General features: G+C 46.5%; 5 protein-coding genes across 6 annotated transcripts; 3 read left to right on the forward strand and 2 right to left on the reverse strand.

The window, feature by feature from the left end:
* The first annotated feature begins 9,245 nt into the window (after positions 1–9,245).
* Positions 9,246–13,775, forward strand: lfng (LFNG O-fucosylpeptide 3-beta-N-acetylglucosaminyltransferase). Its single transcript, XM_068749756.1, has 8 exons — positions 9,246–9,644; positions 12,334–12,382; positions 12,527–12,629; positions 12,727–12,880; positions 12,965–13,050; positions 13,273–13,438; positions 13,531–13,616; positions 13,709–13,775. The coding sequence occupies exons 1-8, from the start codon at positions 9,246–9,248 to the stop codon at positions 13,773–13,775; spliced, it is 1,110 nt and encodes a 369-aa protein (XP_068605857.1).
* A 5,184-nt stretch (positions 13,776–18,959) lies between these two features.
* On the reverse strand, positions 18,960–30,641 carry ttyh3a (tweety family member 3a). 2 transcript variants are annotated; one of them, XM_068749706.1, is made up of 14 exons: positions 30,516–30,641; positions 28,865–29,034; positions 27,825–27,936; positions 27,493–27,713; positions 26,695–26,790; positions 26,191–26,263; positions 26,024–26,099; positions 24,411–24,466; positions 23,954–24,046; positions 23,273–23,365; positions 23,015–23,151; positions 22,313–22,486; positions 22,144–22,219; positions 18,960–21,020 (listed from the first exon to the last, which is right to left on the reverse strand). In XM_068749706.1, exons 1-14 carry the CDS (start codon positions 30,639–30,641, stop codon positions 20,535–20,537), a joined length of 1,989 nt encoding a protein of 662 aa, XP_068605807.1. In that variant the 3' UTR covers positions 18,960–20,534. The 2 variants fall into 2 exon arrangements, with proteins under 2 accessions (XP_068605807.1, XP_068605808.1); XM_068749707.1 differs by lacking the exon at positions 18,960–21,020 and adding an exon at positions 21,806–21,886.
* A 1,745-nt stretch (positions 30,642–32,386) lies between these two features.
* Positions 32,387–38,200, forward strand: snx8a (sorting nexin 8a). Its single transcript, XM_068750134.1, has 13 exons — positions 32,387–32,423; positions 33,038–33,165; positions 33,555–33,684; positions 34,341–34,531; positions 34,736–34,856; positions 35,644–35,780; positions 35,878–35,958; positions 36,042–36,202; positions 36,305–36,434; positions 36,529–36,597; positions 37,052–37,201; positions 37,691–37,840; positions 38,120–38,200. The coding sequence occupies exons 1-13, from the start codon at positions 32,402–32,404 to the stop codon at positions 38,198–38,200; spliced, it is 1,551 nt and encodes a 516-aa protein (XP_068606235.1). The 5' UTR covers positions 32,387–32,401.
* A 1,507-nt stretch (positions 38,201–39,707) lies between these two features.
* nudt1 (nudix (nucleoside diphosphate linked moiety X)-type motif 1) lies at positions 39,708–41,084 on the reverse strand. Its single transcript, XM_068750325.1, has 3 exons — positions 40,933–41,084; positions 40,131–40,276; positions 39,708–39,880 (listed from the first exon to the last, which is right to left on the reverse strand). Exons 1-3 carry the CDS (start codon positions 41,082–41,084, stop codon positions 39,708–39,710), a joined length of 471 nt encoding a protein of 156 aa, XP_068606426.1.
* A 524-nt stretch (positions 41,085–41,608) lies between these two features.
* On the forward strand, positions 41,609–42,856 carry mrm2 (mitochondrial rRNA methyltransferase 2). Its single transcript, XM_068750344.1, has 2 exons — positions 41,609–41,897; positions 42,423–42,856. The coding sequence occupies exons 1-2, from the start codon at positions 41,609–41,611 to the stop codon at positions 42,854–42,856; spliced, it is 723 nt and encodes a 240-aa protein (XP_068606445.1).
* The last annotated feature ends 26,915 nt before the right edge of the window (positions 42,857–69,771 follow it).

Below are 69,771 nucleotides of genomic sequence, written 5' to 3' on the forward strand. Positions count from 1 at the left end.
ACAAGATTTAGCCATTGGCTTTGTGTGTAGAAGAGGAACTCCTAAGAGACACATTTGGGGGGGGGGGACTTTGAGGAGACCTTTTCAAACGTCAAAGCCGAAGATGCATATCTAAGCACGATTTGCCCTGCGCTCCTTTATACCGATTGAAATTCAAGATTTGGCCGGAGCCCTTTCTTCAACCCCGATCTGTTTGACCTTGGGCCACGACCCCTGCTAATATCCAAATGTCACTCGTCATGGGGACCGGCGGCTCCCGGATGAGAGGCGAGCGTGTCGCAGAGGGGACCCTGTTTCCACAAAGACAGAGACCTCTGGCGTGTCTTACTTGAATGTCTTACTTGAAGGAAAATGCCATCGGCCATCTTTGAATCGCTTCTGGAGAACATTTTGCAATCTCGCAAAATTCTTATCAGTTTTTCATTGAGAAATGCAAGGAGCAAAGTTCATCGTGCTCAACTGCGGTTTATTGATTATAACCCTTGGACAAACATGCAGGATTATCGCATTCTTTATGGCCGTTCGTTCATTAAGCTGTAAAGCTTTAGTCCTGAAATGACATGCGATCCGGAATGATGCAGAACGCTGAATTCATTCCTCCTCGTGCTTTCTAACAGCACTGGTTCCTTCTGCCGGTTGAGCGGAATGTCTTACTGCTTGTTTAGTGCTCACTGAGATATCTTGTGTTTGATCAAAGACACCAGCAGAGTCCCCGTCCCTCCAAAGCCGTCGCCGCAGAGGAAATGAGTCACACCGGCGCTGCGGTAAACAGGCCGGGACGACAAGCTGTGCTTTTGATCTCCGTCTTATTTCCGCTTCGCCCTGTGGCTTTGAAGCTCCGCCACAGAAACTGTCCCCAGAAGTCAAACGCTCTTTTTTAATCATCACTTGTTTATTGGTTGAGATTGAGAATTGTGTTTGTGTGGTCTGCAGAAAATAAGAGAAACGTAGAAACGCATGGAATGATGGGAATCATGCACAAATATTGTTTTTGAAAATATTAACAGATGCTCCGGCTTCCTCGCATATTATTTCTAAAAACATGCTTGAACTGGTTTCACTCTATTGCCAGCAAGTGTGAACGTGAACCTGGATGCAGCCCGACATTCACCTGAGTCGACTTAGACTCTTACTCCCCTCTAGATTCTGGCGTATCGTCGATCGGAGGAGGAATAAAGGCTCGTTGTGTATGAAGTCACATTTCCTCTCCTGGAGACAGACGGCTCAGTGATGCAGAGAGTTGCCATGGAAACCAGTGGCTAGTTGTGTCTCTTTTGTCCCGACTCCTTCGTCTGTGTGCCGGCACACTTTCCCCGATGGATTTCACACACAACATCTGCGCTGTCTTCAAACCCTTGACCCTTCCGCTGCAGAAGAACTTGTGGAGCGCGCCTCTTCTCTATAAAGGTCATCCACTCACACCTGCTGAGAGGGTCAGAGGTCACAATCATGACCCGGCAGGGCTCCAGTCTGCGCTGCATTCTTATGCATCATATTCATATTTCTTTATTGGAATATCCTGGAACGCTACCTTCCCTTTTTGCTTTCCCATGTTGTAGCGTGTAGCCGCTCCATCATGCAACCTCAGAGCGTGGAGGCAGACGTTAGCCTCCTAAGGTGTCCAGCGAGGGCCCGGAGCTCTGCCTGCTGCCGCTCCGTGCCCCCGGAGGAATCACCAGGGCCCTCATCAATCTGCCTCCACATTCCACAATAGCTGGACAAAGAGACTCCACTCTCAGCGGCAGATGGCTTCGCCTAAGGCTGTCCGCGCCAAGCTCCCATTGTTGAGGCCCAGGGGTTTGATACGGGGACCTTTGCTCCTCCTTCATCTGGCAGGAGGCTGCAGGGATGCCAGAAGCGGATTTCAAACCGCTCTAAATCAAAGAAATGCCCGATTATAACATGCATGTTTTAACTTAAGATGTGCCACCTCTTGCTAAATTTACAAGGGAGTTCAATCCAGCCAGTAGATTTAGGAGACACTGGTGCTCCTGATCACCGTGGATTATCCTGATTCCCACAGGAATAAAGGAGGCCCTAACAGGCAACAGTTTGCCATGTCGTCTGTTGTTGACAGCAAAATAACATAAAATGACATCTAATTAAAAACACGCAGTCAATCCGATCATCTGTTTGCCTGCCGACTCGTCAAGTTAAAACGCTACGTTCATAACTGTCATCTTGTGCGGGAGCTGGCTGCATTTAAGTAGCCGACAGACAGGTCTGCTCATAGTGATGCTTTTATTCGACACTGAAAGGGGTCCGGAGAGGCTTCTGATGGATGGCCTCCATTCCAGCGAGGATGACGAGCCGGATAATGGGAAGAATGGGGAACCGACACTCCAGCACTTCTCCTGTTCCAAGGCCCAGAGCGTCCTCACAAAGGCCTCGTCCTAAACAGCCTAATCGGGTTGAAAGGAGGGACCGCGCTTAGAAAGTTTTGTTTCCCGGTAGTAAAGCTGGTGCATTCTTTTCCCTCTAGCATCAAAATAAATTCAAAGAAAATGGTTTCCGGCACTAAACTGTTGCCGTGAAACCATCAAACATCATTACTGGCTGATTCATTTCCACCACAGCTTTATTTTTATTCATTATTATTCACACTTTTTTTTATGTCCAAATCCTAAATGTGGACATGTACCGTTAGCGGGAGCTACCGTTTTTAGCTACCTTGCTAAAGCGCCGAGGCTTGTGTGGCGGGACGGAGAGGTCGGGTCAGAGGATGTGCGCTGCAGCTTTTCAGCATCAGTGATCAAGATGAAAAGACAATAGACAAAACAAGGTCCTATTTAAAGACGGGCCACTGCTATTAATAGAGGAGTGTGAGCCCAGGGGAGGCGGGATGGGGGGAGAACGGGTAGACGTAGAGCCTTAAACTCAGGATACATCCCGTTATGGTCTGATCGCTGTCTCCAAATAATGACCAATCAGAATGAGTCCACGGGGAGCCGGCGTGTTCAGGCATTTATCATACTAGGCTCTTTATTTTGACATGCGTAAGAGGCCCAGCAGAACTTGTATCATCAGTGGAAAAGCTGAGATAAGGCCAAACCTGTCAAAACACCATCAACAGGGTTTCATCTGCAGCCCGGGCCGCTGCCAGTGTCTTTATTCGCCGCGGTTTGGTTATTCCTGATGTATCAGTGACGCGTCTGTTATCTCGGAGATGCTGCCGACGCTCAGCCTCTAGGAAAATGCATTTACGGCGTGCCGTTCTGAATGCATCCTGTGTGTTATTCCTCCAGTCAGACTTATTTCCTCCTCACTGGCCCGTCTGGCTGTGAAATCTCCTCTAAAATCAAAATAGACACTTTTGGACTGGACACAATGAGCTGCATTGTTTCTCTATGAAAGGAGAGCATGTGCTTTGCTAATGCCGCACTCGCAGCAGCCGACCTCCGGGACGACTTTTACATTCAGCCATTGATTGCGGAGCACATTTATGCACGGATGACTTCCTCCAAGGTGGCCGGAGGTTGTGGGAAAGAGCCGACGAGCAAATGGGGCCTCAATGGGGGGGCGGGCTTCGCTGAATGGACTACGGAATTTAGCAAAATGAGATGAGCAGGGGGGGGGGGCGCTTGCTGTAGATCAACACAGCTGGAATTTAACAGGACATATGGAACTGTGGGCCACAAATGCCTCCCAAATCTTTGTGTTGTCACAAAGGATCGCTCACTCAGATTGGAACCTGCACATGCATGGTCCACGCAAATACATTTAATAAATCTTCTGTATTTCCTTTGCACGCTTGATTCAAGATGAGCAAACACGGGTCTAACGTGAGTCTGTGCCACTGCTGCTCAAGCTGCCGGTTGCTCTCCGCCTAGATCGATTTCCGATCACGTGATCGGATCGGAACATCCCTAGTCAAAAGACTCGGACGCAGATGGCGATTAGCATGGCGCCTGTACCGAAGCCTGCGAGGGTGGCGTCCGGGCGGGGAGGAACACCTGCTGTCCGTTGACGCAAAGAACGTCTGAGCATGAGATCATCCGACACTATTTGCGTTTGAAGTCCGGTGTTCACGCAGGGCGACGCCAGAATGCATGAAATGACTCGGAAATTCTTGGAACGTCTTTGTTGGGGACAGCACCAGAGCAAAAAATAAATAAATAAACCGCAGCGTGGCGTTGGGTTGATGTTCGTGGGGGAACCTCACACCCTTCATCTGTTTTTATTTCCATGATCTATAACGTGATCTCTTCAATCCAGGTCATGCCGTGAAGCATTTAGCCAAACCTGCCTCTATCATTGATGCATCCCACGGGAAATCAAAAAGCTTCCAAGAAGGCGCTAATGGTACGGTTTCCCACGGATGCTACGAGAGCCGAGCAAAGCCGATGCTCCCCGAGAGGTCATCTATGATTTATGCATGTAAGAAGCGTTAATCGGCTGCTTTCATTTCAAGAATGTTTGATTTGCATTTATAATTTTGATATCTGGCCTGTTCTTATTTGAGCTCCCCGACAGTGGAACAAGGATTCCGATAATCCATTTAAAATGAGAGGATCAGCCCGGTTGGACCCACCACATGGGATAAACTGCAGCTCTGTGGGATGGAAGCTGCTCTCGTTCCCTTGGCTGGAGCCGGGCTAGGACTGGTGCCAGGAATTAATCCCAGTTTTTCTTTTTCTTTTTAAAGAGCAGATTCCCTCGAACGACGAAACCGGATGATCCGGAAGAAGGTGCGTCTCACGGTTTTCTGCGATGCGGCTTTTTCTGACAGGTGGCGCGTTGAATATGCACCATGTGGCAACCGCTGCTTGGCCTTGATACCCTTTATCCTTTAATACTGAGCCCCTCTGGATGTCATGTAACACCAGATCCCTGATTTTAATATTAATTAACGGATGATGGAGATACAGGAGCTGGAGAGCTGATGAGCAATCACAGGAAAAATGACAACATCTGGATTAATTAAAGGAGAACTGGGAGACACAACAGCGCCAAGAAAAGTAGTTAGCTCAGCCATTCCCAGAATATCTTAATATAAACCTCGCTGAATTCTCTTGTTGCTGTTTTCAATTAGTCATAAATTAATTTAGCTGCCCTACGGTCACATCTGCTTTTCATTGTCATGGCTCCTAAATTGGTCTGCCCCCCCCTCCCGGCGGAGGTCACGCTCGGTAAACAATAAGCCATTATTGCCACCCTGCATTACAAAAACATGAACCAAAATCCACACGAGTCACAGAAACAACAAGTAAAAGGTCGGAATCTAGCAGACGGTGAAACTGACGGGGGGGGGGGGGTAATTAACCCCGATTCTTTGAAAACCATTCCTCATTTTCGTCACAAACAGCAAGCATTAAAATCCTAATCAGATACAGATGGAGTAAGATGCAGAAATGATGACCTTGAATGCCTCACTGTTCTCTGCAGGGGGGGGTCACAAGATCAGAGGAGAATGCTGTGTTCAAGCTCAGCGGGTAACAATCGTCTCAGAAATATTTGGGCCATCCCTGTTCTGGAATGCTCCTTCAAGCGGATCCAGTGACGGGACACCCCCGGGTTTTTTTAACCTTTAGTTGTGTTGCCACCAGGAGAATAAATGAAGGGTATTTAATTCTGCGCCTCCCAGCTGCATCCCATCCTGATGTATAAACGCACAGTATGGAGTTTCTGACTGACCTCTGAGGATGCTATTAGCAATGGATTATGGGAGTTGTTGTCCATCGCTGCAGATGACAAATCCTCCAACGTGACTCAAAAATACACAAAAATACACTGATGAGGTCATGATTTTAAGGTTTTTTCCAAAGTTGCTGAGCCACATCCGTTCGTACACCGACCTTTATCCGGCGCTGCGCCTGCTTCTGCCGTTGGCTCACATTTTAAACCACAACGGCGCCAGATTACGCCACGAGATGGAATAACTGTCCAGAATAAAAACTGATATTTTCAGCTCAGGACATTTTCTCTTACAGGATTACAGTTTTAAAGTGGGGGGGTGCTGAAAATGCCATCAAACTATTTCCAGGCAAAACTCAAGTCTGCTAATGATGACATCATTGCTATATTTTGTGCATGCCTCTTGTCGTTTCACACTGATGCAGACAGAACAGCAGCAAAAAGTTCTGCTCGTGCTAAGTTCATCAACGCTTCTCTGAAAATGAGGCCGTGTGAATGCGGAACTGTTTCCAAAAATGTTCCCCACAAAAAAACACTGTTGTGTAAACGGGGGGGGGGCTAAAAGTCTGCGGCCACCGGGGGCTTCTCCTGCAGCGCCGGCCGGCGAGCGGTCCCGTGAGATTCTGATGCATCGGACTGCTCTGTCATTATCACAGCACCGGATCCCACAGCTAAAACCTTCACAATAACACACACACACACACACACAGATCATGTTTCCACCTCTTCATGTTCCACAACATAAAGCCCTGCCTGTAACGCTGGTGAGAACAGATACAACAAATAGGAAAGAGTCCCCCCCCTCCCCCCTACTCCCAATTCAGGCTGTCCCATTTAATGCATTTATGTTTCAAGCCATGGTGGTGAAGAGTGAACCCCAACATAGAGGCAGGGTGCTGGGAAGCATTAGGCTGCCGGAGTGGAAGTAGGACACAAGCAGGGGGGGGGGGGCGACGATCAGGCCTGAACAGTTATGCAAATACCTTGTGTCGACTGGAGAGAGTGAAAGGGGGGGCAATTAATGACTCTGTGGGGGCCACTAATAAAAAAGAAGACATCAACCACCGGCAGGGTGTGTGTGTCGTCGTCGTCGTCCCCCCGTCTTATCTGGAGATCCGGGCCACAGAGCACCGAACTTGTTTATTTAGAAAAGAAATAAACTTCATCGCAACTGATGAATCAACATCCACACGCTGCCATGGAGATTTAAACAGGCGTCTAAACGTCCTTTGATTGCGGATTAAATCACGTCAGATCACGCACAGCTCCTCTGTGAGGGTCCATCTGCTGGATGCACAAACCAGAAAGCAGAGAGAGAGAGAGAGAGAGATCTCAAAAACTTTGTCTGACTTCTGAACCTCCCATTGTGCCTCCCGGGTCGCTGCAGGGACGGGTCTGGCTTTGCCCCGACACAACGGGGGCCTTTTAGGGACGTAAGACACCGGTCCCTCCTACCTTTATATTCTGAGGTCCCCTGAGTTTACCGAAGTCTGAGTGAAACATAAACCAGCGGATATCCCGTTTCCATCCTCCAACAAAGATGATTGTAAATAAGACAGAAAACAGAGGCTGGGATCTCTGAGAGACTCTGAAACGTATAAAATATGGTCTTATTGCACGTCCAGACATGTCCCAGGGTACAGACATGTCCCAGAGTACAGACATGTCCCAGCAGCGCAACGCGACACTCTTTAGCTCCCAGTTGACCTTATAAACCTTCAAAATCGACCCCGTCTTTAACTTTGCTGCGTTTCCAAGGCAATCAAACGCAGGAAGAATCTTTTTTTTTGTCTTCTTCTTTATCCTACCGGCCTCAGATTCATTCAGGCCTCTGGAGCGCAAAAATACACGGATCAATAACATGATCGTGTTTATTTGTCTCTGGAGGAGCCGAGACGTTCCCAGTTTTTTGGCAACCCCTCCTCTGATTTTGCGTGAAGGGGCCGGGGGGGACCGGAACCGGGTTCTGAGGAGGTTGCCCCGGTCCCTTGGGTCTCACACTTCTGGTGTGACTTGTAATCCCGTCAGAGCCGGAGCGTCCATGCTGGGAAAACAAATAGAAGTGATGACTGATCCCGCTGACCGGCTCTCCGTTTATGATCGTTTAAAACCCCTGCTGCCTGAAGGAGGGTCGCACGAAGCCACGACAAAGGATGTTCCTGTCAATCCATTTTGTTCCATGGAGCTTTTTTTTTTCTTACAGAATGATATATTCACAATACTTTATTAATCCAAAAAGGGAAATTCCGGAAAGCTTTTCGTACATTGTGGGAAACGATGCGCGATCAAAGAGTTCGGCGTGACCTCATCCCAGATGAGGAAGGATGCAGCAGATTGAATCAGAAAGTGGAACCCAAAGCAGAAACAGTCGTGGAATATGAAACAGAAATGAAGGATGTGGCTTGGAGCTAATGCCTTCCACGTTGCGTTTGATCTGCTCGATGTGGAGTCTAACATTACAGATGTGTGCACATCTGTGTTGGCGTTTCCCCGGACAGTCGTTGTCATGCTTTACCTGCCAGATGGCATCATGTAGAGACGACTTTGTGGCCTCCCCGACCCCCCCAACATGCCGATGCCATCAGGAGGAAAAACAAGCGCTTTGTGGGCTCTTTGATGAGGAATTGGGTTCGTCTGAAGAAACTTAATGTCATCTCGCTGGTGTTCAGAAGATGGAAGGGCTGTTCCAAAAAAAGAAAGAAAGCGTTTTTCGTCTGATGTCACTGGAGCGAGCGAACCTCAGGAGGAAATCCATCTTAGGCCCGCTTTCAGGAGAAGACAACCCCTTCAGCGGGGAAATAATTCTCCCATAGTAGATTTGGGGAAACATTTCTCCTGAATGTGTGAATCCAAGGAAAGACGGAGGAGTTAACTTGAAGCTCACAGCTTTAACTTTTTTTATTTAGGGGTTTATCCTGATGGTGATCCGACCGAATGTCTGGTTTTAGACCAGCAACCCTCGTGTTCTCAGCTGCCAAACTAAGCAGTGAAGAGATCTACATTCTAATAAAGTGTCTAGCTCTGATGGCGCTGAGCGTGGGGGGACCGGGGAGGGGGGGATTAATCCGGCTCCTCCAGCTGCATGTTGGTGAAGCTCCTTTCTTGGTCGGCGTCCCAGAACCAGAACCAGAAGGCAACTCGCTCAGATGTGAGAGCCAGAATTTGACTAACAAGTGTTGAGGAATGGCCAACTGTTTGGAGTCAGTGGAGAACAATGGGGGCTGCTTCTGGGGGGGGGGGTCGGTTCACACGGGGATGATTTCACGTGCCCGCTGAAGCCGGAAGAGGCCGTTTGCGCAGTGGACAGGTGAGAACAGCTACACCTCCTCGACCCACGCGTTTTAGTGCCCCCTCCCCCCTCCATCGCGATGGAAGCAACGCGTGGACTCGCGCACAGACACGCGCGGAGCTTCCACACACGCACCCCCCTTTTTAGCATCGTTCACGGACCTCCCACGAGGCGTGGCCAGTATAGAAGCTTATAAATGCGCGCGCCACGCGCATCTACCCAAACCCGACTCGGCGATGCGCACGGGAGGACGCGCCGTAAACCCGTTTGTGTTGGACTTCGCCTTCAGGATTCCTCGTTTCTGATTTCTCTCTTGTTTGTCATGTCGAAAAGCAACGCGAAGAAGGCGGCCGTCTCCGCAGCCGGCGCGGCGTGCGTGTGCGTGCTGCTGCTCTTGGTCGCGCTGCAGCATCACCGGTCCCGGGCGCACAACGAGACGCGCGCACTGGACGCCGGGACGCGCTCCCTGCTCCAGGACGCCGGGCAGGACGCGGACGCGGACGCGCAGCCGCTCAAGGGGGGGTTCTCGGCGTACTTTGGCAAGCTGACCCGCGAAAAGAGGGAGGTGGAGAAGCCCCGACGCCCCCCCGCCGCCGACGCGTCCCCGGCGGAGGACATCGGCGCCGACGACGTCTTCATCGCGGTGAAGACCACGAAGAAGTTCCACCAGTCCAGGCTGAACCTGCTGCTGGACACGTGGATCTCCAGAAACGCGCAACAGGTAGATCCACCAGCGCGTTATTCATTTCGCTTTGCGCGTGCGAGGCTTGGCTGTTTTACGCGCTGCTTGTTTGCGGGCGGACGCTGCGCAATAAGCCGCCGTTCCCGTGTAGGTGATGCCTGATGGCTCCCTGCAGGGCTGGGAGCCACCCCCCCCCCCCCCCCCTCCCACACACACACGCAGCGGCTCCACAACCCCCGTCTGAATCTCGCTTACGTTTTATTCTTCTCTGAGTGATGTTCCTGAGAACCGAGGGTCAGTTTGAGGACCCCCCCCCCCTCTTCCTACACTCTATTATCCCCCTCCCCTCTTTGGTTGTCCCTTTGAATGCCCCCCCCCCCCCCCCCCCCCCCCTGGTGCAATGGATGCTTCACAGCACCAATGTCCCCCCTTCCAGGACTATAACAAAGCATCTTTCTGAAGGGGGGAAAGAAAAGCTCCCCCCCCCTCTCTCTCTCTCTCCATGTGGGAACGTGGGAGCTGAGTCTGGGTCAGGCTCACTGGAGGGATGGGAAACCTGGGGGGGGGGGGGGTGGTAATGGGAAGGCCTGGGACAAAGGGGTGCATCTAGGCAAGCTTGTGTTGGGACAAAGACACAGACGGTTTAGTGAGGACGGAACTCAGAATGATTTGATATCCTCGGGCGTCACCCCCAGAGTTCCTCCTCTTTCATCTCTAGTACGGGTCGTTTTTTTTATGCTTGAGGTGTGTTTAATGTCAGGCCGCCGGGTCCCGGAGCAGGTATAGAGTTACCTCCAAATCAGGCTCGATGGTGCTAATTGGTTATCACCGTGCAGGATGCTGCTAGATTTGAACCTATAACAGCAGGGCTGACAGGCAGACAGCTGGTCGGTGGCTGCAGGGAACCAAAAAAAAAAAAAAAAAGCCCACAAAGCAGGAGGGAGTTCCTGGAGAAAGGGTGACAGGTGGTCAGGCGCCGGAACAAAGGACGGCCCTAATGCCCGCCATGTGATGCTCTGAGTTCCCACCACGCACATATGGCGCCTCCTGCACCTTCAGGCTTGATTCTCACGCTCCTCGCGTGAACATCTGTGGCGTCTGGACTCTCTCTCTCTCTCTCTCTCTGCCGCTGCTTAGGTGGGACCTGGGGGGGGGGGGGGGGGGGCAGGTGATCTCTGTGATAACCGTGTTGACGCAATAGAGAATCAGGTTCTTCATCTTTGAGCCCACTCTGAGTGTAAACAGCATTTTTCTGTAAATCCAGCAGCTTCAGTATCTTTACACCGAAGTTTCCCCTTTGTGGTTTGACTCGACGCTTTATGCCCCCCCTTTGTTGCATTTCCCTATATCAATCAACCTGGGATTTAAAGTCAGGGAATACAGTTCGCGATGTCTTTTCGTCCTCTCCAAAGTTTCACTGTGACGTTTTGACAAAAGAAGCCTGGCGCTGAACTCGGTTCCTGATCGGCGAGATCAAGAAAAGCGCTGAACATGTTTGGAACCTCGGGAACAGAAGAGGGAAGGAGCCAGGGTGGAGGATAGGGGGGGGGGGGCTTCCTTCCTTCCTTCCCGTGGAGCGAGCTGGAGACAGCCATGGCGGCACCAGGTCCAACCCCGAGCAGGGCCGTGACTGGCCTTCCTGTGATCAGGAGTGCACCCCCCCACCCCCCCGCCGCTGGTCGTTACTCTCCCTCTTCCCCACGCCTCTTATCTCCACTTCACACACAGCCGCCTTTATTCAAATGAATCAGTATTCCACCGGAGGAGAGAAGCTTCCCGGGACTTTTCTCCTTGGTTAACTCCTGCAGCTGTATGCAAATGCAAATGCAGCTAAATATGGAGACTTTACCCAGCTCCAAAACTCACAGCATTGTTCTATTCAAGGGGGCTCTGGCTGGGGGGGGGCACACACACGCCTTTCTGTTTACTAATCAGCGGCGAGATTCCGAGCCTGTCCTCCCTCCCTCTCTTTCTGTCAATGCCCTGGCAGCTCTGGCAGCTGCCTCGGTGACGCCGTCTATTCAACGGGGCCGTGATCCCATCGCCCCCCCCCCCGCCCCCACCCTTCCTCAAACAAACACGGGCTCACGGCTCGCCGTTTGTCTCGCGAATAGTCCAGGCGGTTAAAATAAGAAAAGAAAGGGAAAATGGAAAGACACAACTTTCGCAAAATCGCTGGCAGGACTGCGAGTCCTCGTCCACCCGGGGCGCCTGGGCTCGGCGTGTGGAGACACGTGGCGTCGATTAGGCGGCACGGTGTTCTGCAGGTGCTGCCCCGCCTGAGGTGAAAGGTAAACAGACGGTTACAAAGCCCGGGGCCTGCAGCCCTTTCAGCATCGCCGCCGAGCGACTCGCACCTGCTCGGCGGCGGGGGCCGTCATAAAGAGGAGGCTAATCTCGTTTTAAAGCGCCTCCTCCTCATTGTTGCCTCCTTTTATGAGTAACTGCTGCGTTTAACAAGCGTTTGCCGTCTCCTGGTTCCATTCCTGATCAGGCCAAGGATCAACGAGTCCAGCAAAGTGAGGCAGGGTGGGATGGGATGGGATACGGGCAGCGGAAGGTCTGCATCTGGGATGCTTTGGGGGGTGGCGGCAGGGTTGCCATGGCGAGAGGGGAAACGTGGGACAAAGGGTCTTTATTGGAGCAGAGGGGGGCGGGTTGTTTAACTCGATTTGATTGATTTTGAATCGCGCCTCGAATCCTAATCGCGTATTTTGTTTCTTCACAGACGTACGTCTTCACGGACGGAGAAGACGAAGAGCTAAAGAAGAGAATTGGTGAGTTTTACGACGTCTGATTTAAGGCGAGGTTTATTTAGAAAGAGCCGTGATATTAGTTCTCAAAGTTCGAATTCTGCCCGGCCTCCAGCGCTGGCTCAGATTCAACTAAAGATCCTTGCATTTCTTTCATGGTCTCCACAGGGAGTCACGCAATCAACACCAACTGCTCTGCAGCTCACAGCCGGCAAGCGCTGTCGTGCAAGATGGCGGTGGAATACGACAAGTTCATAGAGTCTGGGAAGAAGTAAGCATCGCGTAAAAAAACGTAGTCGTTCGTTTTAACGGCGGTCCTTTGTGCGAACGTCCGGGGATCTAAGCCGTCTTCCGTTTCTGCTTCCTAGATGGTTCTGTCACGTTGACGATGACAACTACGTCAATGTTGGGACTCTGGTGAAGTTCCTGTCCCAATATCCCCACACCCACGACATGTACCTCGGCAAACCCAGCCTGGACCGGCCGATAGAAGCCACAGAGCGGCTGGGGGACAACAAGATGGTGCGTAGAAGATTCTACATTTGCCGTATCTGATGGACGTCTGATAGTTCAGTGTTTTAATAAACTATTTCTTTGACCCTTCAGAAACCAGTTAATTTCTGGTTTGCCACTGGGGGAGCAGGGTTCTGTGTGAGCCGGGGCCTGGCGCTGAAGATGAGCCCGTGGGCCAGGTGGGGGAAACGGATATATTTACTGGATACTTCACATTTCTAGAACATTTTGAGTCTCAGAAATTGTGGGAAATGCTATTTTCTTTTCAAAATAAAAGCATGTCCAGCATCAATGACAGTAAGGGAAGTGTTGTCCAGGTCATGTTTGGAAAAGATGAAAAGTACAATATGGCCACAACGTGGACTCTGATTGAAAGCCTGTGTATTTTGTTGTCTTTCCAGTGGTGGCCACTTCATGAACACGGCAGAAAAGATCCGCCTTCCCGACGATTGCACCGTCGGCTACATCATCGAGTCGGTTCTGGGTGTCCCCCTGACCCGTAGCAACCTGTTTCACTCCCACCTGGAGAACCTGCAACTAGTATCAAGATCTGAGATACACAAACAGGTATCAGAGAGGCTTCTACTCGGTCTTTATGAACAGCATGAAGGCGTCGGCTTTCTCTATTTGGCTCACGTTCTTTTGTGCAACCTTTTCAGATTACCCTCAGTTATGGGATGTTTGAAAACAAAAGCAACATCATCAGTTTGAAAGGGGCTTTCCCCGTGGAGGAGGACCCATCAAGGTGAGAAATGTTCATGCGGATTTCACAGATTTCAAACCATTTCAATTTGTTTCCACGATTCTAACTCTACTCCCTCCCTCTCTGTCTTCCAGGTTCAAGTCTGTGCACTGTCTCCTGTACCCGGACACCCCATGGTGTCCGCTCCAGGTTGCCCTTTAGGACGACCGCTCCTTTCTCATCCACGTCCCCGTCACGCCTCGGTATCTGAAAGGCTCGCGGGGACCAGTGTTTGTTGTTCGACCGTGCCGCTGCTGTATTGTTGCCGTGGTTGTGTGCGGTCTTTAATGGTTTTACTGGGCTGCTGTGCGGCCCGTCTTGGGACTATTCCTTCCCGCCCGGAGCCAGGATTTCGTCCCCTAACCCTGGGGTGGAGGCCTCCAGCTCTCGGCAGGAAGTGGCTCTAAGTGTTAAGCTTTGCAGGCAATCAGTTGAGCTTCGCGATGTATTTGTTGCTTGTAAATGTATCTGCAATTCTCATAGAATGCGTTGACATATATCCAAGCCTTTTTTTTTGCCAGCTTTACATTAACACTTATTTCAATTAGCTTTCAGAACTTGAGAAGCCGCTCCGTTCTGTGTTTGTCGGGTCTTTATGAGCAACTTTTCCTTGTTTAGATATTTTAACTCGGACTCCGGACAGATGCTCTAATATGAAGACGTGCTTTTAATTTAGCAGTGCTATTTTCTTATTCTTCCCACAAGCTTAGCTGGTATTGGGCAGATTTCCCAAAGCATCCTTGGGCGACCCTAATCTGAAGCAAATCAGGAAAATGCACTTTTTGATGACCTAATTTACATTCTTTAATGACTTGCTTCAGATTTGTGTCTAAAACCTAGATAACCCTTAAAAAAAAATCAATATCCATTTGTATGTATTTAATTTCCTTGCATTTGTTACAATCAGGGAACGGTAATGAGCGGAAGAGATTTTGATTTGGGTTTGCAATCCGCTTTTGAATTGCATTGAAATGCATTTTTTTTTTCTTTTAGTCGAAACGTTGCACAGCTAAGGTTCAAAACGAGCTGGTGTTCGCCCCTGAAAAGAAACTCACCTCACGGGATTAAAAAAAAAAAAAAGCCGAGCTCGACATGGTTGAATCTGGGCGACGGTCTGCACAAAACGTGACGCCTCGCTCTTATCTTTAACATTTCCTCGACTCGGAAACGGCAGCCGGCTGCTTTTGAGTCCCGTTTGGTGAAACTCGTCAGGATCAACATCGGCTTCCACATGGAGGCGCTCCCTCTGTGTCGTCGCTCACCCATATTGGGTCACGTTGTACAGCTTAATTACAGTATTGTGTACTGTGCCCTGTTTCAAACACTAGTGATTGTATAATGCGCCTGCTTTGTGGTTTACAGATGCTTTTAATGACCCTGGACATGACTTTTTTGTACTGCTTTGAAGTGTGTTAAAAATGACTGTGCTGTTTATTCTCCAGTATCTGGAGGGGGGTCGAAGAGTTCATTCCCAAAACTTGCTTCTCAGGGATTGATCTGATCCTGGAATTAACTACCATCGGACCCACGATGGGACCTGAAACTTTTAATAAAAGTGCATTAACCACTGAGAAAAATGAACATGTTTGGTCGTTTTTTTTATTTGAAAATGGAGACGTCATGGTTTATCCATGCCATTTCTGTCAACATATTTTCTGAATACTTTGTGAATCATATTAGCTGTATATAATTCCACTGCCAGCAGCCTGGCTGGCTAATTTATCTTAGCATAATTTATACAGGAGGAAATGACATATTGATTCTCTTCTATATAATAACCCTTCCTCGGGCTTCTAAAGCCTAAGCCAATAAAACGCATTCCGCTTTAATGATCCGTTTTAAAACCCCATCTTGAATTATATTGATTATAACTTGATTTGTCTGACTTCTGCGAAAGCAGCCCCAGCATTTACGTACATATAACATTTTGGACTACCTATATTGCAGCATTTCTTCACAATAAAACAGTTCAAATGGTAAATTTAGGCCTGTAATGCCTGCCTAACATGATTTTACCCTCTTCTCCATTCCGTCTGCATGCATGCTGGCTGAACTATCCGTCCCCAAAAGCCCCACATGTGAGACAAATTACACCCCCAACCCACAGACCATAATGACAGCTTTGCCTTCCAGACATGTATGGTGAGAAAAACATCTCTTTCATGTGCCTAAATCTCATGTCAACAGGGACCCGAGTCATTTCCATCACCTCATGAAAGATCCAGATGCATCTGCACAGGATCATCTCAAATCGTGCATCTCGATTAGTCGATTTCTGTCTTGTTAATTTGTCTGCAAATTGCTTCAGGCTGCAGCAACGGGCCAACTCTTTTACAGTGTCACAAACCTGACAAGGGTGGAGGGTGCGAATCCCTCCGCTGGCACTGCACCCATGGGAAAAGATAAGCCTGGTGTTATTACCCTGACGAGCTGTGAAGGCGTAAACAGCAATCGCACCGGCAGCGGCTTGATCCTTTACAACAAGAGGATCGCCTTTACATAAATAACTTAATAGTGTGTATGTGTGTGTGTGTGTGTGTGTGTGGGGGGGGGGGGGGGGGTAGGGTTAGTCTTATCTGTCTCTACATACTTTTACGATCACACACTCTCAAAACACTCACTTACATGTGTTGATGTTCAAAAGTCATAAATCAAGAGGCATGTGGCTCATTTATTCAAATCTCTTAAAGTTAATAAAGATCTGGTGATAAATCCGCAGCTGCAGTTTTGCAACAAGAGGGAATTTGGGTTTAAATCTTTGCTTCAGTTTATTTCGGATCTTTTAAACAGTCACGTCTGCGAGCACCTTTTGACGCAGGTGATCCCTGTCGTTGCTGGTTCTAATGTCTGTTCCCACAGCGGCAGCTGCTCAACGCAGTCAGGTTGGGGAGCCGATTACATTTAATTTATACCCTGAACAGAACAACAAATAAAGAGGAGCCTTAAAGCTCTTTCACATGCATCTGCACTATCGCGGTCCCGCCTGTCAAGTCGTTCTTTGGAGTGGGAGATTTCTATGCGGCTGTTTTTCCCGTGCGTGTTGTGCCAACGGATCAGAGACTACAAGAACACAAACACCCAACTGCAGGTCGACCAACTGTCAGAACTGAACTATAGGCTGAAAGATGACTGGCGGCTGTTGCAGATTATCTCCATTGATAAAAGATCCAGTATCCAAAATGTCGATCGTGTTCTGTTTACAAAACAGAACAATCCTCAAGCGCGACGCGAAAGGAGAGAGAAGCGAGGCCCGGCTGAGGAGACATTTATTTCACCTGGGGGGGGGTCAATTCACCAAAAAACATGGAGGCCTAAATGTGGCCATCTCAAAGCAGAGAGCAGGGGCGCAACTGGAAGGGTGGAGGCCCCTGCCCCCCCCCCCCCCAAATCAGGAAATAAATGGTGTTTCTATCTCAGATATTAAAAAAACAAAGAAAAAGAGTCACAAAATGACAATAAATCCCCCCCCCCCCCCCCTTTGTCTCTAACACCAAACAGGAAGCAGTTTCCAGGCTGTGTCAAAATAATGGCAGCCGTCTATCAAAGACATCCTCATGCATCCCTGTCACCATGACAACAGTGCAGACCCAGCTCTGTTTCACGCCATATTTAGAATAAACACCTACAGTAATTCGCTGACCCTTTAATCCCAATCCAAATCTGGATTATGATCTAAACAATGATCTCAATCTCCAGTTGTGTGAAATGTTACTTTCTGCACTCTTGATTTTGTTTTGCTCATCACCATTTATGACGCGTCATCGCTGAGCTGCCCGTTCTTGCGCCTCCAATCCGATCTGCGCTCCCAAACTCCTGGATTTGGGAGCGCAGATCTGGAGCTGCAGGAATGCTGCAGCCGGACATTCCTCGCAGTTCGGAGGATCACAGGGAAGCCGGCCGCTCACGCATTGTCTTCATGTTGTGCCTTTGCTATATCAGTCAGTCTCCAATTAACAGCCTGCATTGTCTGGAGGATTAGGAGGAGCGGCCTCTCCCCCGACGACAAGAGAGATCTCACGGCAACTGGCGTGGGCCTTAATCCCCCCCCCCCCCCCAAAGGCAAACCATAATCCAGGTATCACATAACCTGATTTAGAGTTTAAACCTGCAGAGAAAGCTGCACTGGAACAGTTGGAGGACTTAACGCGTAAACGAGGAGGTGGCGAGCTTTGACTCCCGCTGGAGGAGTCAAACCTCCTCACCATGGTAACGATGCAGCTGCAAGACGCAGGAGGTGCGTCCCGGTTCCGGTCTTCATCCGCCTCATCCGGGATCATCCCCTGATGAGGAGGTGTGACGTCAGGGCTGGGGAGTCCACGATTATGATTTGTATTCTTTTTTTCACAGATTCCAGATGTTGGGTCTTTCTTGAACGTGTCCTTGTGAGCCACCGTAGTTTGCTGCTAATTATCCGAGAAATTACAACACAACGCACATAATCTGATTATTTATGGTAGTTGGTGCTAAACCTCATACGTGACTCTTTTGTGTGTGTGTGTGTGTGTGTGTCGGGGGGGGGGGGGCATATCATTTCCTGTGGGGACGGAAAGTGAACCTATGAAGTGAAATCTCTCCTTTCCAGACTCCAGATGCCCAGCCGGACCCAGGAAGCATCTGTGCGTGGGCGTGGGGGGGGTGAGTGGGTGGAGGGGTTTACGAGGAAATGACCCCCCCCCCCTGTCCATTCAGCGCCTCATCCAGTGCATTAGTGATGCATTCCTCCAGTCCAGCAACCAGCAAGATAATTCTATTTCCTCGACAGCAGAGACCGTGTGAAGTTTCATCTGCGTCTCTGGATAAAACAGCAGAACCCAGGAAAGGACGTTCAATATGGCATTCAGCAGATACACACTCGTCCACAGACTTCCTCAGCAGGAGCCCACTCGATTTGTTTGGGTGGGAGTGGGAGCGGCAGCTGGCCGGCGGTATGAAGGAAGTTGACTAAACCAGACTGGTGGCCCCGGTGCGGACTCTGACCTCTAAGCCTGCAGCCGGCCCAGAGGTCAGGAGCACAAAACCGCCTTTCTGCTCCACTCTAAGTCATCAGCATGCAGAACCGAGCGGAAGCGGAGAAGTCCACCGGTTCAAGTCCCAGCGCAGACCAAATGAGGCTGGAGAGAGGCCAGTTTTACCCTCGGAGCACTGCCGAGGTGCCCTTGAGCAAGTTAAACTACGTCTTACTATTAGACATTACACACTGCTGTATAAACCAAAAAAATTAATACATTCCTTGATGCTGCCCCCGAGCAGCTGTATCAAACACTGCTGCCTGGAGGCTGTTGTTGGATGCTGCCCTCTGGCGGCAGGAGAAGGTAAGGATGGAATAAAAAACAGGCGCAGGACAGTTAATGTTGGTTTAATTTCTGAAACACAGCATTTAAGTTCAATATAAACACAGGTTGACAGATAGCAAATAAAATAAAATAGAAAAGTCATGTACAAAATAACAATAAATGACAGATTAGAATCTATTTCTTATTCACATTAACAAGTCTCACACCACGTGCTACAGATCCTAAGAAGAAATAAAACTAAGGCATACAAGCAAATAAAAAAAAATATTTAAAAATGGGAAACAATCTTTTTAAGAAATCCAAAAAATGAAACGTCAATTCCAGCCACGGTTTTCTTCATGTTGTCGATTATTTTTTTTAAATCTGTACAACAGCACATTTCAAACAACAAAGAAAATACGAATACTACCTAAAAACAAGGAATATTGCAATAGAGTTAGAATATTTCACGGAGCGTAAATGGTTTAAAAACGTCCGGCTCATTTTCTCATTCGACTGCATGGGCAACCGGGCGATGTCCACTTCACAAACCTCGACAGGAGACGACGAAGATCTCAGTCAGAGAGGAAAACGGTTGCACTTGGAACGAGTTGGCACTTCTTGCACTGGTTGAAAATGCACGTCTGCCAGAAGCAAGGTGAAGCAGGAGAAGCAGGAAAAGCGGAAACGAGGATGGTCACGCTTCCACGGCAGGTTTCCGGATCACGCAGAGCGGACTCCTCCCAGTCGCTTCACAGCACTTGTTGGAAATGCTAAAACACATTTGTGAGACGCCGTTTTGCCGATGCATCGGGTTCCTCTTCAGAAACGGCTATTTACATGTTGTCGCGCAAGTCTCCGTCGAGATTCTTGTCAGGATAATCAGAGAGAGGAATTTTTTTTAAATCCTGAACTGGTGTTTTCGGGTGAGACGAGTAAACAATTGTTACTGGGAAGCGTCGGGCAGTCTGGAGGAGAGGCAAACTCAAAAGAGTCGAAGGTCACAGAAGAACCCATGAACAACCTTTCGAAGGGCGTTTCTTCTTCCAGTAGTATAAAGACTCTTCACCTCAAACCATTTTCATCCGGATGTCAAACGGCTGCATTTCCGTCAAGCAGCTCGTTTTTTGTCCTCGAGAATCACGTTCACAGTTTGTTACAGCTGCTGCGGTCGACTAGCGGCTCATCGCTGAGTAGAATACAAATAAAAGACCCAGAAAATAACAGTGTCTTAAAAGGTTTCAGCATCTCCCCTGTGAGACGCAGGAAAACTGGTCCCCAAACATGGGATTCAACACAAAATGCAAAAACAAGCCGAACCCGGAAAACTGAGATGATGCGGTGGAAATGTCTTTATTCTACGACAGTACGGAGTCACGTTTAAGGAGTTGGTCTCCCACGGCGACGAGCGAGAGGGCAGTACAGTACTAAAACAAAACAACCAGTAGTCATCAGTCTACAGTCCTCAGCGCTACGATGCCTTGAGACGCGGTGGACTCAAAAAAGGGATTTTAAGAACGTGAAATTGGAGATTAGATCGTCGCGTCAAATGGGCAGAAAAAGCACATTTTGGTTTTCTGCAAATCAATCATGCGAGACGTCGGATGAAAGCAGGAGAAGTGATTTCTGATTGGATGCCGCATGTTGCCTACTGTGCTAGAGGGCTGTTGGGATCCGGTGGGCTGCTGGGACTCGGTCGGCTGCTGGGATCGGGTCGGCTGCTGGGATCGGGTCGGTTGCTGGGATCGGGTCGGTTGCTGGGATCCGGCCGGTTACTGGGATCCGGCCGGTTTCTGGGATCCGGTCGGTTGCTGGGATCCGGTCGGTTGCTGGGATCCGGTCGGTTGCTGGGATCCGGCCGGTTACTGGGATCCGGCCGGTTGCTGGGACCCGGCCGGTTGCTGGGATCCGGCCGGTTGCTGGGATCCGGCCGGTTGCTGGGATCCGGCCGGTTGCTGGGATCCGGCCGGTTTCTGGGATCCGGTCGGTTACTGGGATCCGGCCGGTTGCTGGGATCCGGTCGGTTGCTGGGATCCGGTCGGTTGCTGGGATCCGGCCGGTTGCTGGGATCCGGTCGGTTGCTGGGATCCGGTCGGCTGTTGGCCAGGTACTTGGCCCGCATGCTGGAGGTGTACTGTGGACAGATGACATGAATAATTTCTTTACAGGAAGTGAACCGCCTTCCTTCTACATCAAGCTTCAGACCCCCCCCCCCCCAATGATTCTTTAATCACATCTGAAATGAAAAGGTTCGGAGGATCGGAGGGATCGGAGGAGAGCAACAGATCACAGCTCAGGGACACGAGGAGTAAAAGCTCCTGCTAACTGAAATAACTAAACACTTGAGACACGGGAAGGACAGAGCAGGACGAGCTACAGGACGAGGACGTCGCAGGTAAACAGCCGTTGTGGAGGCGGTCCTTCTGCGTCCTTCATTCACGTTCAGGACGGACCCATGCATTTTACATTTAGAGCAGATACAATGGAAAAAAAGGCTGCATTTCAAACTCATATTTAAACATGACCCACCCGTGACGTCAAAGACAGAGCCAATCACATGACCTCCTTGGCAGAGGCTTTAAAAACTAACTCGTGTGAAATATTTCACCCTCGAACCCGATAATCAATAATCAAGACGAGGAGGGTCGTCGTGCGCCGCGATTTGACTTGTCACTGAGTCATGGGGTGTCAGGGCGGAGCTACAGCGTCACATGTTCGTCTGGATATTTCCGTGGTGCAGATTGGGGGGGGGGGGGGGGGGCGCATGCAGCCAGGTGGGACATTTAAGAGTTAGGTCATAGGTGGGGGGGGTGTCCTGAATCAGAAGGGGAGGAGCAGAGCTGGGAGTTTGGGAGGAGGAACAGGCCAGCAGGAGGAAGAGGCAGGCATGTTTAGTACCTGTTAGCTTAGCAGACGAGGCTACCAAAACGACCTGGAACTGTCCGACGGCTTTAACTGCCAGCTGTGACCGCTGTTACTGTCGGCGGCGGTCAAATACAGCTGAGGGGGGGTCGCAGGGGACAAAGAAACAAAAAACGACAAGAAAGAGAGTATAGAAAAGATGCACAAAGCAGCGTCGAGGTCCAAGGCAGACACACACCAGGGAGGGAGGGGCCTCTGGTGGTGGTCGGAGGGGGGGGGGGGGGCAGGAAGGAGTGAGTGAGGTTTGCCCCGTTTACGCCAATAACAGCGCGAGTTACAGAGTTTCTAGTTCCGGTCACACAGACGCTGAACGATTTGTTTTTACAGGCACTCACCGAGGGGGGAGGGGACTCTCGCCCTATCAGGGGCGTGTTTTCACAGCGAGAGTTCTGAAAGTTGGCGTTCTGAGTCCTGCGGAATTAAAGGGCACAACGATGAGGTCAGTCAAAAGCACGCACTTACCAGCACGCCACGACAGACGTGCGGCGGCGCATCGGTACGTACATGTACTCGGTGACGGGGGCGTTGCTGACGGTGTGCGCTGCGGCGGGGATGGACGCCTCGCTGCCGTAGCTGCTGCCGCAGCTGTACAGGCTGGGCATGTGGACCCGGTACAGGTTCTCCTGGTTTTGCCGTCCTCCGTGGCTCAGAGACTCGTCCTCGCTGTCCTCGTCGCTCCTGCAAAAACATAATTAAACCACACAACAAAGTAAGAGCAGCACTGACCACCAGAGGGAGCCCTGATATTCCATTCAGCGCCGCTCACAATGTATATCAAAGAAAGGAATTCCCTCAATAATGGATGGCGATTATTAATCATCTACAAATGAAGACGATTGATCCTGAGCTTTCATATAAAGAAAGGCGGTATAAAATAAATCCTCGTATCGGCTAAGATAAGAAAAGCCTTTGTTTTACAACAGGAAGCAGCAGCTGAGATCAAATTGATGTGCATGGCTGGGGGGGGTCGGTTAATTACGTGCTGCAGCCCCCCCCTTGCTGATGGGACAAAGACATCACAATATTTTCATCCCTTCAGCTGCAGGAAGAGACACCAGCTCCGACTAATATGGTCAAAATTATTCGGGACAACGGGAAGCGGCTTGAGCCTTTTTCGGACACGAGCCAGCGGTAAATAATCCGTCTTTGTGGATGTAATCCCAAACGGAGCGCTTGTGAGTTTCCAGGATTCTCTCTTGCTCTCACCTCTTGGTCCTCCAGGTATGAGGCACGCTGCAAATGATTGCGCTGAACATGAGAGCCGTGATGAAGGAGAAGAACACGAGGTAGACGAGGCCTTCCAGGCCATCGTAGCACAGGCCGGTCATGGCCTGGACGTAGTCCTGCAAAAAGAGTGAGAGAGAGAGAGAGACTATATGAAGGTACATACAGGAAGAAGAAGGCTCGGGCGCCTTGTTTTTGGGCGTCGCCGCTCAACGATGGCCACGCCCCGTCCCTGCTCACCATGTGCAGGCTGCGACAGTCCACCAGGGCGGTGAGCTGATGGAGGCCGACCTCTGTCGTGTTCAGAATCCCTTGGATCTCCTCTAAATGTACCTGGTAATGAGAAAAAAGGGGTTGCCATGACAATGAATAACAAAGACACTTAACAGAATAAACAACCACAATTCTCGCCAAACTAAAAGGTATTTTCCTGCGTTTAAGTGGTGCTGAAATGGAGAAAACGCGACCATGCATGCGATTTACGCCGCTGATTAGCCAATCCGTGCGCATGAGGGGCGCGTCTTCATCCACACACAACGCTGCAGCGAGAAGCCGATTCTAATGTGTGATAACTTTATAACGGAGTGTTTCCCTCCTTCCTCCAGTTTTCACCGGCGCTCCGCTGGAAGCCCCGTCCCGTTGCCTGCTCGGAACATTTCCGCGGCCTCAGCACATTTTTCTCTGGGCGGGTGCGTGAAGTGGAATATTTCTCCGTCTGTTCCCGAGGTCAGCGCTCAGGCCCGGCGCCGGACAATACCGCCGCCGTATCGACCGCTGAAAGCCTAATGCAGCTATGGACATAAAGCGGGCCCCAGGTGGGCCGTCAGCAGAGCTTTATGTGGGGAGGGGCACGCCGCCTCGACGCAGGACGGCCGTTTGGTCCGCTCAGGAGGCGGCGGCGGGGGGGGGGGGGGTCGGTACCTTGGTTTGTTGGAACTCTCCGGTGGCGGAGCGGAGCAGCTCCGATACATCGTCCTGCATCTCCACCAACGCTTTGTGGCTCCCGGAAAGCTTCTGAAACAAAAGTATGAATAAATGAGCGAGCGCATCCCAAAAAGCATCCCCCCCCCCGTCCACCAACGGCTCCCCGCTCGCCGTCAAACGGACGGACCGTACATCTTCGTTTCCTTTATCGCCGTGCCAACAATAGATGCCTGGACTTCAAGCAGCACTCAGGAGGCTCTGATTTATTCATGCTGTTTGGAGGCCGCCCATTAAGGCAAACCACGGATTCAAGCGCGGGTCGGCTTCTCCAATGGCAGAAAGTCTTTGTGCCCACTTGAATTCATCATCACGCAGCGAATGTGGCGCCCGCTGCTCGACGGTTTCTGCGTATTCGTCTGGACCGAAGATGATTTAACAGACACACAGAACCAACCTGCTGGAAGGGGTTGGCCTGTTCCGAACTGCAACGGAGGTAATACTGCAGGATATCTGCGAAGCAAACGGGGCAGAAGGGACAGATCAGGAGCCGCTCGCAGGAATTCACGGGAAGGAAGTGGAACAGCAGGTTTGCAGAACAGACAGAGAGAACAAAACAATGAAAAAAGTTTAGTTTGATTGTGACATTGTAAGAATTGATGAGCCAACAGTACTTGATGGCTAAAGAGATCACTTTGCATTTCATTCACCGGTAAGCCACGCAAATTCAGCTTTTCATTTTGACATCTCTTATTTCCGGCTGCAGCGTTTCTCTCGCCTGATTCTTTCGTCGTCTTTGTTTCGGAACCGAGCAGCGGCTGAGGAGATCCTGAGCTCCCATCAGGAATGAACCGTGATTTGACCGGAGAGGCGAGAGAACACCGCCAACCTAACAGATGGCGCCGCGCACACAGCCGAGCGCGGCGCTTTTCATTCCCCACGCAGCTGAGCACGCATGCGGGGAGGATTTCCGGTGCGGAGGTGCACATATCAAGCCGTCCTCTGTAACACACCCACACATAAATAGGGAGTCTGACTCGGAATGATGAAGCTGCGGATGGCTCAACAGGAAAAGAGAAATCCCACCAGGTGGAAAGGTTTTTCAGGATTAGGCGGCTGAACGGAATCCGGTTCCAGTCCCTGGAGCTTCAGGCGTTGTCTGCGGCTTGCTTCAGATGATGAATAAAGTTTTACATTAAAAGTCAGCCGCATTGAGCTCCAAATACGGAAGAAAAAAAGAATGGAGAATAACCAAACAGACGGTTTCCCTTCTAATGCCATCAGTAAATGACCGGGAGCTTCGACGTCAAAGTAAAACTCCTTGTGTTACAGTAACAAACACAATTCAATGGCTGAATCGTTGATGTGTCACAGGGCAGGAAAGAGAACTGAAAGCCCCCATAATGCATCTCTCTGCCCCGAGGTGACGTGTGGCTCCAGAGCTGCAGCTTTAATGCAGCTCAGTGGACAGACCGAGTTCTCACGGCTGACTTCCAGCCGATGGATCTGCTGCCACTGGAATCCTGAAAGTGATTTCAATCATCGGATTCTAGAGAGCAGAAACGGACAAATGGTAAAAATAAACTAGTAAATAAACTAGTAATAAAAAGTAACTAGATGCGTGTTTTTATTCTAAAACACCAGCTTCTCTCTTTTTTTTTTGAAGACAATAAACGATCTCTCATCGCCGCTTCCCTTATCTCATGAATGCATTCCGCTTCTCACACAAACCCGAGGCAATCTTTTTTTCCCTTTCCGCGCACACATCCCATGATGACAGGACATGATGCGCAATGACTGAAAACCATCGGGGAGGCTTCTGTGCTGCCCTTTTAGCCCGGCTGCAGATGCGGCAGTTAGATTTTTAGAAGCCGTTCTTTAGGACAATGTCGTCTCACTGCTGCACAATAATCGGAGCATTGAGACCCGGAAGGGGGGGGGGGGGGGGGGGGGGGCTGAACAATCCGGGCGGCTGCATCCTCTACAGCTCGAGATGACTGGTCACCCGTTTAGAGAACAGAACGAACTCCTTATGGCATCTGAGGTCCGTTTGGACCCGGTGATTCATACCTGGATTGATGACGCCGTACTGCGCTGCAGCCTCGGTGACGTACATGTCGGGAGCGACGCAGAAGTCACTGGAGGACTGTGGGGGGAGAAAAGGAACTGCTGGAGTGACACTTCCACCGCCTACAAACAACACAGCAGTCGGCTCACGCCTCGCCGGAGACACTTACCACCGAGACCGTCAACTCCAGCCCCAGGGAGGCCCAGCCGATGACCAGAGCGACCACGGCAAACAGACACACCCTGGAGAGGAGAAGGAGTTTAAGCACCCTCAAGCTGCAGGGTCAGAGCGAGACGACTGGAACGTAGAGGAAGCATGTGTGAACGCAACACGTTCGGCTTCCTTCTGGCGATGAAACACTGATTTCACCCCGTTGACTACAAACCTAATAAAACGCCGAGCGGTCTCAATGAAACGATGGATCCTTTTTGCATTTAAATGTTCTCTCCATCTAACAAAACAGAAGCCAGAATATGAGGAATCTAATTTGCCATTGTATCAGGGCGTGACGCTTGTGTTGAAGCGAGTGTGACTGGGAATGAAATCGCCCCAGACGAGATCAGCTGCAGGGCTTTTTACGGGCAGCGGTTGCTTCTCGTTCTCTGGCGGCGGTTCAAATCATGAATAATTTTCTAAATTGCTCTTGCGGCCATAAAGCAATGATGAGACTCGCCCTATAAGCGTTCCCTTGGAGTTCCGGATGAGGCCCAGCAGCACCAGGAGGCAGATGAGGACATCGAACAGTAGCAGCGCCGTGTAGCCCAGCCACCTGCGAAGACAAGCGGCGTGAAGAACAGACGGGCCGGAGCAGAACGCAACAGAACAGCAGCTCCTGGATCGAGCAGCAGCGGCGGCGCCGGCGCCAGAGCAACGCTAACGTTCATTCATGTCTGTTTCTGCACTAGAAATCTCCTTTAGCGCCCAAACGGCTCCCCCTCCGTTCAGCAGCTCGTCGCTAACCGGATCCTCGGACACGCGCCTCGGACACGCGCCTCGGACACGCCGGCGGCTGTGACTGCAGCGACACGAGGACGGCGAGCGGGCCAAAACTGTAAGGTTATGGCGAAATGAGGAGCTGAAAGCGAGCAGAAGGGAACTAAAACGAGTCGCCGCCGCTGTCGAAATGACTCCCCAGCAGAAATCAGCAGGTTGGGACAGATTTCCAGATGTGGCGTTGGTGCCAGACTGATGCAACTATCAGGCTCATAATGGGGGGGGGGTGATTTGGGGGTGAAATGCAAGTGAATTTGATTGTGAGAACAGGAGCCACGACTCTTCAAACTTTTGTAATCAACTGGGGAAACTCCGTTTGAGATTCTTGGGAAGAGTCATTCCAGATGTCGGCGCTCGGATCGACTCCCCTTCCTCAGTTTCCCTTCGCTAAAAAAAACAAACATCTGAGGATCTTTTATTTAGCATTCCTCACGGCACTCGGAGCTGCCGCTTGGACTTCGGCGCCGCGGGTCCCTACCTGTACCAGTCGTAAAGCTCAATGTTGACGGCCAGCTCCTCCAGGGAGACGTCGGTCCTGTCCCAGAAGGGAATGTCCACCATCTGCCTGAGCAGCTCGTCCAGCTGGCCCTGCAGCTTTTGGATGATGGACAGGTAGTCCGCATGCTGCCCGTACTGACCCTCAAGCTGTTGCAGATTGTCTTCTACCGTCTGGTTCAACGAGGACGTGCCTTCGTACACCTAAGACCCGGGGACAGAGAAGGACAAGATGGAGTTGAAGGGAAAGGGGGGGGGGGGGGGGGAATAGTCCATGGCAGGAATTTGGTGGTGAATTTGAGCTCTCAATCTTACCAGCTTCTGCACCCCAGCGATTGTGCGGTTAGCGTGGCGCAGGGAATACGTCAGCCGGTTCACTCCATCACAAGTCTCGCTGTTCCCATAGAAACCGACAGCTATGCCAGCGCTGAGAGGAGGACAAAAGAAAAGGGAGGAGAGACGGGGTGGCGAGGAGGAGAGATTAGCTAAAAAAAGGACACAGTGAGGAGAGCGAGTGAGGCGTGTGAACTCCACGTTAACCCTGTCGGTTCAGACCCCCCCAGTCAACAGGCTCCTTTCAGCGCCAGCAGAAAGACGCCATACAGAACCATGGAAACCCGGGGAAATGGACAAGCTATGCCCAGAACCCCTCGCTAGGCCTGACGGGCCTCGCGTCCCGGCTGCTGCAACGGAAAACGGTTTCCACAGATACACAACAGATAGTTTTTATAGTATCTCCAGGTATTCTGACAACGTGGGTGTGTCCCCGGGGGGGGGGGGGGGGCGACGACATCAGGCCCAGCTTAACAGCATCCAATCGGGGTTTCTCTCTTCCTGGAGGGCTGCTAATCTCTTCCTCTCAGTTCCAAGACGTGATAAAAGGTTAGCAGATGCGGCGGATAGCAGAAACAAAACCAAGCTTCCTGCCGTGTGATGCGACCACTGAGGAAGCGCTCTACTGTCCTCTCCACATCGGAAGACACGCCTCTTCCAACAGTGGAAAATGATCAGCGTTCACAGCGGCATGGCGTTTGGTGCAATGACGCAAAAACCGAAGTCTGTGGAACAATAACAGTGGAAACAAAATGACCTGATGAGTCTCAAAAGAGCTCATCTGGTTTTATTTGTTAGCAGACACACACACACACACACACACACACTATACTGATTGTGATGCCGTTCTTGTACCGGTCGGATCCCCAAGCTCTTTGTGCTACTCTGGATCAGCGGTGGGTCTCCGGTGGCCCGTCCACAGGCGGAGGAAAACAGGAAGCAAATGCCGTGATCAAGCGCAGAAAGGATGATCGCAAGACGGTGGTTCGTCTGCGTCGCTCTGCTTTTGTGCTCGTGCGTACCTGCAGACGAGTGTTGCAATGATGACGCACCAGGCGGTGCAGCAGCAATCAGCACTGGCCTGCGCCTCGTTCTTGTTCCGCCGGCAGCACAGAAAAATAGAGTAGAAGAGCAGGAACAGAAGATCCAGGATCAGACAGGCGAGCGCCACACTTCCCAGTAAAAGCACGGACTGGGGGAGAGAGAGAGAGATGGAGGGGGGGGGGTATGGAAACTTTATAGCCGGTCCAATCAATACCACAAGAGGATAATGGACCTCCAAAGAGTTCCACAGAGAAACACGATGTAACGCGCTCGAACAAGAGTGCAGGGCATCGAGTACCTTTTAAACTGCAGGATTTATGGTTATTTGTAGTTTGTGATGCATCATAAAGCTTTAATGAATAATTTAGACTTGGCTCTTCATCTGCAGGCGTGTTTTGTGCGCAAGGGAAGGGAGCACATTCCCAAACCTTGAATGTCACTCAAAAGGAAACCGCGTTTTTCCATTTAGGTAAACAACTCGACGTCTTTGAGAAGAATGAAACGCATCAAGCACAAGGGAAACACCCAAAAGCCCTCTTTTAACAACATTTCAGAATAAAAGAATAATGCAGGAACCCTGAGCAAAGCGAAACCGATAATATCAGCTGCATGTTGTGACTATTATGTTACACACTGGCAGAATTTCAAAGCGAGCGCTTGGTTAAGACACGATCATCAAAGGCTCTCAGCGAGCAGCAGCACTTCTTATGTAGGTCAGACAGAAAGCCCGTCTCACCGCGTACTCCTGAGGATTCATGGCAGATTCCCATCCCAACACTTTTGTTTTGTAAAAGACATGGTTGCTTTACCCCCCCCCCCCCCCCCTTTAAGGATTTACCTATGTGGCTCTGCGTGGTTCAACCTAACACAACTCACCGAGTGTGACGACTATCCCGGTGTAAAGAAACTGGGATCCGATTCAACGCCAGACTCACGAGAGTGACTCATCCCACACCACCCACAGCATAATACACCCACGGTGAAGCCATCTAGACAAGTCTAGTCTTCCTTCCCATTTACAAGAATGAGCCGCCTGTGGCTACAGCGGGATGATACCGACAGCAGTGCTTGTTAAAACAGCTTAGAGACCATACATGTGATAAAACAGGTACAGGAATAGTTTTTGGAGGCTTTGTGCTCTTGATAGCATCCTCCTGTGCACACCAGGCACCAAGCATGTGCAGGTGCAACTATTATTTAGCCATCGAGCGCTTCCTGCATCCAACCGTGGAACAGAAAGAGAGACGACACGAAACTGAGGTGACGAGAACCGAGAAGCAGATGAGCAACGGTCGTCTTCCCGTTTCTCAGAATGAGTCACCGCTGGGCTCTCGGAGTCCTATTTGTGGCGTCAAAGAGGCCGTTATCTTATGAACCTCCCCAATGTTCACTCTTGTAGAATCTTAATCTTCGAACGCAGACCAGTTTCACAGAGACTTTCAAAAGAAAGTCAACAAGAAAGAGTAGATTTTCAATATGAGGAAGTCCGAGAAAGTATTTATCCACTATTAAATCACTGCGCACTAGAAGATGGACGATTAACTAACATGGAAACTAAACATCAAACATCTGCACTACGCCTCACGATTCGATTCGATCGGAGACAACGATCGATCGATGCACTCTCACCTGTTGGTAGGCCCAGTCCTCTGGTTGGAAATCACTGCCGGTTTGCTCGAACTTCAAGTCGAAGTGGGGAAGTTTGTGTAGAAGGTTGACCCACCACGGTGGAGAGTAGCTAAGCACTACTGCCATGGCGACTAGCAGAAGAGTTCCGTTTAGCCGAACGAGCCGGGAAGGATGCTCGAAGCTGTGAACACAAAAGCAGACACCGACTCAGAGGACCCGACACAACAATGTTAGCATTCAACTAGCATGACTGCCGAAGTTAGCAACATGTAACGCAGAATATACTAATCAAATATGAGTATTCTCCTATTTGGCAATAAATATATCATTTTGAAGGTGTAATTAATTATTTTACACACCAATCAGAATGGACAAAAAACAGCTCGCTAACAATGATTCAGCTTAAAGCACAACAATGTACGAATAGCTAACATTTGATTATTTCGCGACTTAGCTAGCCGAATTAGCGCGTTAGCATGTCACTTTAAATCAATGGCGTGTCGCTAACGAGCATCCCGAACGGAGAGTTCCATTTAAATTTTGCTTAAAAAAAAATTTGCTCCATTGTTACAGTTATATACAGTTATACTAGTTATACCCGTGTTGCGGCTAGCGTTAGCCGGTTAGCTGCTGGTTAACCTAGTTCCGTCGGCTGAGACTCGGGCAGGGAGGCAGAGAACAAGTCCCCTTCCCTTCGCTGAACATTCTGCTCTGCGGTTGATCACATCCCGCTTTGTTCCTCCCGTAGTTCTTCAGATCATCTCTCGGAGCGCTTTTTCCACCGCAAACGGTTCAAACAAGTAACTTTGAGGATAACCATCCATTTACGAAAGGGAAGAAGGATCCGTAGGCACCGGGGGCCAACACGGCAACTATTCCGCAACATTCATTTAATGGGTAGTGTATTTACTAGTGATACTATGGCGAGGGCAAGACCCGCCCTAGTCCAATCCTGATTGGCTCTCTATGACGTCTTCAACGAAACCAACTTTATGTTTTTGTTCGCAGCAGTTTGATGAGTAACCTGGACATAATAAGAAAATTATTTAAAAACCATTAATATGGCTAATTAGTTTGGAACGAAGTCACTGAAGACAAGATAATACTTTTTTTAAGCGTTCTTTTCAGTAACAAATAATGACGTCATCCTCATGCCAAGCCAATCAGAAACAGATCAGGGTGGTTCCTGGCTTCGCCTTAGTAGAGTGTGCAAATACGCCAGCTTGGCAGCCCCCCCCCCCCCATCGTCGCGTGAAAATGACCCGTTAGCGCCACCTAGTGACGTCACATTGTTGTGCTTAATGAGGGGTTCCATGAATGTGGGATTTTTTTAAATCACAAATTTTAGATCAAACTGCTTCTCCATTGTACGATTAAATCATTCAGTGTTAGCAGCTTTCACGTCAGTTAAGCGCCACATCCACATCAAATATATGTTCTTTATTTCATTCAATAATCTTTTTCTCTGTTTTGAAGCAAAGACGAGTTGAAAACGAATTCAGAAATACCGAAACGAAAATGTACGAACAGTCTTGATATGTCCATTTGAAGAACGAGGAACAGAGCTTCAAACATAATTCGTTTGCGTATAAGTAAAAGAAAAAGAAAAAGAGCTATTGAAAAACATAGATAGACGATGGTATGTGATTAATTCCGGATTGTAGCGTTATCGCACCAAGCGCATCCGTTCTGCATAGATTAAAAAAAAAAGTTTAAAATCGACGCGTTTCGATTCCCACCCGCGCATCTTAAATCTTCGGTCTCACGCTGTCCTCTTCGGACTTTAAACAGCGCTCCCTACAACTTTAAGGAATACATGTGATTTCCTTCCTGCAGGAAATCACATGGAGTCGCTCTTGCGCTCACATGACATGCCACTCTGAACCATGGCAGGAGAGATCAATGAAGGTACAGTGAGAAAACTCCGACGTCTTTCTTCACATCCTGTCATTTTTTTCCAAATTGTTTGTTCTGTTTCACTTTGGTGTCGGAGTCAGTCTTCACACTTCGGATTGCACGTCGACGTGGTTGCGTATTGCTTGGCAAAGCCTCCGACGCGGACTGGATTGTTATTTTTTTTTTGCGTATACGTGAAGATGTTGGGGATTAATCAACTTTTTCTTCAATCGCCAGAAGAGTTCGATCCTGTTCGGATTTACCCCGAATCTGCTTGACTTAAGACGCGTTTCTTTCCTTCTCGCTTTCGGGAAGCTCCAAACGGTTTTAATGAGTTTCTTTTCCCTGCCACGTGAAAACCATTTAGTCGCGCGTCGCAGTATGTCAGCAACACATTAAACCTTAATGTTTAAAATCATCTTATTCAACCTCTCGTTGATTATTTAGCGTTGTCATCACTTTTTTTTGGGTACCTTCGAATTATCTTTCGGGATGAAATCATGTGAGGGGGGGTGTGTGTGACCAGCTCCATTAAAGGTCATGAGGTCAGCTACTGACTGACGTGAAGTAAGTCGTGACGTGATTTCCTAATGAAGGGTTTGGTGGCTGCGATGTTTCTCTTTTAGGTTCGGTTCCTGCCTACTACAGAGAAGTTTACGAAGCCGTCCGCGGTCGGACCGATGACAGAGTCCAGCTCGAAGTCTTCCAGCGGTTGCTTCAAAGGACCGATCTCTCCAAGGAGATTTTAGGCCAGGTGAGGGTCCAGACAATGCTGTGATGTTACAGAGGCAACACCTACTGTAAAATAAAATCACATTTTTTAACATCTCAAATGTAAGCTAATTAAGGATGTCTAATTATGGGGGTGTATATATATATACATATATATTTGTCACCAGCAGGAATTTGAGACCTGCTGTGATCAGGCAGGTGGAAAAGACAGAGGATAAAAAAAAAAGGGTTGCCTTAATGCTGAGATACAGGATAAACCGGATGACGCATCGGTGTCGCGAACTGTTTCTGGTGTAACAGTGTCTGTGGAATGCGTCAAGAATGCGTCAAGAATGCAAACCACAGTTGAATTTTGATGTCGGATTGAAAAGGCGTTAAGCGTTCACACCGTAATGTCTTTGTTCTTCCCAGATTGCGGGGCACGTTGATTCCACGGACGGATTCCTGAGCAAGTTATCGCTCTACAAAGCCCTCGCTTTGGTCGCTTTCGCGCAGCAAGGGAAGCAACCGAGCCCCAAACTGTTGGAGAATTGCATACAAGGTGGGTGGGTGGGTGGGGGGGAGGGGGGTAGGTGTAGCGGTGACAAGAGGGGCAGTAAAGGTTTTGCTTCAAGTGTGTCGAAGGGCGACCTTGGTGTGATTATTGCATCTGCACAGGGCAAACGGCGCTCTTTTATTGGCTCACATGTGCAAGGTTTTATTCCCAGTAGGAGTTCAGTCACACTTTAGCTTTAAGGATTCCATTATTTTTAAAGTAACAGAGGGACATATGTAGGTATAAAAAAAAAATGAAATGTAACATTTTATATTTTCACCCTGCAATGAAAAATGTAGAATTTCTGGTTGAAAGCTGTTTTGTATAATTTATTTTTGTAGAGACTTCTTTAACTATGTTTAAGCGGTGTGTCCAGAAACCCCCTTGCAGTGATTTTTATGGTTTTCATGCAGGCAGCCATTATGCTGCCTTCACTTCAGATCCATTCCTACACATCTGGTTTATTTTCGGCGCTCGCTGTTATTCCAGGTGTGGCCGGGAGGGCAGCTTTCCTGCGTGCCACTTTTTCTTCCATCTGTTCATGAACAGGCTTGGGCCGAGGAGCGTGGCGTTCCTCGCCGCTAGGACATTCATTTCATTTTCTTTTTTAATCACAAACAAAGCAAAGTATTAGCGTTCGGTGCTGGTTGTGCATTCTCCAGAGTTACCCAAGCCTCACCTCGGGGAGCCCAGCGACTTGAGCGCGCTGAGGATGCAGCCGGCTCAGGAGGACGTCCTCGCCGTGTCCCAGACGCTGGACAAACTGCTCGCCCAGGACACGGTGCGCGTGGAGCTCATTCCTGAGAAGAAGGGACTGTTTCTCAAGCACGTGGAGTACCAGGTCACCAGCCAGGCAAGGAATCCGAAATAATCCTCCCTGCCAAAGTGTTTCCATCGTGCCTCCCCCTCCTCTCGATAACTTCTCATTCCTCTCTTTATGTGTGCATTTTTATTTCCTTCTTAATTTCACAATACTGATTTTAAGGCTTTCAACCTTAAAGGCATGCAGCAAAGTTTCACAATTTAGTTTCTTTTGTTCTTTTTTTAAATTTTCTAGCGCTACAAAATCTCGGTTTACCGTCGCTACACCGATTTCGACGTCTTCCATGAGGTTTTGCTGCAGAGGTTTGCCTACAGGGTGGTGCCGGCGCTGCCGCCGAAAAGGATGCTGAAGGGAGGTACGCCGACCCCGTCTGACCTCTTTCAGGTTCCAGCTGCATTTCTTCCATTTGGCATTCGTGAATTCTAAATCCATTTTAACATGCTTCGATAAAGGTGCGTTGTAAATATCTGGGGGGGTGTGTGATTAGAAACCGCTACTCCTGCAGGGTCGCTCGTTTCGCACACACCGCCCTCATTCATCAGTGATATTGCCCGAGAGACACGACGGAACTCGCGATGCGTAAAATGAGCCCGTTTCAGTTCACAACAACGTTTTGTTGCTTTGGAATGATAATGAAATCGACACAGTCCAACAGAGGAGGCCTTGAAAACCCCTTGATTCGACGATGCCTCAATTAGAGAACTTCATCGCGTGTAGGATGCGGAGGAGGCGTCTACTGCTGCTGGTTTTTAAAAAGCGTGGGTTTGGAGGGATATTTAATCTTTAATCTATTGTTTTAAAAAAAATGCAGTAACAAAGATACAGCAGTTTTTTTTAACATATTTTTTTAATTCCAAGCATTCTTGTTCATTGTCAAAACTGTGTACCTACATTACCCAGAATGCAACTTGACCTGCCCAGATTCAAGGCTCCTCATGTGTGGATTTGGCAACAGAAGTTTTGCTTAAAAAAAACAAATTGTCATTTTCATTTCAAATGTTCAACCTCCTGATTTTGACTCGAATTACATGGCTTAAGGCGATTTTATGCAGCCTTAAGCCAAAACGTTGTGGCGCCGTATCTTCTCAGGGTCTTACTTCTTTCCTGCTGAAACAAATCCACACGGTTTGCTTTCCTCTCAGTGCTGACCTCCGTCTCCGAGCGAGATTTCATCGAGGGGCGGAGACGAGCCCTCGGTCGGTTCGTCAACCTGGTGGCGCGGCATCCCTTCTTCTCGGAGGACGAGCTGGTCAAGGCCTTCCTCACATTCAGTGGCTCCGTATGTCGTCAGTTCTGTTACTCGCTGCCTGATGATGACGATGATGATGATGCCTCATCGTTTCAGCTCTCTCACGTTCTCTCATGTTCCCAAACAGGATGTTCAGACGAAGCTGCGCGACTCCTACAAGAAAACGGGCGACGAGTTCATGACCAGCAGAGTCGCTACTCAGGCAAAGGTTAGTCGCGTTCCTACGTTGGAAACCCCCCCCCCCCCTGTGCAATGGCCGCCAGTTAACGGCTACCGTCCGCTGCCCTTTAGGAATATCTCCCGGCCGACGTTCAGGCTCAGTTTTCCACAAGCAGAGAGCTGATCAGGAATATTCACAGCAGCTTCCAGAAGCTTCGGGACCGGGCCGAGAAGATGGCCGTGCGCTCGGCGGACAACGCCACCGACCTCCTCCTGTTCGGCCGAGAGCTCAGGTATCCCATCATCGTGGCTTCTTTCTCTCTCTTTCTTCACGGTTGTCGGCGTAAAACGGCAGCGGCAAAGCGACGTTCTATCCCTTGTTCTGACGACCGCAGTGCGCTGGGCTCGGATGCTTCGTCTCTGCCTCACCTGGCCTCGTCCAAAAACACCTGGGGGACGCTGCGTCAGGCCCTGAAGAGTCTGTCCGTGGAGTTTGCCGTGCTGTCCGACAAAGCCACCGAGCAGGTACAGCCCCCCCCCCCCCCCCCTTTCCTTCATACCCCCCACCACGTCCTCGAACCGGCACCGGGGTGACCGATGCTTTTGCCGGCGTTTTCAGGGCAGACGGGAAGAGGATGATGTCGTGGAAAGGCTGAACCTGTTCCTGGATTTGCTGCAGTCGTACAGAGTGAGTTGCGTTTCTGATTTCCCGTACTTCTGAGCCCCCCCCCCCCCCAAACACACACACACACACACACACACCACACACACACTGTCACGGCAGGTGGTGTTGTGTTTTCACCCCCAACAATGCTCATGTAAAGCAGTTTTCCCATCCGTTCAGTGGGTTTAGAATTTCTCTCATTTTAACAATGCAGCCATTTTCTCTTCTTCCTCATTGGGGGGAGCGTAGCTCTTAGCTGCGGGCGGGTTACCCAACGGTCTCAATGGTGGGCAGATAAAGTGACATTTAGCCCAGCCTCTCCAGCTCGGCTCTGTTTACTTTCATATATATGGTAATTTCACATTTCCCACACCCGACTCTCATCTCATCTCGTCTCATCCTTCGGCTGTCACGCTCTGGTCTGTGTTACCGCTGTGAAGCAAACGGCGAGAGATTCACGTTTGCCGTTCTTCTCCAGGATCTCTGCGAGCGCCACGAGAAGGGCGTGCTCCACGAGCACCAGAGAGCTCTGCACAAGTACGGCGTGATGAAGAGGCAGATGATGAGCGCCGCGGCGCAGCCGAAGGAGCAGGCGTCGGTGGAGCAGCTGGAATCCCGGATCATTCAGGTGGCTTCAACGGCCTCGTTCGTTCCACACTTGTAGGCTGTCGGGACGCCGAGCGGGCATCCGTTGCTCGTACAGACGTGCATTTACGTGTAACTCGAAGCGATCTGCTTTTCTGCAGAGTTTTAAGCATGCTCACATTTGCTAATTAGCCCCAAATAGGACAAAAGCTGCCTTAATTCGGCGTGGAAAGGATTCAAAGCTCCCCAGAATCATAAAATAAACACATTTTATGTCGATCTCCCCAATAGTTATCCAATAAAAAGCTAATGTCACAATAAGGGATCCATCCTCCGCGGAGAATGAATGTCTGTATAAGATTCGGAGGTTGCTGAGGTTTCGGCCAGGCTTTAAACGTTACCTCATTGATAAGGGCATCATCAAATCTAAAGCTCATTAAGCTGTAATATCCTCGGGGCAGCGCTTTATCATGATTTAAATATTACCATCAAACTTTAGCTTTTTATTTTATTATTATTATTCTGCTAATAGCAAGAAAACGCCATTCAAACGATGGAGCTGCGCAACTACTTCTCCCTGCTCTGCCTTCACCAAGAGACGCAGCTTATCTTCATCTACCTTCCCATTACGTCCCACATTCTGGGGGCTTTCGTTAACTCCCAGGTCCAGGGACACCGAGAGGTGAGTCTGCCCGTCAGGAAATTCATTTTTCTGTCATCTACAGGAAGGTCAGATCAGTTTTTAAATTGGCTTCCAGTGAATTAATTTTTAATAGAGGACGTTATCCCTGAAGAATCTCCTCACTTATGCCTTTGCCTATATCGCTACCTTTTAAATAAAGTACCTGGTATGAGTATTTCTTCAACGAGATGCCTCTGGATTCTTTTTTGTGAATTCAAAACACACTGCTGTAATTTGCGGAAATGCTGGTAATGCAAAGTGTTTTTCTTCTATTTTCAGATGGGGGAGGTGTGGAACGAACTCCAGCTAAAGCTCGGGTGTCTATTTGCCGGTAATAACGGAGTGAAGCCCCCCATCTGAGACCTAAAGGACGATTCTGTCCACGAAGATTAAAAACTGGAAGATTCTGTTTTGTGTTCATAAAATATATACAGAAAGCACAACTTTTCCTTCTCCAAAGTTATCGCACTATATACATTCCATTCAATAAGAGGATTTTTCATTTGAACGGATGCTCGACTTCGTGAACTTACTTTCGGGTTTGAGCATCAAAGCATGTAAATGGGAAAGACAGTGGGCTCTAAAAATCTGCCGTTTCAAGCTCTGCTTGATGAATAATTCCCGTTTCCAAATCAAGGGAGGCAAATCCTCTAAATATCATTACGTAAGGGCGCAAGTCAGCATGTCGGACTTGACGGATGAACGTGGATTCGTGCATCCCAACTCATTTGCTGAAGCACTAGTCTGTAACAAAGTTCTAAACACTAAGAGGGAAAAACAGCTGGGGGGGGGGGCGTTTCCATGCAACCCTGCAGAAAGACACCACGAACCCACGGCCCAGACCGAGCAGACGATTGGTTCCTCTAATGCTTCCGTCATGCACAACCATACGTTTTTCTTTTTTAAATGTCTGCACATATGATGGTTTTGCTTCACATATCACGGCAGAGTGACCAACGTCTGACCAGTGCCTTGAACAGAACCCACACTTTGTGAGAGCATATTCTTCGGTTCTATTGCTCAATGTAGAGCGGGAGTTTCTTCCTCTTTAAATTGTCTGCGAAATCTTTATTTTGTGAGCTGTTTAAGACCAAGGGCAGGCATCTGAGATTTATTGACTTAAAACCAGCAGCTAGTGGCTTCATATCAACAGTAATCACAGAAGCTATCAATTTACTGCCAAAGATGTGATATAAAGTTACTTAAACACACAGCCGTGCAATAAATCAAACTGTCACCTTTATCTTTATGCAATAGTTTGAGGTATGATCTATATTTCAGGTGTGATTTAAATGTGGAATATTACGTATCAGGATATTTCCCTGTCGGAGTACTATTGTTTCTACTTCGGCATAAAGACAATGCACTTTCATATTTTTTTACGCACAATTTACCAGGTTTTTTTTTTTTTAAACAAACAAAAAAAAACCTCCAAGGAACATTGAGCCATATATGGGCTCGTGTTTGAGGTGATCTCTCACAATGAAGTGTTGAAATAAATGACATCAGTTCAATTATTTTTTTTATCAAGTGTAACAATGTAAATACAGTAGATGTGACATTTTTTTTGAACAAAAAAAGTATTACAAATAAAGTTTTCTGGCATCACAGATGACACCTGATATCAATGAATATATTGTAAGAACTCATCGCTGAATCGCATTGAATTGTTTACCCTGACAAATAAAATGACAGAATGGATTTCTTTCAGCATATTTCTGATGTTTTTTTTTTTTTGGGGGGGGGGGGGTCAGATGAGCACTTAGAACTTACATTTGAACTTTTCTATTAAATCTTCGAACAACAAACGTTGACCTTTAGCATTCAGGGAGAAAATCCCAACGGCTTCATGGAAGCGCCGTTCCGCTCACAGCTTCCCGACTTCGTCCAGTTTGTGGCTGAGGATCACGTCGTGACCCTGAAACTTGAAGTATCCCACAAATGTCTTCCTGTGGAGCATCAGGGGGAACCACAAGATGTCGTCTACCCACATCTGACTGAAAGGGATTTGGTGAAGAGGAAACCACTGAGGCCTCATTTCTAGAAGCAAAGATGGTGGTTAGAGAAATAAGTAATGTTTAAAACACAAATCCTTGGATCACCTCTGACCCTGCCTCTAAGTATCAGTACCTACATTAGAAGACCTAAAGAGGAAATGTTCTACTCTCAGGCTGTTTCTAACTCCTATTACCTACTTTCTAACTTGAGGCTATGTTGAAAATCAAAAAAAAGCAGGAATTGTCCTTCAGCCTGTTTCCGCCCAGCTCGGTGTGCTGCCATGGAAACGTACCGTCCGATTCTGTCGGTTCTCCGTTATAAGTGTCGGCCCTGAATACGTGGACGTCAAGGAGCTGCGTCTCTCCAACAAATTCAAATTTGATATTCCCGATCTTCTCGAGAGCATCCACCGTGAGGCCGCTCTCCTCCTGGAGTTCTCTAAAAATGAAAAACAAAATTGAATGAATACTTCATAAAAAAACATTTTAGAAATAAATCCCATTTTGGAATTTGGGAGCCAACGTCATTCACAGAAGAGGACGGTAAAATAAGATTGAAATCTCTCACGCCTGACTAATAATCTATGGGATTCTAGTGGAGCCGCTTGGAGAACAGGTTACATTTCAAGATCATCATTCAGATATGGGAAACCAAAAATACACATGTGGATGGGGGGGAGACATGAATTCAAAAAATTCACAAATGGATTTTTAGGAAAGTTAAGAATTTATATGTAGGAAAATCACATTGTTGTTGAATTATTATATACTTCTAGAATCGAGTCTAAAACGCAAGTGCTGTCTCCTTCATTTGACATGAGGCAGATCAGACTAAAGGGCTCGTCCCCTGATGCAACAGCAGATTATCTAACAGAGGAATGAATGACATGTGCACACTCACAGGTTTCTCACCTTATTTCTACAGATACGTGTTTATTCTGGAAACAAATCAGTTTCCCCCATTAATAGATCGTTTTAATTTTATGATAATTCAGGGCTTTGTTGAGACAAATAATTCCAGTAAGTGTTTCTCGAACAACAGGAAGGAGCTCGTGGTTAAATGAAGCCACACGAAGCAGGCGAGTTTCCGTTTACCTCCTTGCAGCCTCTTCGATCGTCTCTCCCTGTTGAACTTTGCCACCAAATCCATTCCACTTCCCGGCCCCGAAGCCTCGCTTCTTCATCCCGAGCAGGATCCTCTCGGGCTGGACCACGAACACCAGGGTCAGCAGCTTGGAGCTCAGCATGTCATTCACAAAAATGAAGCGCTTTACGCTCGTAGGACGCAAAATAAACGCTAAAGCATCCGGAAGTGTTGCGTTTAATGTCTGGGAAGCTTCTCATTCAATGGCTCCCGCGCGTGCAAGCGTCACAGTCACGTGATGCGCCGACGTAAACAAATCTGGTTTGATCGATTTGGAGTCGGACGAGATCGAAGAGTCGTATCGGAATATGTCTGGCCTCACGATCTGAACGTTTGAGACATATGGCACGATTTCAGTCAGAGGTATTCCAAATATGTAGAGGGGCCGTGGATCAGCTGTCAGGTGTCACTTTGAAATGTGTTCGATAAGAAACAACAGCAAGCGACGGTTCCGGGACGCTGAGTTTACGCACGGCTGCTTATTCCTGTCACGCAAAAGAGAGAAAGGAAAAAATGTTGTTCGCGTCATAACGCGAGTGTTATTATTGTTTTGATTATTATTATTTTAACCAATGAGGTGTCAACACGCATGCGCAGTACACACGTGACCCCCCCGGGGTCATAACAATGTGGCGTCTCTTTCTTCAAAGAAGACTTGTGCACTCCTCTTGCTGCGCGATGAAGAAGCTAAAGAGTAAAACTGGCGCCGAGCAGCGCTGGCTGCTGCGGCAGCTCAAAGATCCGTACGTCAAAGCGTCTCACGCCCAAAGCTACCGCTGCAGGAGCGCCTTCAAGCTGCTGGAGATGGACGACAAGTTCCGGCTGCTGCAGCCCGGACACACCGTGGTGGACTGCGGGGCCGCCCCCGGAGCCTGGAGCCAGGTGGCGGTCCAGAGGGTCAACTCGTCCGGGGCAGGTGAGACAGCCGGCCGCGAAATGCTGGAGAGCAACCCGGCAAACCGTTCGCTGATAAACACGTGATTCCAAAAACTAGGAGAAGGTTTTGGGTTCAAGGAATTAGTTGGATCAACTTTGGCAGTGTCCAAAAGTGCGCAGCAACAGTTGCTTTAAGGACTTTGGCTTCAAATATGGCACTAGTAGTATTGGAAGTTATTGGAAGTAATATTAATGTGAAACATTTTGCAGCGCTTCATCTGTGCGTGTTGCATATTTCTCAGCCCATCAAAACAAATTAATTTATTTGGTTATGGAGGGACGTGAGAAACTATTGGATGGAAAGACATTCAGTTGCATTATCGGTCTTTATCCCAAAAGGGAAGTTTGTGCTCTAATTAGAGTGTGTTCTGTTCTCATTTGTGTGTTAAACCTGCGGGTCTATGGGGGGGGGGGGGGTTACGCGACCACGCGACCACGCTGCTGTGACACATCTGGTGTGATGGAAGGAACGCGCCCACGTTCTGATGTCTCCTTTGCCTCCTAGATCCAGACTCGCCACGCGGCACCGTCGTTGGCATCGATCTGCTGAACATACCGCGTTTGGATGGCACCCACTTCCTGTGCAGCCGCGATGTCACCGACCCCGCCACGCACGCCGAGCTGCTGGAGCTGCTCCCCGACAGGCGGGCTCACGCCATCCTGAGCGACATGGCGCCCAACGCCAGCGGCTTCCGAGACATGGACCACGAGAGGCTCGTCACATTGTGCCTGTCTTTGTTAAAGTTGGCCGACGAGGTTCTGCGGCCGGGGGGCGATCTGCTCTGTAAGTACTGGGACGGGATCCTGGCTCGTAAGCTCCAGGAGGAACTCTCCAAGGCGTTCGACAATGTTCGGATTATCAAGCCAAATGCCAGCAGAAAGGATTCGGCCGAGCTCTATTTCCTGGCGAGAACGTACAGAAAGGCAATAAAGCGATAAAGATTATCTTTTTGATTTTTGTCCTAAAAATAAACATTTTGTGAAATTGTGACGCTTTCTTGGGTGTTTTTTTTTGGTGTGAACTGGAGTCAGAGGCAGGCTGAACAACCTGGATCAAAAGGTGGCACTGTTGAGGCGTAGAGTCGAGGCTCGCTTGCTGGTGCTGATTCTCATTCCTTTAAACCTCCCACAGGAGCGCCGGTGAATCCGGCATACGGAAACCGATGCAGGAACCGATGCAGGAATCGTGGCGATATTCCTTACTGATCAGTTTCTTGCGTGTCCTGCAGAATTTATTCTGAACTGCGTTTTGCCCGGCACTGCCCATGCTGATAATCAGCCACGTAGAATCATGTTTTCATTTTCTCATTTTTTTAGAGCTTTATGAAAGGGAAAAAACCTGAAAGACACAATAGTCACATGAAGCATTTAGTAACATGAAGTGGGATGAAAAGGAAGCTTGGAAGTGCTTCTGGGAAGTCATTTATTTAAAGAGTCTCGACGTGCTAAACGCGGAGTGGAATCTACTTCTACTTTGTTTGCGTTTCCTTGGAGTGATCGGATTCTGGCTGGAGTAAGGATTTGCAAGGTCAAGCAGCTTCAAAGAAAAAGACAGCAACTCATTTGATGTCCACGCAATCAATACAGCCCCTGCTAATTAGCTTGAACAGAGACATTATGGGAGCACCGTCCCCCTGAACAAATATTTTAATTAGATTTAATCATGTCTTGCGGCCATTTTGACACTAATATCAATCAAAACATGTGCAACTCTTGGGCTATGTAGCTTTCTGGTAGTGGGATTGTTGCAGTTTGCAGCATGAGCATTGTTGAAATCCATTTATTCCTGCGTCGATGCTTATAAATCTGGTCACTGCAATACTGTGATAGTATGTGCATTTATTGCAGCAAAGGAAGAGATGGCTGAAACGAATAAATGACGTCAAATCGCCGGGCTATTCAGCCTGTCCATCTCGGGAGTGATGAGTAATACGATGTGAGCGCAACACTCGCGCCTCTCTGGGTAAAATGAACTGCTTGAAGGGCTATTGACCTCTAAAGATGATTGTTTGGAATGAATGGGAGCTGCCATTCCCGTCGGCGGAACTGATATGGGAGGATGCGAACAGACGAAAAATTGCATTTCTCATTAATTCAGTCCGTTGGTTTCTTTTTTTTTTCAGATTGAAATTATTCTAAAATTAGTGCAGAGTTTATGTAAATTCCGCCGTGGCCGAGGACTGGGGCTCGGGATGAATTATAATTTACTCACAGGTTAATTCACTCCTCTGCAAATCATAAGTAGTGATGAGATGAGATCTGTTAGAGGACTGAATCGGGAATTTCAAAAACTAATCTGCTAATGTCAAAGTGATCCAGAATCCAGAATCTCTTCTGGTTCGTCTGTTCCTGGTAATATTCCCAACATTTACCGAAAATGTCATCAAGGTCCGTCTAACGTTTTTAGTTATGTTGCTAACAGACAGACAGACAGACACGCCGGCAAGATCATTGTTTGGAGTTTAACGTCCTGCCTGTGAGGACATTAACATCCTAAAAGTCATTAAGGCTACGTTAAGGTACGATCCACCCGCCCAGTGGGATTGTGGGTAATCGAGGTCCAAGTGGTTTGTTTATCCACCCAGACATTTGTGCGGGTGGATTTGCCTGGGGATGGATGTCGTGGTTGGATTAAGAAAGGTTGGTGTGGACCACCACCAATGTTTAGCGTGGGGGGGGGCAGTAAGCAGGACCGTTGCCCTCCGGGTTCTTCCTCCCACAGTCCAAGAACATGCAGTAGACCAGTGAGAGTGAGTGGCCGCTCGTCTTTCTAAGTGTTGACCCTGTGCTGAACTGGCGACACGCCTCTCGCCTCCTGCCCATCCTCCCCCCGGGATTGCCCCAGCCCACCGATGACCCTGCACAGGATCGAAGGCTAAAGAGAATGGATGGGCGGCTTCCGTCACTCCTCCTGGAAACTATCTGCACGCTTTGTCTGTAAGGATTGTCTGTGCTGTTTGTCCTGAGGTTGGAGGTGACCACAGTGGACCGGACCGAAGCGCTGGCTCGCCGGTGTTCAGCCAGGTTTCTCTGCTCATGTTGGAATGTTTTATGAAACCTTTCTTCTTTCCACTGCACCCTTTTAGGATTATCATGCCGTATTGAAGTCTGCCAAAAAAAAAAAAAACGCCTCCAGGTATTTTTTTTGTTTTTGTCTCCCTTTGCATGATCGCACAAATAGATTCGTCTGAGAATAATAGAGCAAAGTCCTCATGATCTTTGCTTTTTTTTTATTTTTTGGAGATTATAGCAGTCCTGCAGAAAAATGTCAGGAGCAATACCGCCAACGCGGTGAAGGATGGTTGTGGGCGGAGGGTTTAGAAGAGAAGTGGAAAAATCAAAGCACATGCTATGAGGCTCAAACAAAGCGCAGCTTGCACCTCATGCATCCCCATGCCAGCCGGGCCTGACATTTACTGGAGAGCAGCCCATCGAAAATCACATGCAGGTCAGTAGAAGCGAATGGCTTCATGTGAACATTGCTGCAACAGGTAAGGGATCACACCTTTAAGCAAAGAAAACTTTCTGTAAGTTGTTTCTTTTTTTGTGCAGTTTATGTTTCCACTGAGGAAGCAACCAGCCAGTGCTCTCATTGCTCTGATTTCAATACACGCGAAGCAACATCTAAGCTGATGAAACATGCAGCCTGACAGTGGCGGCTCCCTTTAAACCCTCTGAGCTCATGCATAATCATCTCCATCATCATTGTCAGCTATCCTTTGAAGACCAGTAAGACCACTTATCAGTCTTTGTAAACATTGCAGGCTCAATGGTTAGATCTTAATAACGTCTTCCAATGAATAATAAAACCGATGTTAATCAGTGGATTTGATTTTCTCCCACGCGCTACACCCCCCCCCTCCTCTCCCTTTCCTTCCACAGGCATGGGTGCGTTTCTTACATGCGTCGACCCACATGTCTCCCCTCTGCCGAGATATGGATCGGCCGACATCTTTTTCCATCCCTTTTCGGTTTCAAACTCCAAAATCATCATCGTGGTAAAACTTCAACCTGTGAAGGGCTGTCATTTTCGACTTGCTGTAAAGATTGTTATTATCTTAATGGATCATGTTTGGTGAATGTGTTTTATTCAGCTGTAAAATGACACAAATGACACCGTTGACATCTCCGAACGCTCTGGGTCAGGGTTCTCGCCCATACAAAGACGACTTGTCTCGCGATGAATCGTTATTTAAGAGGAGCCGACACTTGAACCGCGGCCGATCAAAATGAGACGTGGTGCAGAAATATGGAAAGTTTTAATTGGATTTTTTTGGGGGGTTTTGTTTTCCATTTAATTGGCTTGTCACGGGACAGGTGGGGGGGGGGGGGGGGGGGTGGTGGTTTGGGAACGGCGAGGCCGATCTGCTTGCTGGTGGATCGAAAAACAAGAAAACTCAAGTGGGAATGAAGACAGACGACAGATGGTGCAAGGGCTAATTGTGTGACATCTCGCTCCATGTATCTGCTTACATATCAGACTGAAGAGCTTACATCATCTTCACTCCACCCCCCCACCCCCCCAAAAAAGATTAACTGGTTGATTTGCCCAAATCTGTATTAGATAAACCATTTTTATTTACTCACAAATGCAACGAATCTTGTTCTCATTTAACAGTTTAGGCAAGCAGGAGCGGAAGCAGGGAAGCCGTTTGCTCTTTCGGAGCTCATTAATCTTCCTAAAGATGCTGAAGGCGTGACTCGACGTGGTTGCACACGGCTGGGGGTCATGTCAGCGCTGTATGGAGAGTCAAGTGGTCGTACAACCGGAGGCGCCGTGTCGGGTTCTTGTTTTTCTCAAGCATAATGGGAGACTGATCGGATGAGCTGTCTGCATGTTACCAACACACTGCTGCTCGTTACGGTTGACTTGTCTCATTCCTGGAAGGCGCCGAGCTTCACCTAGGAAGGAGTCGTCATTTTACCGGCGGGATGGGAAGAAAACACTTTTGGCAAAGCGCCTCATCCTCTCAGACCGAGGAGCGGCGGGAGGCTGATGAATGTGGAGGGGAGGGGGGGGGCACCTCCTCATTGCTATTCAAGAGGGTGGAATCTTTCCCCTTCCTGTTTCAGACTTTCTTCGTAGATTCAAGCTGTGATTTTAAATATTCATACGATTCGCAAAAGGCCACGCGTGTTAAGCTGGAGAACGTCGCACCGTCGAGACAACGATCGGTTTACTGTCGACATGCGATAATCTCCCCAAACAGACAACGTGCTACTCGAATCACGAAAACACAGAGGCGTTCAAATTAGTTGCTTTGAAGGAAATATTCAAACGCGTCAATGTGAAAATGATGAAAATGAGAACCGAGGAGAAGGAATCCGGTAAACGATGGATGCACGCTGCCGGCAGAGGCGAGATGGGTTTCTGGTCCAGATGTGGGGCGGCCTGATGAGACAACGGGCAGCACCTGAGCCCCATTAGCTCTCCAGATCTGCTGCCATCATTCTGTACATTCCCAACGTGTCTCCAACGCTTCACCATATGGTGCTTTCACTTTTTTTTTTTTTGTCCTGCATGGGTTCCATTTAATGGAAATAGTCTTTCACCGTTGTCCTCGCCTCTTCATTTCCTCTTCCTGTTGCAGGAGAGCCTCGGCAGGAGGCACCCATTCCGAACAACTTCTCCTCCTTTGTGACGGAACCGACTTTCCCCTGCGGGAAGCTCAGCCTCTTTGTTTCCAATTTTATCGCTCTGATTTAGTTTCACAATTGCTCTGTCATCCAGTTGCCTCCGTTTCCTGCCATGACCTTTTAGGTTTTGGAAAATAAAAGGCAAGAAGAGAGAAAGCGCGAAGCTCCAACGAAAAGAAACCGGCTCTTTGGTATTCCGCTCTTGTTTCTCCTTTCTCCAGCGCCTCATTGCGGGTTTCCCGGGCTTAGTCAAAGTTGCTGGGATGGCAGGGCAGAAAGTAGCAGGAATTAGGAGTTTACACTCATGGGAACTGAATATCGTAATCTGTTGAGAATATAAATGCGTGACTCTGGCATCATATAACTCCAGATTGGTAAAAATAATTGAATTGAACTGGATTCTATTAATTTCATTAACTTAACATTGGACGACCCAGAAGTCCCCATGCAATTAAACACGAGATACTCGTACGAGTTCATATTGCTGTGGTGGATTTTCCCTCTCAACCAGCACCAGCTGCTCTGAGTTTACTTCCCTAATGGACTTGCCGCCATGCCGAAATCAAAGGTCTGTGCAAATGAGCGACACCATTTACTCGGGCAGTATGCATTTATACATTGAGTTTCACATATAGGGAGAACCCCCCCGTCGGTATGGAACATTAGTAGCGGCCTCATTACATGACAAAATTCTCCAGTTATGTACTCGCCTTGAGTTCTTTTTGTCTTGCAGGACAGAAACTTGGCAATACTTAAAATTCATCCTATGGGACATAAGTGCAGCGCGAGATAATGGCTCTCCAGCGCCGTGCTCTGAACACAGACGAGAGTTTCTCCTCTCTTGTAGATAGAAACTTTATTTATCCCAAGGGAAATTCCAGGTCTATTTTATAGATATATATCATTATAACTCAAATAAAGAAAATGCCCCATAATGCTGAGCTGCTTGGGAATCAGCCACGACTGGTACTTCCTCTTTGCTGAGCCAATTGTGTATTGATCAGTATTGATGTACTTCAATGCTGAGCCAACCTACAGTACAGTACAGCACAGGACAGTACAGTACAGTACAGCACAGTACAGTACAGCACAGTACAGTACAGCACAGTACAGTACAGCACAGTACAGGACCCGCATGCCTACATTATAGTGGTCTGGCTCTGAGCCAGAAACATAAACCAACCTACTGTTTATTCATGCATTGCACATTTTTATGACATCTATTTAAAACAAATCTATTTTTGAGTCTTGCTTCATCTTAAGAAGATTACTAAACCCAATTACATATTTTAAGAATCTTAATTTGTTTGTGCAGTTTCTTCCTCCACGCAACATTTCAACATTTAATGGTATTACACCGGTTCTCTCCCAGCCCCCCCGTTTGAAGCCCCCCTCACCGACCACTTCCACATATAGAAGCCAGATCATTTAAAGTATATGAAACTAAATCTAATGGATCCTGATACTGAAGAATCACCATTGTCAAGGGAGCCGTAATGAAAGGATCTTTCATCACCACAATCCTCCTTTCCTTTTTCTTCAAGATAAAATGGAACCCAAGTTCGTACCAGTGAAGCCTCTGGCCTACCGGTACATTATATTCTACCCATGTGACTCATTTATTAGCATTAATTATAAATTAGTGTTTGTGGCACCATTTAATAAATAGTTGTATTTTTGGCCATCAGTGTATGATGTCTATTTAGCTTTTTTAAAGCAGAACAATTGTTTTGTAATATTTCCCAAGACACTCTGAAGAAATGGATTTTTTAAAAGCATTGGTTCACTCAGTCAATAAAAGCAGACGATCCCTATCAGCCGCGCAGAGCATCCCCCCCCCCAGGAAGACGTTTGTTTGCGTGAGGAGAGGCGGCGCCAAGCCCAACGCCTTCTCCCCAGTTAGATAAACTCTTTAATAATCGAATGCATTGTGACCAGAAATGATTCTCGCCACTTTGGCGATGACGCCGGTTTAATAGAAAGGTCTTATCTTCTGTGGGAAATCATCTCAGCCTGGCTCGAGACACGGCAAACAACAACGGCCGCACTCCGAGACTGAATTTCCTGATCTTTCATTTGGCCGGTCTGTGCCGAGGAGCTGAAGGCTCAGTCTGAACTAAAAGGTTTATTAAGAGAGCTTTGATTTGATATTCATATGATGCATGCAAAGCATAAGAACACATTAATAATAATAATAATAATAATAATCAACTGTGATTTCTCTGTCCAGCTCCTCAGCTGCAGATTCACGATGCAACACGTAGAACTTCTAACAAACACTTTTTGGCCTCCGGAGGAAACTTGGCTCCAAACATGGAATGGCGGTGTCGGTCTCTTCGTGGCTGGGTTGGGCTCATCGCTGTCACATCTGAAGAAGTGTAACGTTTACCTGTGTTAGCAGCCGTCATAAAGCTACGCTTCTTTAATGCTGAGCTTCATTTAAAGGCATCGTGTCTTTAAATGGAATAAAGTGAATAACAATGCAGAGTACAATGCAGAGTACACTTGCTTTGACGCTGTGAAAGTGTGAAGGAGTGAAAACAAAAATTTCTGCTGTTAGTTTTTCTCTTCTGATCCTGTGTTTACCTTGTTTTTTGCATCGTGGGCGTGGCTAAGGGAGAACACCTTGAGACACACCTGCCATTCATTCCAGCTCATCACTGGCCTGCTATTTAGACCCTGCCTTGTAGCTTCTGTGCCACCAGCTGGTCGCTGATAAAAAAGAAATCACTGATGAGTGCTGTTTATCTAGCTAGACAAAAGAAAAAGGGCAAATGGGTAAAGCACAGCAGCCATCCCTGCTCGGCTCTCCTGCTGCTCATAAGGCTGCACCCATCTATCACGTAACTGTAACTGGCAATCAGCGTCAACGCTGCTGCTCAGCGTCCCCCCGTGAGATTTGCAGCTCTGTCGCTTCCGCTATGAGCTAAGAGAGAGCTGACAACGAACTGGGCTCAGTCTGGAAGTCGTTCTTTTAAAGGATCGAGCTCGTCACAGCAGCCCACTTCAGATTCCAAAATAATTTTTTTGTGTATGGTTCTAATTGAGACCAGTGACTGTTGACATTTTATGGCAGTCATAAAGAATTGACCGGGTAAATCTGGAATCAACATGGTGATGCAATAAATGATTACGTTGCCGAGGCTAAAATTCTGACTCCAGATCACGCGACTGTTTAACCAACAAGAAGGGTCATCGATTGAGTTTGGGACCCACGACAGTAGATTGCAATGGCGTGAGTTAATCAGAGGACATTAGGATATTATCCCAGTTCAACAAAATACAGCGTAGGTGTCAGCGAGGATGAAGGGAAAGGTCTACGAGACAGTGGTGAGGCCAGCCGTGATGGACGGCTTAGAAACAGTGGCTCTGAGGAAAAGACGGGAGGCGGAGCTAGAAGTCGGAGAGATGAAGATGCTGAGGTTCTCCTCAATTTGATGTTTGATATATAACATGGATCAATCGGTGCTGTAATATATATTGTAAAAGAGTGTTTTATGATCCAATAAAGAAATGACAGCAGCACTTTTTTTTTCCTGTGCAAATTTCACTCCTGTGCACCTGAAGAACGGATCTGTGGACGGCGATGCTCCATCCGTCTTATTGTCTGTTTAAGGAATGGCTTCAGCTCTGTCCTTTTCATTAGATGCGACCAGCTGGGGGGGGCAAAGGAAGCCAGAATCCTCCGGGACCCACAACCTCAATTTAACATCGCTGAGAACTCTCCTAAAGCCCCTTTCAATCCTCCTTTCAGAGTGCGAAGAAACTGTTTCCGAGCAGCAGCCGGGCTTTCTGCGTGTTGATGAAACGCTGCAGCCTGGGCCGCTGATAAACGCAACGGCACGGTTTGCCTGATTAATCTGAAGCTGTATTACTCAAGAGCGAAAGCTTATATCGCTCGCAGTGATGGTGACAACACAATTGCTCCTCTGCTGCGTGTTGAAACGGGGCCCTTCAGTCAATAATGCCACATTTGTTCTCCATTTACTGTCTGGAAAATAAACAATAAACAGCAGCGACTTCCTGATGAGAGGCAGAACGAAAGCAAAATGGTGAAAACGGTCTGTGCCGATGACCTCGTTGATCTGGTACAGGTACAGGTCGTCTACATGGCTGGCTTGATCACCAATTATACACCGTAAACAGCAGCCTTTAATAAGGAAGGCCACCCGAACATTTTCAAGTCATTTGAATAATGAACACTAATTACTTTAACAGCTTTAAAGTGCTTTTGGAAATTCTGCCATTGACTGAAATTTCGAGGTTAAGGTTACTCAATGATTTGTTTGAGGACAAATTACCATAATGTTTGAATATTTAAATAGTGAACCAGTCAAGGAAGTCTGCATTTATTCAAGTGATATACATCAAAAGAAGGAGGAAACCAACTGGGAAGCAATGTCTTTTGTGTTTTAGCTCTTCCAAAGAGGTTGTGTTTTCTCCCGCCTCCGTTTGTTCATTTGTTTACGAAAGATCATACACAAAAAAAAACGACGCTGGGCTGATTCCCACAAAACGAAAGGAACACGTTCAGCTTTTGGTGCTGATCTGGATAAAAGGCTGCACCCAGATCACATAATAGGGTGTTTTCCATTATTCTCATCTCCAATCCAACGTTGGAATCGTGCGTCCTCGGCGGAGGCACAGTCTGTGCTCTGCTGAGTGTCATTCTAAAATAATTCTGTGAACATACCAAAAAAACCAAACCCAAAACCAAACTGATTCTGTTGGCGAATATGCAACGAAGATTAGCATTGGCTCATGTGTTTTGTTACATAAATCAATGAGACAATGAGGAAGGTTTGAGCATCAGATTAAAGCATTTTAGTCTTAGGCTTTTAGCCGCATAACTCAAACAGGTACAGACAGATCTTGATTACATTTTCAAGAAACGTTGTGAATGTTACCAGGAACAGGTGATTACATTTTGGTGATGATCCAGAAGAGATCACTTTGAATTTGTCTTTGTTAACATTTCAGTCAATGGGGCTTCAAACGTTGTTCCTCATTATCTCGGTTAATTATTGATGTTTATGTTAATCTATTTGACCACCAAATTAAATCCGGATCTGATCTGGATTGTGGATGTTAATCAGGATTTTTCTAACAATTGGGGCACACTCGTGTTCTGGCCTACTGTACAAGCTATGGATCTAGCTCCAGAAGAATCCGCCATTACCGAAAGTTTGCTTTCTATTAGTAACTTCTACGTTAATAACGATATCAATGTGAATCCAACTACTAAAGGTTTGTTTTCATGGTTAAGGAATCTAAAAAATATAGATAAAATAAATGAAGGACAATCATTTTTGGTGTAAATCACAATATAAAGGGAGTGAGGCGCTTGGCGGAGGTCTATGCTCTCCGAATACTTCATGCAAATGGTTCTAATTTTAATAAAATTACAATAAATAACAGGAGATTAATAATAGAAGTATGAATTCTAACCAGAAGATAATCTACCAAGAATGCATGGTGGATATTATTCCATCCATCCTGTCCTCACTTATCCCGTGCTGGGCTGGGGCGGCTGGAACCCATCCCGTTAGATGTGGAGAACACCCTGGCCCAATCGTTTTGCTTGACAACCCTGCAGTTTCTGGCAAAAACATACTGAGCTGGCACCACGACGTCGATGCAAGAGCTCATGACAATCCATCCAATACTCGATGAGGAGTTTTAGTCTGCATTTGGCTGCTGCACTGGCCGGCGCGCCTGGACAGGAAATACATCATCTGTTCAGTGCTCTCCTCGTCCCTGAAACGCCACAGAAAAAAAGACATCTATCCATTTTTCATTCGAGACAGGAAACAAACCTCGCTCTCCCGGCACGAACATCAAACGCAGCGTGTTCTTATTTTTACGAACCCTGACCTCCACATCTTTATTTTCCACCACAATGTAAACGCTCCCTACTTGTCGCATTGGCGCTGAATGTTGGCACCGGCTGCTGTGTACTGCAGAACCACCATGAATCTAGGGAGGATCAGGCTGCATCGGTCCCCCCTCGCCCCTCGCCCCCCAATCCCCTCTTCTCTTACCAGAATTGAGGCAGACTTTCCACCATTTGTTGAGCCTCCTCACATTCCTAGTGGGACTTGAAAATAGCTGTATTTTCAGAGTAAGAGCGCAGGTTGTCTACCGGTCATCTACCACGAGTGCTACTTCTTCCTCTACAGGATAACGGCACGGCTTCAAGTCGTCGGGGTGATTCATAGCCGAAATGGTTATGGCGCACACTTTTATTGTTCTTGTTCTGGGCCCCCACAAAAAAAAGTCTTGCAAGCTTTCATGAAGTGGGAAATCTGTCTGCAACTCGGCGATGCATCAAGTGCTCAATGAAATCCTGAGTGTACATCTAAATATGTCAGTCACGCTGCAGCTGTGATTTGTTTCGCCGTCGACAACCACCCGCCTGACACGCGCAGACACTCACACACAACTGCAGTCCATCCTTTTCTCTGCGCCACTGTTTATTATTTGCCTTTACGTTGTCACAAAGAATGAAATCGTAAGTTATGAACAAAAGGGATGAAATGTCACTATCAATCAATGTAATTGTGGACCCCGATAGGAAGCAGAAAAATAAATAATTGATGGTCTTGAGGCAAATACGGGTCTGGGTTTGAGTCGGTGCGCAGCTTAGGCACAATGCGCCTCTGTGTCTTAATGCGTATTTGCTTTTGAACACCCTGTCAGGGATGATTTATGTGGATGCTTTGATTCGATGTTTTCTTTAATGTCTTCCTCAGCAGCAGAAACCTGGCTGGTATTCTCAATGACAAAATTGAAATGAGTTTACTCTCCTTCATCGTATCGAATGCACAACAGCGACGGTGGATTCGCAACCTGTCACGGAGACGCCCGTGATAAAGTTGGAGACATAAACAAATCTGTGGTTGAGCAACTTTGTTTATTAATTTAATTTCTCAACCTCGTGAAAAAGAAAATCCACTCTCAAGATGCTTGTGCTAATATTTTATATCGGACAGTTTTTTAAAATGTGAAAATCTGTTTTGTGCTCACTCATGGGGGGGTTGGCTTTATTTGATATATTAAGCCAAAAATGCTGATTCAAGATGTTGTGAGGATTCTGACACAATCTGTGAATTGCTTTTCGAACGACACATGTGTGCCAAATGCATGTTGACGTCCCTTTTCCAGTCTCACCCTGCTTCCGTTTTTTTTTCAGAGGCTCTCTCTTTTTTTTGGCAATATTCCACCTGAGGTGGGTGTCAAACTAAGTGACAGCGTTGAAAGTACAGCCTGTCCTTTTTCAAACATTCTCCCAAAGCGCAGCCAAAAGGCATCAAACGGCTATTTCAGGTCAGCAGTCAGGCACTCGCTCCATGTTTCTTTGGCGGGGATGATAATTGAGTGGATCTTTGTGAGTTTAATAGCATGTTATTATATAGATCTGCTGGGCCCTTTCTCATAGAAAATGTTTGGACATAGCTCATTTGGGACAACAAATATATTTATAAGTTAATGGTGAAATGTCATTTCACCGTCATTGTGTCTGTAAGTTACAAACACACCAGATAAAGCATAAACGCTTAAATGACAGGGTATCAAAGCTATAAAAGTTAGTCTGACCTTTAACCAAAGGGCTCGTCTTGCTGAAAACACGGTCACGCAGCAATTATATTTCCCCTCATAGTTCTACACAAACATATATTTAAGGAGACATAGAGATGAATTTGCACGCAACCTTTACGGAACTATGGTGACGCATAAACGGTCTCCTAGACCGAATCCCGTGCAGAGGTTGGCAATTATGCTTTCAAAATCAGATGAGATCCATTCAAGTTTTAAAGTTGCGCCATGTTTTTGGAGCGAGACGGAGAATGAACTGAAAGTGTAAATAAACCAAAAAGGACTCCTTCCTCTACTTTTGACACTTAGGGTGAGAATCTGTCAAAAACCTTCAATATTCCGCAGCAAACTCAACAATGCCTGAATTATTTATACAACAACTAGTTCACAAAACCTCTCTGAGCATTTCTGGGACGCTTGGTTATCGACTAATGTGTACGGCGTTCACTTGATGTAACATTTTGTAGGACCACACCGTTTGGAAGTTAAAATTCTCACCAGTTTTCCTCTCAGAATATAAAAAAAAAGTGCCAATGCGCTACACATCATGATTGGCTATTAAACCTGTTCAGAAAAACCTCAGCTGAAAAAAGGGAAAACAAAGAGGAACTAAAACCCATCACAAAGGGAAACACTCGTCTTCAGGCAGAGCTGAAATGAGGAAAAAGCTCAATTTAAATGCAAAATAGTGAGAGCGCATTGGCCCACTTGAATGGAAGCAATAGTTAAAACCAACACATTCACCAGGTTACCTGCATCCTCATTTATCTGCATTTGAACTGTGATAATCTGCTGTTGATTAAACCTCAGCAGGGTAGTTAGGAGTCAGGATGCAAGTCCACGGAACTGCTGAGCTCTGAAGTGGAGTTTAAAGTGATGATTTATGTCTGCCATGTTCCTGCACACGCTCTCATTATACTGCACATGCTAATATGTTATTTGGAGTATATTCTTTTTGCAGAAAGCTCGGTCCCTTTGTCAAGGACCCGTCCACTGTCTGCAGCGATCTGATTCATTATTGCTGTGTTCCTCGCTGGTTGAAGAACCAGAGGATTTAATTTTTTTCTAGGTCTAAATATCAAATATTTATTTTCCCCGAGACCACGATCTCGCTCTTGCAAGTCGAGTGGATGGGTTTAACGTCTTGTGTGCACTGAACTCAGCTAGCTGGCGAAAATAGCTGAAGCTAAAATACATCTTGTTCACATCGCTTTACAAATTGAGACAAAGAGTCCATCGATTTTGACGAGAGACAGGCTAGCAAAACGGTGCTCAATTCTTTGGTGGTTATCTGGATTGTTCTTTTTCCTCAAAAATAACTTGAAGTGTTTTTATTGAAATTAGCTGGTTCATGGCTACGTTTGCATCTTGTTCTCTGATGAAATAAACTATTTAACGCTTTGCTACACACTGGTGATTTTATTTTGTTGTGTAGTAAAATGGTCCAAAAACGACTTCCTGTTCATAGAGCTATCCCGGTTGTTATGCCTCAGGACCCCCCTAAACCCAAATAGCTGGGGGAAATTAAAAATGCATTAAAAAAAAAAGAAATCAATGCTTAGCCCATGTTGAAATATTGAAATAGTTTGTTTTGTGTGAGGTTTTAATAAGAGATTGAAGTCAACTTTGTTATAGCCCAATTCCTCAAAGCATGTCTCAAAGGGTTGCACACAAAATAGAATAAAAATCAACACAAGAAAAATATACAGATTCAAATACAAACACATGCATGCGCCCACACAATCATGGGACTAAAAGTGCAAATACACAAAATCACATGCAAAGATCTATGAATTGACACGAATGTTGCGGTAATGATAGAAGGAAAAATAAAATGCAGATAATAGAATAAGACATTGACAGAACAACCTTACGGCGGAGTGCATGTTGTTGAAAGCCGAAGCGAAAAGATGAATTTTAAGGTTATTCCTGTGTGAGTCCTGTGAGGTAGCCTCTCACAAGTACAGAGGAAGCCTGTTCCAGAGAAGAGGTCGGTAAGCGAAGGCCCTGCCTCCCACCGATGTGTTATTTATTTATAGAATAGTCAGGAGACTGCTGCTTTGTGTTCGCAGAGCCCTAGCAGGTATGTGTTGGGTAATTAAAGTAGATAAGTACGAAGGTGAAAGTCCATGAAGTATTTATTTAAAAGTAGAACTTTTAAATCCCACCTTGCATGAACAGGGAGCCAACGTAATGCAATAAGAATGGGAATGCTCTGGGCAAACTTCATGGTCGTGGCTAATACGCCAGCGTCAGTGTTTTTCATCGTTTTCAATTTATATATTGATGATATCTGCAAGATAAAGATTTCCAATCCTGAAGGCCGGATGAAATGAATGCGCAGATGAGTTTCAACTTGTGTTTCGTGTGATTTCATGGAGGAAAGTGGAACAAAAGTCCTTTTAAACTGTATTTCACTGTGAAGTTGGCGATTAACTTCCTGTTAAATAGGTTTATTCAGTAATCAACCACTCATTGTAGTTATTGTACCATAAATACAAGTTATTTCACACTTGACTACTGATGCAGCATTACAAGAATATCGCAAAAATAAACTCCACCTTGTACTTTTATGAATAGCTGTGATATTTTGACGGATAAATGCGTGCATTTACGCTTTTATCATCGGGCTCCTGAAAGCTGTCGCCCCAAATTGTCCCATTTGTTTCTTTGAAGAACGACATGACACAAAATGTGACCAGAACAACGTCAAACTCTCATCCACATCATCATGTTTATGAGATGGAAACTATCCTGTGAGGAAATCTCAGATGTTGGGATGAAGCGAGACATACCACTGTGTTTTACTTTCATCTTAGAATTGGTTTATAGGGGGCATTTTTATATGCATCCTTCCAGATTTAGATGCTCATGAATAAAATGTGAAAACAACAACAAACACATTTTATCTGCGACACATAATTGTTACAGATTGCTTTTCCCCCTTCTTCTCCTCCCCTTCTTTGTTCTGCTTTGTTGTGCCGTGTATCTGAAAAGTTACATTTGAATGAACCGCATTTTTTAGTGATCGCAGGACATTTTTTATTTCTCAAACTCAGAACACATGCTACAGTGTTGGAAGAGCCTGATGCATCCGAGAGCAATATACACAGCGTTTACTAAAAAAGACAAGAGCCTGAAGGATTCCCCCCCCCCATATAATTACCAATTAATGAGCTAACTAAAATAATGTGTCCTGCAGCGGTTTCCTCTGCTTTGTCCTCAAATTCAAACTATATTAAGTTATACATAAATTCCAATTTCCTATTTATCTAAGCCCCATCATCTAAGAAGCTGCTAGTTTAACTTATTGTGTTCTGCTTTAACAAGCTGATCGCTTAATATTTTGTAGCATGCTTATAGCTAACGAAGATGTGATGTAGACTAAACTCAAGGTTAAAAATGTAAAAAACAAGAAGCTCCTAGCTTATTGTTAAAATGATACAATTTGGTGCCTTATGTTAAGAGATTGTGTTGAAAATGGGTTAATGAATGCTATTACATAAAGGCGTTTCATAGTTCGATGTTGCAACGTCATCCTTCCGCAGTAAATCAATGACAGATGCAGGTGAAGGCGGACGAAAAGGGAACCACCTGCTGTGCGATGTTGAGCACTCATTTTAGCTCGTTTTGCAAAGAAATGTTTCACAGTTAACTCTCTTTTAATTCATCACGAAGCTGAGTAAGCACCTCACTCTCCGGGTGGAAAATATCTCCCAGGCATTCCCGACTGGGATGAGAAGCCACAGTAATCTCGAGAGGCCCGTCACATTTCTGTAAGTCTTGATGAGATTCACACGCTGCAAACTATTTAGATTGTGTGGCTCATCTGCAAAAAAAAAAAAAGAGAGTAACATCAAAGCTAAATGCCTGGTTCCTTCAGCTCCACTGCATCTAAATTCAGATTTTTCGGGTCCCACTGAGACGTTAAACATTTCTTAGTGAGCCGACTAAAACAGGAGTTTTTCCCCACTCAAGATTTTTGCAAGGAACGGACAAAAAGATTGTTTGCGGCATTAAGTTCCGCTCGATATCTTCTATCCAACCGTACCTAAAATGCACTGGCTTCCCTAAATTGCAACTCAGAAAAGACAAACAAATCACCAGATGAGAAAGGATTGTACGATATACATAGGGCCCTGGGATGCAAATGAATCCGGCTAATTGCTGCATTCTGACGCTGAATGCAGCAATTAGCCGAGAGCGACTGGAAGGAAGGCACGAGCTGCAGGTGCGATGGAGGAGGAAAGGTGAATTTTGTTCGTATGACAAGCACAATAGAGAAACAAAACCTGTTGCATGATAGACGATGTCCATATCACCCTATTTAAGGTGCACGTACATCTACTACGTACTCCTGCTGCCTTTATTCCTGCCTCTGACATTAGACACGATTTGTCAGAGGCTCTGCAAATCCCCTTGATGCATATTTGTAGCGATATTATGAACTTCAGAAAAAAAGTGTTTGTGCAGAATTAAATGCACAGAGGTGACTGAGCAACACAATTTCAATAAACAGTTCTTTGTATTCATGCAGTTTTTATGGCTTAATGAGCGGTTAATAAAAGCAGCCTCTTCCAGAGAGCAGAAATACGAGGAGGAACGGTGCAAAGAGCGGAGGCTTTTTCCCCACAGCCATCTTTGCAGTTTTTCCATTTCAATTTCGAACATTTTAATCCGGCTGCAGCAGCTCGCAAGATTGCGACACGTATCAGGGAGCTGTTTAACCGTTTAGATAAATGGCTGAGTCATGCTTACTGGGCCCTGGAGGTTCAGTTGCATAAATCTATTAATCGTCTAAATGGAAAGTATTGATTGAATCGTTTATATGTGAAGATGTCCTCTGGAAAGTTGTTTTTGTTGTTGTTGTTGCTGTGTCGGTAAACGCAATGTTTATTTCATCTGCAGAGTTTAAACTCAAGAAATTCCGACCACTCAAAAAACATTTTGTAAAGAATTTGAATATCCCTTGAGCGGGGAAAGAGGGTAAGATGCTTTAGAGCTGGTTTTGTTTTGAATGAAAACAAAGTGCTTTTTGAGCCTTTAGATGAAATGCATATTTTTCAGGATTGTCTGACTTATCAGAAATAAAATAAAATAAAATCTGAAATCTATTTTAATTTTAAGGCTTTTGCACACTTCACGTTTATCTGCTCTGTGCTGGCTTCTGCTGGCGGTTTAATTGGAACAAACTCTGCTCATTGTGGACATAAATGGTCACCGTGGGCTCGATGGCTGAGGATCCGCCTCTCATTTAGCACAGAGCGATCCATCGTTAGGGTTACCACAATCATAAAGTATTAGCTGCTTTTTATTTGCCATGCAGTTACGTGCGATTACTGATTTTATTGCCTCCCTCTGTTCACTTTATTCCATCATAAATGTCGAATTATAGTATCATAAAACAGACATTACTTGTCGCTGTCACGGTCCTACAAAGTCCACCCTGGAACTCCTGACTCGGGTTGCAGTATATCAATTCGGTATCACCCAAAACGACTGCAAAGCCGAGCCACAGACAAGAGGACCGCTTCAAGTGAACCAGCACTCTACAGCTCAGCATCCTCATTATGGAATGGCCGACACAGTCTGCCTCCCTTCTTGTCTGTGAGTTTGTGTTAATGAGCTCCTCTCTGCTCTCCTCTTGGCTTTCCTCACTCCCTGCTCCTGTTCATGACCGGATACCGTTTCTTCTTGGATTTTGTGGGATTAGCTTCTGATTTTTTTTTTTTTGGTCACAGACCCTTGATCTATGATTTCCAGCACCTCCCATCTTCCAGCTGGATGTTTACTGGTCTGGTTCATTCTGGAACAACAAATCAACATATCCCAGCTCTTTCTCCACCGAGTTCAGAATTCTTTTGTCTGCTTTTTTATCGAATGGCCACGCTGCCAAACTCTTCTTCCTCTGGAAGAAAAGCTTTGAAGAAACGAAACCAGTTTCCACAGAAAGTTCCATTGCATCTTGCAGAAACCACGTCCATATGGAATATTTGTTCATAACGTCTCAGTGTCAGGCAAACAATGGATGCAATGGTCCCTCTGATATGTGATTATCATGCCTGAGAATAGATTGCTCATCGTCTCAGATAACCATGTGGGATGTTTTGTGTGGGAGTGGGAATAAAGAGCAGGATCCACAGAATTACTTCAAGGACTGCAGCTGCTGGTGGTTTCACTGCATTTATCACAGACGTCTTTTTAAATTTATGCAGCAGAACATTTAAGCTGGAACATCCCGTATTGCAAAAAACACTACAGTAGTTAAATGGGAGGAAAAAAAAGAAACGGCAGCTCCTCTAAGGCGTCAACATCATACATAATGGTGACTGGATTAGAGGGCAGAAAACTTTGTGTAGACAGAAATGACAGCGGGTTGCACGGTTTTCCATTCCCACCGTTCTGTTATCTGGATCTGAATCGAAAGTCAATATGCAATATAAAAGTCATGCACACATGCTTGTATTTGGTTTCTCGGTTGCTTTTCTGGTTCACGTGCACGGGTTTGGAGTCTAATTAAACGCCATAGTCGTTCCACAGCTTTATAGACCGCACCACTCACATTCCCTGTTGGCTGGAGCGCCGTTTAAAGGATGTCAAGCGGTTCGATCTTTACGGTGATTTCTTTATTGTATTGAATCAATTTGCGAATGTTTTCTTCAATGATTTACTTTAATGAACAGCCGCTCTCGCTTTCTGATGCTCAACGAGACGGAGGGAACTCTCCAGAGGAAACAGAATGAAGCTTTTATCCTGTGAAATGATTTTGTCTTTTTACCCTTTTTTCATTATCTCCGGTGAGATTTATTTACTAATTACTAAGTTGTGTCTCGTGTGTCGATATGTGTGTTTCCTAAAGATGAAATGCACACGAGGGCTAGCACAACTCACTGAACTGCACATCCAGGCTGCTTTAAATGTGTTAACATTAAAAGAAGCATGTTAATATTAAAAATCAAATTGGCTAATGCGTCATTAAGTATAACCAGCATTGTATTAACTACAGCCACAATAATTATTAAGAAGAATAAATGTACACAAACATTACTGCAGTTATTTTATTAATTTCATTTTAATATAAATGTGAGATCATAAAAATACGCCATCTCAAATCAATTTTTTCAGCACCTGCATGGATTAATTTAACCACTGCAGGCAATCGCAACCCTTTAACTGAACCGGAAAGCAAAAGCAAATAAAATAATTATGAAATGGATTCAATGAATTGACTCGTGCATGTCTGGAAAACCAAACAGGAAATACAACAAGGGCTAATATTGGGATACTGAAGACAGAGAATACAGCAGTGATTTGACTTGGAACTTCCTGTTCATTTTTTGATACGGGTCTTCTTCTAGGCTTTTTGTTTTGATACGGACCTGGGCTATAGTAATACTTTTATTGCTCAGCCTCCTACACCAGGAGGCTTGCTGCCTGCCTGCCTGCCTGCCTGCCGGCTCGTGTAAATATTGTTTCCACTGTCTATCTTGCTTTTTTTCCCCAGCACAAACCGTGTGAAATGACTTTTTCCTCTGACTCACGTATTTGTCTGACTGTCATCCTCTCTCTGTATGAGTATCTCACCCGAGCCCTGCGTCCCACCCACGCTGCTGTGCAGACTTCTATTCGCTTGGTTACTTCAAATTTATTAATATGGAAGGTGTCACGAGTTCAAAGTCTGCAAAGCCCATCCTTGCATCCCCATAAATAACTGCAGCAAGCGTTTAAGTCGATCGGACGGACAGTCCTTGAGATGCCCATCGCTCATACGGGTGGAAGGCGATGCCTTGCTTTCTAAGTAAACAACAAGAATGCTCTCAGGCGATTAAGATATATGCATGTAATTTAAACCTTTTTTTTAAAATATCCTATCTTTAAAGAGCAGTGAGCAAAATGAAAGATTAAATGTTTGTCCTTATTGAACATAATCACTAAAAGGTCTGGTGCCCGTCGGGGTGAGGGGGGTCAGAGGGAGGATTACCTGGTCTGTAAAGGTAACGACCACTGAGGAGCCCATGTAGGTGCATTGAGCCGTAGAGCAGGAGTTTGGAAATTCTAATTGTCTCCCTGCTAGTCAACAAGAGTGACAACGGCGATGAGCTCTGGAGGAACGCGAGGAAAATCTATTACCATACAATATGTTGTCACGCCTGTTAAAATAATGGAAAAGGCTTGGCGGTGGGGGCGGCTCGGGGGGGGGGGGGGGGGGGGGGGAGGTGCATTGTTCTCCTTCCTGCCGCTTTAGCTAATTGCAAATCCGCCGCCTTTAACGCCTTATGGAAGTTTGTGCAGTTTGACAAGCTTCATGAAGACTTGAACTCCACACAGCCGATGAATTGTGAGTGAATTGTGTCTCTGGATAATCCTAATTGAACACATACTGGCCATGCAGCTTATGTTGTTTTGGCACTTATTAGAATTCTCCTTCAATGTGCTATTAATGTGGTTTCTACAATTGAAATAATAGATAAACAACAGTCCAGATCTCTTCGGCCTGCAGAGACCAGTAATGCCTGTCTTGTCACTACCGCTCCTCTAATTGGCCCCGAGGTGAGGACGGTACGGGGCTCCGGGGAGTGTCTGGATTTATTTTTCAGATCTATTCTTGTAAAGCAATCGTGGTTCGGATTTGAATGTCTTGTCTGTTCTGTAATAAAATACACTATAGATTGCAGTCTGGTCTTGAAAATGATATTTGCCAGATAACCTTGAATTAAATTCTCTCAGAAAAAGCCTCGGCTGATATTAAAACGTAATTTGCAACTGTGTTGGTCTGTTCTGTGATCGATTAGTTATGTTACTCTGAATTATTCTGATATTTAGCTGATAAGCGCCGACAAAATGTCAACAAATAGTCACAGGACTGTAGGTCCCTTTTGGCTTTCCATACTTTTCTGACCACTGTGGATGAGGCGATGGTAGAAAACTACATTGTCGAGGATATTTGTAAGTTTTTTGTGCTTGTCGCTCATTTCTGTGCTTGCTTTTTATTTAAACATTTTATCATTTGAAACTATCTTTTCAACTTATCAAAACCCTGCATGTGGCTGATCGCATTAACACGCTACACATTTAGCCTTTGTTCAAATTAGCATTCGTGGCCTGGTGTTTTTTTTACCTTCTTTTCTTAAATGACAGCTGGGATATTCTCAAACCCGGGAAGCAAACTTTAATGAATCGGCGCCTGATAAAAGAGAAATATACAGACTCATTAAATCTCCTGCTGAAGTGCATGTTGAAAAGATAACTGAGCCTGACATGAGAACTCACTGCTCATGACAGAATGCTCATAAACGTTGGTCCCGGTGGAGGAGGACTCCTCTTCCTCTCAATCAACACCGAGGGCAGAGAGTGGATCTGCTCAGCCTCCGTGGGGCAGACGTGTACTCTCAATATGTTGTGTGTGGCGACATGAAACTGCGTGACCTCTGTATCCGTTCTCTCTGAAGATGTTTGGCAGGTTTCGAAATTGTTCCATTTCCACACTCCCTGGACAGAGAAAGTGTGAGCCTGTCAAAAAAGGTTGATTTGAGGTCAAGACAAGAAAAGATGTACCGATGTCCTCACGAGTGTGCCTTCGGGTAAGGAAATTCAGAAGTGAAAATTAAGCAAAATCGAAAGTGTAAATGTCCGTGTTGGGCGTGCTTGTCACAGAAAATGAATGCTACTCCTGAGTTTTAACTAAACAGATGCTGAAACGGAGGACAATGAGAGAGGAGAGGAATGTTATCATTGGAGAGGAGAAACTTGTTCCTCTGGCTGATTGAAGCGCTCCACTGTCAGGTAAAAATAGTACACGGGACCTGGTGTGACTGTATTAAGTGCTGCAAAGTAGGGCAATGGCCCGAGGAAGGGTTTCACTGGGGTTCTAATGTTGGAACTTCGTTCTCTAACACTGGTCCACGAGCCTCCGGGAGTTTCAACATTTAATTATTCGTGCTCTGAGCGCTAATTGGACTTATGTTATATGCACTGCAGTGTCCTCGACGTTCTATTAGCTCCCAGTATATAATAAATATAAGAATATCCCAGCCTCACCATCATAAATTTCTACTGGAATGGCTCCAGATGATGTGCAAGATTTCCAGTCACTACTTTAGCACAGTGAAACTGACCTCGATCGAAGCCTTCTTGCAGCCCATTCAGTTATCGATGGTACCCTGAGAGTTGCTGTTAATTCTTAAATGCACACCATGAATGGCAGGTTCATAACCCATAGTGCTGTTGCAAAGATTGCAGTTTCAGCATTTTGGAATGTTCTAATTAAGCTAGAGTAAATCTGTTTCTAGATTTCCCACATAAAGTTGTAAGCACTCTTCAGAGATGAATGCTAAAATTGCCAAGTTAATTAATCCCTGCAATCAGAGGTCTGATGAAATAATAGCTGAATATTGCAACTCTCAAGACAACTGTTGAGAGTTGCAAGCTCTTATTAGTTCTGCAAACTGCTTACCAGACATCTCCAAATCAAAAGCCCAATAGGCATTTTCAGTCAAGTCTTAGGACTCAATTGAAAGCGCGATTATAACCGAAAATATTCATCTCACTGGTGTTGGATTTATAGCCCTGTGGAAACTATACATTTAAATCAAAGTGGCCCTGAAATTATCCGTCATTTCAATGTTATTGTACGTATGTCAAACAAATTGCAAATGTTTTAGCTTGTTGAGGGGAAAGAAACCCGTCTTGTAGTTGTGTGGTGTGGTATGACCCACCCACCAAGCCAAAGCCACGCCCACTGAAATAAAAATGGGCGTGGACTATGCAAACTTGAAATGAGAAAACACTCTAATGAATAAAATCATTTTTATAATATATAACATGGCCTCCTGATATATTTATACATTGTTTAAATTCAATACTTTTGTTGTCTACAGCGTCAGAATAGGGAAGCAGTTCTAAACGTAAGTTCTCCCGTCTCAAGGACCTATACGAATCTCCTATTGTTGCAGCTTTGCAATGCAATTTCCAAGACAACCAATTTCCAGAGAACATTTTCACAACTGCAACCTTGTCGAACGTTTACACAAACTGCATTTTGTCAAGCTGTTGTTAGTTTTAAATGAAAGTTTCACTTCAATCGGTTTTCTTTGCATTGCCAAGTAAATGGGAACAGCTTGGCCACATTGAAATTCATACTATTCATACGGAGAAATTTCAAGTATACACCCACTTCAGGAAAATGTGTTAAATTAGGCAATTAACAGCAGTTTTGAGGTGTAAAGTCTGGTGATTAGCATGTCGGTACGAGTCTTTGAAGCATGATGAATTGACTAACCATGCTTCAAAGAAGCCAAGTCCTTTGTCAATTTACGGGGCATCTGTTCTCCTGCTTAATTATTCAATATGTCAAGCAATAAAGTCTTCAAAATCAGGATGAAACTACAACTAGACAGAGTCCTTAAAGAGCAACAGGAAGTGAGCAATAACTCCCATTACCATTGACATATTGAGTGACAGACGTTGCTCATGGGTAAATCAGTTTGGTCTAGATCTTCATCCAGTCATGATTATGGTCTTCCAAACAAGCTGCATATGGTCACAGCAACCTCCACATATAAGCTATGGCCAGCCTGTTTGCCAGGCAAGACCTGGGGGGGGGGGGGTCTATTACTTTCTGCCTCTAGAAGGAATGAACCCGCGATAATAACGGCAGATGAGTGTATCGCCGTGCTAATCCAAGTCACCTTGATGGCGCTGAGGAAGCTGGAGCTGGTGTCACTTCCACTTTCCCCACACACATTGTCCCTTTTGGGATTTGCTGCTGCCGCACAAAACAAATAAAAAACAAATATTGGATGAGGAAAATGCTGCCAGGGCTGCATATAAAAACGGCCTTCCATTTGTAAATGAATTTGTACTTCGATCACCTTGAACAGCATCACAAATCTTAGCTGTAAAATTACAGGCTCTGTGACAATCCCATTGAGAGCTGAGGACTATGTTTAGAATCGGGAACCCACGAGGCCGCGCTTTTCAGTTGTCAGCAAGCTATTATTCTGAGCATAATTAGGATAAAGGTGGATAGAGACAACATTATTGGGTGTGCACGCTGAGAGGCAACAATAAGCTCTGTGAACCACATGACAATGCTAATTGCTTCTTTTATCACTCTGTCACTGTTGCACGCTTTGATGGATTAAACCCACATTTCCCACCTGTTTTGTTACAACAGTGTGATTATGGGACCAACATCAAAGAAGTGGCCAAAGCTTCTTAAAATATCTCTCCAATCAAAGCTTTCCTTTGTGTAATGCAGGAAAACTTTGGTAAGTGAAAACGCTCCATTTTCAAACTGTCTCCTGTTTGTCTCCTGGGGTATTGCTGTGTTGTACCTCTCAGGGTCTTATTTCTTTTTTTTTTTTTTTTTCCAACAGACTTTCATTATCCATGACACGAAGCACCTGGAGCCAAAGACAGGTATTTGTATCCCGAGAACGGATCGACAAGGGTATAGTTTCTGAGCAGCGAAACCGAAGGAGACAGAAGTGGGTGTTTCATTTTACACAACAGTTAAATCTGTACAGAGCAGCCTGATATTAGACCCTAGGGAGCGAAAAAAAAAAAAAAAGTGTTGTAGTTTTCCTGCGGCGCTGTGGCATTAAATAAAATAATCACCACACAATACAGTGTTTATTACCAGCAGTTGTTATGTCACACAAAGTACCCGATGGAACATCTCTCCTCAGACGCAATTTCAAGATGCTGCCGTTAATTAGCATCACACAGTATGTAAATGTTTACACTTTAATAGCTTTGTAGAAAAAGCTTGCTATATGTGCATTTTTGTGTTGAAAATGCACATATGGGTCTCATGCTCGATGCAGCTGCAGCAGCAGCAGCCGCTTATAATGTTTGTCAAGTTCTCAGTTAACACGCCAGCGATTTCCTTATTAGTGCTTAACAAAGAATAAATGAGGCGGACGGAAATGATTAGTTTATCGGTTTCGCAGGCGGCTTGTTGCTCTCAAAATAATCTTAATCTTCTCCACCACACCTGGATGTTAGTGGGCTGTTTGATTGCGTGCCCTTTGCTCGGTCATAGACCTATTTATTTTGCTGTTGATCCAACCACTGACTCGGCTGCTCAATCATTTTCGGCAGCAGCCTGTTGCTGAGGAGATGCTTGGAGTCTCATCCATCCAGCTACGCTACATTAATTATCCTGATGCTCAGACGTCATTCGTCATCTCTAATTAGTTATGACATAGCATGACAACAGCAAAAAAAAAAAAAGAAAATTACTGTTTGTCCTTTAAATTAGCAGCCGGCGCTGGGAAAACAGTAACAGCTTTAGGGCAAGAGGGGCAATCAAGCAGCCATTTGCCTGGAAAGAGAAGATGATTTAAATTCTGTCTTGGAATTGGCTAAAAAAAAGAGAGAAAACCAAATTAAAATTAGACATACTTAGATAAAAAAGAGTTTTGATGACAACATTAGTTTTAAAGGATTTTAATGTTTGTTTTCAGGGTGCATACTTCTTCTCTTTAATTTTTCTTCATCAAATATTTATACATATTTTAATTTGTGAAATATACAGCCTGGCGCATTGCTGCTTATCTTCTGTTGTGATTTTCATGCCTGTGGCAGCGTGAAGCCTCGGTAGGAGAGGAGAATGGAATCCTGCTGCTCTATCTACGCTTCAGGACGGAGGGAAATCACTCTAAACTCTAAAGGCATCCTTATCCTGCTCATCTTCCATTCACACAGCAATGTGTTCAGGTATTCATGGTCTTTTTAGTGCTTATCCATTGATGTACACCAGTATAGGTGGAAGAGCTTAAGGCTTTTCCTGGCCTTTTTTATTTATTTATTTCTTATTTCTTATTTAGATGTCTGTGGTAGAATATTCCAATGCAAGAAAAAAAAATTCCTTACAGATGAACAAACTACAAACAAACAAAATCAACTGACATAAGAAGCTCATACCTCAGGTGGGTGTGCTCGCTCTCATTGGTATCAGATGGATATTTTAACTATGTTAACTGTGTTTTGGGGGCCAATAATGAAGATAAAGTAGCAGCTGAATCTGACGTTCATTTCCTACAGAGGGTATGATCCGCCATTTCTTTCCCCTGGAAGGCATACACGCTTCCACCGTCCGACTTTTGGGGACCGGGACACACACACACAAACCGTAAAACAAATGATTGTTCCTTAAATTAAAGAAAGTTGGAAAACTGTGATTGTTACAGCGTACCAAAGAACCAGTGGTCCACTGTCATGAGCGCGTTTTCATGAAAGTTATAAGCATCTAATTCTAACACTGGGGAAATACACATTTGAAGCCTGGAGCAAAACGAAAGTCTCGGAACTCAGTTGTTCTTTAAAGCAGGATTTATTGGTGACAATAAAAAGACAGCAATGGATGCTCTGGTTGAGGTGAACGTCCGGTGTTCCCTCATGTTTATTAAAATTAAAAAAGAGTTCAAGGTGAGAGGGTCTAAGTGCTGTGAGCAGAAATTCTTTTTAAATTATACCTATAAAAAACTGATTGCTGCTCTGTGTTTCTAAACTGTCGTGGCACATACACATACATGTGTATGCAAATATTTACCTGTATGCTAGTATTGATGGAAGCAAGTGCACAGATACGGTAGTTGGTGTGAAAGACAATGCGT

The sequence above is a fragment of the Brachionichthys hirsutus genome, chromosome 16 (genome assembly GCF_040956055.1).
Source record: "Brachionichthys hirsutus isolate HB-005 chromosome 16, CSIRO-AGI_Bhir_v1, whole genome shotgun sequence".
Classification (NCBI taxonomy): Eukaryota; Metazoa; Chordata; class Actinopteri; order Lophiiformes; family Brachionichthyidae; genus Brachionichthys; species Brachionichthys hirsutus.

Excerpts from the sequence above, each read along its gene's own strand:
- nudt1 (XM_068750325.1), bottom strand. The coding sequence starts at position 41,084 with ATGCTGAGCTCCAAGCTGCTGACCCTGGTGTTCGTGGTCCAGCCCGAG. Across the intron at positions 40,277-40,932 it reads ATCGAAGAGGCTGCAAGGAG|AGAACTCCAGGAGGAGAGCG; the intron begins GTAAACGGAAAC and ends TTTCATTTTTAG. Across the intron at positions 39,881-40,130 it reads AGAACCGACAGAATCGGACG|AAATGAGGCCTCAGTGGTTT; the intron begins GTACGTTTCCAT and ends CTTTGCTTCTAG.
- mrm2 (XM_068750344.1), top strand. The coding sequence starts at position 41,609 with ATGTGGCGTCTCTTTCTTCAAAGAAGACTTGTGCACTCCTCTTGCTGC. Across the intron at positions 41,898-42,422 it reads GGTCAACTCGTCCGGGGCAG|ATCCAGACTCGCCACGCGGC; the intron begins GTGAGACAGCCG and ends TTTGCCTCCTAG.
- lfng (XM_068749756.1), top strand. The coding sequence starts at position 9,246 with ATGTCGAAAAGCAACGCGAAGAAGGCGGCCGTCTCCGCAGCCGGCGCG. Across the intron at positions 9,645-12,333 it reads TCTCCAGAAACGCGCAACAG|ACGTACGTCTTCACGGACGG; the intron begins GTAGATCCACCA and ends GTTTCTTCACAG. Across the intron at positions 13,617-13,708 it reads GTGGAGGAGGACCCATCAAG|GTTCAAGTCTGTGCACTGTC; the intron begins GTGAGAAATGTT and ends TCTGTCTTCCAG.
- snx8a (XM_068750134.1), top strand. The coding sequence starts at position 32,402 with ATGGCAGGAGAGATCAATGAAG. Across the intron at positions 32,424-33,037 it reads GGCAGGAGAGATCAATGAAG|GTTCGGTTCCTGCCTACTAC; the intron begins GTACAGTGAGAA and ends TTTCTCTTTTAG. Across the intron at positions 37,202-37,690 it reads TGGAATCCCGGATCATTCAG|CAAGAAAACGCCATTCAAAC; the intron begins GTGGCTTCAACG and ends TTCTGCTAATAG.
- ttyh3a (XM_068749706.1), bottom strand. The coding sequence starts at position 30,641 with ATGGCAGTAGTGCTTAGCTACTCTCCACCGTGGTGGGTCAACCTTCTA. Across the intron at positions 26,264-26,694 it reads TCCAAGGGAACGCTTATAGG|GGTGTGTCTGTTTGCCGTGG; the intron begins GCGAGTCTCATC and ends TCTCCTCTCCAG. Across the intron at positions 24,047-24,410 it reads AGGCCAACCCCTTCCAGCAG|AAGCTTTCCGGGAGCCACAA; the intron begins GTTGGTTCTGTG and ends CTTTTGTTTCAG.